Here is a 72089-nt window from a genome sequence, read left to right on the forward strand (position 1 = left end):
TCTAAATCGACGATTAATGACATGCTCGTTTTGTGCAATGGAGTTTCAGTCAATTGGAAAACATTTTGAAAAGTTATATTGCAACAGAAGCCCAGCCTTAAAAAAGTGGATTTCACTTCTAAATGATTACATGAGGAAGGAAAGGAGACCAGATGCAAAAAAGGTGCTGTGGCTTAGTTGGTTAAAGCGCCTGTCTAGTAAACAGGAGATCCTGAGTTCTAATCTCAGCTGCGCCTGTCTGCTTTTTTTTCGACCAATCTGTCTCCCCAATATTAAAACTTTGTACAAAGATTGCTATTTCATGCTATTTAGAAGCACAGTCAGGCTTGAAATGTTGGCAAAGCATCCAAGAATTCTGGACTCCACTACCTTAGAGTCATATTGCCCAAGGTTGCGATGCCATCAGAAATAGCACATATTAGAATGAGCAATTCATATTTCCTGCTAAATTTTTTGTAAAAGAAGCAAAGATACGCCTGAACAGGGACTTGAACCCTGGACCCTCAGATTAAAAGTCTGATGCTCTACCGACTGAGCTATCCAGGCACAGGGGTCACTGCCCATTTGAAACTTGATTTTCACTCTACAGCACCTCCATACAATGCTACCTCACTGGTCAATAAAGGAAATGAATTACTAGTGCATTACTCACATTTTGACACTGGAGACATAACTTTTTTCAGTCATTCCGTATCCAGATATAGAGATTTGCAGCATCTAGGACTTTAATTTTCACCCACTTACGGATTTGAATGTTTTGCCACATTCATGAGTGCAAACTTGCTCCCCAGTAAAGACGAACATGTGCTCCTCAATGCACACACTGGGCAATGCATTCCACTCTAAATCGACGATTAATGACATGCTCGTTTTGTGCAATGGAGTTTCAGTCAATTGGAAAACATTTTGAAAAGTTATATTGCAACAGAAGCCCAGCCTTAAAAAAAGTGGATTTCACTTTTAAATGATTACATGAGGAAGGAAAGGAGACCAGATGCTAAAAAGGTGCTGTGGCTTAGTTGGTTAAAGCGCCTGTCTAGTAAAAAGGTGATCCTGAGTTCGAATCTCAGCAGCGCCTGTCTGCTTTTTTTTCGACCAATCTGTCTCCCCAATATTAAAACTTTGTACAAAGATTGCTATTTCATGCTATTTAGAAGCACAGTCAGGCTTGAAATGTTGGCAAAGCACCCAAGAACTCTGGTCTCCACTACCTTAGAGTCATATTGCCCAAGGTTGCGATGCCATCAGAAATAGCACATATTCGAATGAGCAATTCATATTTCCTGCTTAATTTTTTGTAAAAGAAGCAAAGGTACGCCTGAACAGGGACTTGAACCCTGGACCCACAGGATCACTGCCATTTTTGAAACTTGATTTTCACTCTACAGCACCTCCATACATGGCTACCTCACTGGTCAATAAAGGAAATGAATTACTAGTGCATTACACACATTTTGACACTGGAGACATAACTTTTTTCAGTCATTCCGTATCCAGATATAGAGATTTGCAGCATCTAGGACTTTAATAGTCATCCACCCCACGGATTTGAATGTTTTGCAACATTCATGAGTGCAAACTTGCTCCCCAGTAAAGACGTATATGTGCTCCTCAATGCACACACTGGGCAATGCAGTCCACTCTAAATCGTCGATTACTGACATGCTCGTTTTGTGCAATGGAGTTTCAGTCAATTGGAAAACATTTTGAAAAGTTATATTGCAACAGAAGCCCAGCCTTAAAAAAAGTGGATTTCACTTCTAAATGATTACATGAGGAAGGAAAGGAGACCAGATGCAACAGGGACTTGAACCCTGGACCCTCAGATTAAAAGTCTGATGCTCTACCGACTGAGCTATCCAGGCACAGGGATCACTGCCCATTTGAAACTTGATTTTCACTCTACAGCACCTCCATACATGGCTACCTCACTGGTCAATAAAGGAAATGAATTACTAGTGCATTACACACATTTTGACACTGGAGACATAACTTTTTTCAGTCATTCCGTATCCAGATATAGAGATTTGCAGCATCTAGGACTTTAATGTTCACCCACTTACGGATTTGAATGTTTTGCCACATTCATGAGTGCAAACTTGCTCCCCAGAAAAGACGAACATGTGCTCCTCAATGCACACACTGGGCAATGCAGTCCACTCTAAATCGACGATTAATGACATGCTCGTTTTGTGCAATGGAGTTTCAGTCAATTGGAAAACATTTTGAAAAGTTATATTGCAACAGAAGCCCAGCCTTAAAAAAAGTGGATTTCACTTCTAAATGATTACATGAGGAAGGAAAGGAGACCAGATGCTAAAAAGGTGCCGTGGCTTAGTTGGTTAAAGCACCTGTCTAGTAAAAAGGAGATCCTGAGTTCGAATCTCAGCAGCGCCTGTCTGCTTTTTTTTCGACCAATCTGTCTCCCCAATATTAAAACTTTGTACAAAGATTGCTATTTCATGCTATTTAGAAGCACAGTCAGGCTTGAAATGTTGGCAAAGCACCCAAGAACTCTGGTCTCCACTACCTTAGAGTCATATTGCCCAAGGTTGCGATGCCATCAGAAATAGCACATATTCGAATGAGCAATTCATATTTCCTGCTTAATTTTTTGTAAAAGAAGCAAAGGTACGCCTGAACAGGGACTTGAACCCTGGACCCTCAGATTAAAAGTCTGATGCTCTACCGACTGAGCTATCCAGCACAGGGATCACTGCCCATTTGAAACTTGATTTTCACTCTACAGCACCTCCATACATGGCTACCTCACTGGTCAATAAAGGAAATAAATTACTAGTGCATTACACACATTTTGACAATGGAGACATAACTTTTTTCAGTCATTCCGTATCCAGATATAGAGATTTGCAGCATCTAGGACTTTAATGTTCACCCACTTACGGATTTGAATGTTTTGCCACATTCATGAGTGCAAACTTGCTCCCCAGTAAAGACAAACATGTGCTCCTCAATGCACACACTGGGCAATGCAGTCCACTCTAAATCGACGATTAATGACATGCTCGTTTTGTGCAATGGAGTTTCAGTCAATTGGAAAACATTTTGAAAAGTTATATTGCAACAGAAGCCCAGCCTTAAAAAAGTGGATTTCACTTCTAAATGATTACATGAGGAAGGAAAGGAGACCAGATGCAAAAAAGGTGCTGTGGCTTAGTTGGTTAAAGCGCCTGTCTAGTAAACAGGAGATCCTGAGTTCGAATCTCAGCAGCGCCTGTCTGCTTTTTTTTCGACCAATCTGTCTCCCCAATATTAAAACTTTGTACAAAGATTGCTATTTCATGCTATTTAGAAGCACAGTCAGGCTTGAAATGTTGGCAAAGCATCCAAGAATTCTGGACTCCACTACCTTAGAGTCATATTGCCCAAGGTTGCGATGCCATCAGAAATAGCACATATTAGAATGAGCAATTCATATTTCCTGCTAAATTTTTTGTAAAAGAAGCAAAGGTACGCCTGAACAGGGACTTGAACCCTGGACCCTCAGATTAAAAGTCTGATGCTCTACCGACTGAGCTATCCAGGCACAGGGATCACTGCCCATTTGAAACTTGATTTTCACTCTACAGCACCTCCATACATGGCTACCTCCCTGGGCAATAAAGGAAATGAATTACTAGTGCATTACACACATTTTGACACTGGAGACATAACTTTTTTCAGTCATTCCGTATCCAGATATAGAGATTTGCAGCATCTAGGACTTTAATGTTCACCCACTTACGGATTTGAATGTTTTGCCACATTCATGAGTGCAAACTTGCTCCCCAGTAAAGACGAACATGTGCTCCTCAATGCACACACTGGGCAATGCAGTCCACTCTAAATCGACGATTAATGACATGCTCGTTTTGTGCAATGGAGTTTCAGTCAATTGGGAAACATTTTGAAAAGTTATATTGCAACAGAAGCCCAGCCTTAAAAAAGTGGATTTCACTTCTAAATTATTACATGAGGAAGGAAAGGAGACCAGATGCAAAAAAGGTGCTGTGGCTTAGTTGGTTAAAGCGCCTGTCTAGTAAACAGGAGATCCTGAGTTCGAATCTTAGCAGCGCCTGTCTGCTTTTTTTTCGACCAATCTGTCTCCCCAATATTAAAACTTTGTACAAAGATTGCTATTTCATGCTATTTAGAAGCACAGTCAGGCTTGAAATGTTGGCAAAGCATCCAAGAACTCTGGACTCCACTACCTTAGAGTCATATTGCCCAAGGTTGCGATGCCATCAGAAATAGCACATATTAGAATGAGCAATTCATATTTCCTGCTTAATTTTTTGTAAAAGAAGCAAAAGTACGCCTGAACAGGGACTTGAACCCTGGACCCTCAGATTAAAAGTCTGATGCTCTACCGACTGAGCTATCCAGGCACAGGGATCACTGCCCATTTGAAACTTGATTTTCACTCTACAGCACCTCCATACATGGCTACCTCACTGGTCAATAAAGGAAATGAATTACTAGTGCATTACACACATTTTGACACTGGAGACATAACTTTTTTCAGTCATTCCGTATCCAGATATAGAGATTTGCAGCATCTAGGACTTTAATGTTCACCCACTTACGGATTTGAATGTTTTGCCACATTCATGAGTGCAAACTTGCTCCCCAGTAAAGACGAACATGTGCTCCTCAATGCACACACTGGGCAATGCATTCCACTCTAAATCGACGATTAATGACATGCTCGTTTTGTGCAATGGAGTTTCAGTCAATTGGAAAACATTTTGAAAAGTTATATTGCAACAGAAGCCCAGCCTTAAAAAAGTGGATTTCACTTCTAAATGATTACATGAGGAAGGAAAGGAGACCAGATGCAAAAAAGGTGCTGCAGCTTAGTTGGTTAAAGCGCCTGTCTAGTAAACAGGAGATCCTGAGTTCAAATCTCAGCAGCGCCTGTCTGCTTTTTTTTCGACCAATCTGTCTCCCCAATATTAAAACTTTGTACAAAGATTGCTATTTCATGCTATTTAGAAGCACAGTCAGGCTTGAAATGTTGGCAAAGCATCCAAGAACTCTGGACTCCACTACCTTAGAGTCATATTGCCCAAGGTTGCGATGCCATCAGAAATAGCACATATTAGAATGAGCAATTCATATTTCCTGCTTAATTTTTTGTAAAAGAAGCAAAGGTACGCCTGAACAGGGACTTGAACCCTGGACCCTCAGATTAAAAGTCTGATGCTCTACCAACTGAGCTATCCAGGCACAGAGATCACTGCTCATTTGAAACTTGATTTTCACTCTACAGCACCTCCATACATGGCTACCTCACTGGTCAATAAAGGAAATGAATTACTAGTGCATTACACACATTTTGACACTGGAGACATAACTTTTTTCAGTCATTCCGTATCCAGATATAGAGATTTGCAGCATCTAGGACTTTAATGTTCACCCACTTACGGATTTGAATGTTTTGCCACATTCATGAGTGCAAACTTGCTCCCCAGTAAAGACGAACATGTGCTCCTCAATGCACACACTGGGCAATGCAGTCCACTCTAAATCGACGATTAATGACATGCTCGTTTTGTGCAATGGAGTTTCAGTCAATTGGAAAACATTTTGAAAAGTTATATTGCAACAGAAGCCCAGCCTTAAAAAAAGTGGATTTCACTTCTAAATGATTACATGAGGAAGGAAAGGAGACCAGATGCTAAAAAGGTGCTGTGGCTTAGTTGGTTAAAGCGCCTGTCTAGTAAAAAGGAGATCCTGAGTTCGAATCTCAGCAGCGCCTGTCTGCTTTTTTTTCGACCAATCTGTCTCCCCAATATTAAAACTTTGTACAAAGATTGCTATTTCATGCTATTTAGAAGCACAGTCAGGCTTGAAATGTTGGCAAAGCACCCAAGAACTCTGGTCTCCACTACCTTAGAGTCATATTGCCCAAGGTTGCGATGCCATCAGAAATAGCACATATTCGAATGAGCAATTCATATTTCCTGCTTAATTTTTTGTAAAAGAAGCAAAGGTACGCCTGAACAGGGACTTGAACCCTGGACCCACAGGATCACTGCCATTTTTGAAACTTGATTTTCACTCTACAGCACCTCCATACATGGCTACCTCACTGGTCAATAAAGGAAATGAATTACTAGTGCATTACACACATTTTGACACTGGAGACATAACTTTTTTCAGTCATTCCGTATCCAGATATAGAGATTTGCAGCATCTAGGACTTTAATGGTCATCCACCCCACGGATTTGAATGTTTTGCCACATTCATGAGTGCAAACTTGCTCCCCAGTAAAGACGTATATGTGCTCCTCAATGCACACACTGGGCAATGCAGTCCACTCTAAATCGTCGATTACTGACATGCTCGTTTTTTGCAATGGAGTTTCAGTCAATTGGAAAACATTTTGAAAAGTTATATTGCAACAGAACCCCAGCCTTAAAAAAAGTGGATTTCACTTCTAAATGATTACATGAGGAAGGAAAGGAGACCAGATGCAACAGGGACTTGAACCCTGGACCCTCAGATTAAAAGTCTGATGCTCTACCGACTGAGCTATCCAGGCACAGGGATCACTGCCCATTTGAAACTTGATTTTCACTCTACAGCACCTCCATACATGGCTACCTCACTGGTCAATAAAGGAAATGAATTACTAGTGCATTACACACATTTTGACACTGGAGACATAACTTTTTTCAGTCATTCCGTATCCAGATATAGAGATTTGCAGCATCTAGGACTTTAATGTTCACCCACTTACGGATTTGAATGTTTTGCCACATTCATGAGTGCAAACTTGCTCCCCAGAAAAGACGAACATGTGCTCCTCAATGCACACACTGGGCAATGCAGTCCACTCTAAATCGACGATTAATGACATGCTCGTTTTGTGCAATGGAGTTTCAGTCAATTGGAAAACATTTTGAAAAGTTATATTGCAACAGAAGCCCAGCCTTAAAAAAAGTGGATTTCACTTCTAAATGATTACATGAGGAAGGAAAGGAGACCAGATGCTAAAAAGGTGCCGTGGCTTAGTTGGTTAAAGCACCTGTCTAGTAAAAAGGAGATCCTGAGTTCGAATCTCAGCAGCGCCTGTCTGCTTTTTTTTCGACCAATCTGTCTCCCCAATATTAAAACTTTGTACAAAGATTGCTATTTCATGCTATTTAGAAGCACAGTCAGGCTTGAAATGTTGGCAAAGCACCCAAGAACTCTGGTCTCCACTACCTTAGAGTCATATTGCCCAAGGTTGCGATGCCATCAGAAATAGCACATATTCGAATGAGCAATTCATATTTCCTGCTTAATTTTTTGTAAAAGAAGCAAAGGTACGCCTGAACAGGGACTTGAACCCTGGACCCTCAGATTAAAAGTCTGATGCTCTACCGACTGAGCTATCCAGGCACAGGGATCACTGCAAATTTGAAACTTGATTTTCACTCTACAGCACCTCCATACATGGCTACCTCACTGGTCAATAAAGGAAATGAATTACTAGTGCATTACACACATTTTGACAATGGAGACATAACTTTTTTCAGTCATTCCGTATCCAGATATAGAGATTTGCAGCATCTAGGACTTTAATGTTCACCCACTTACGGATTTGAATGTTTTGCCACATTCATGAGTGCAAACTTGCTCCCCAGTAAAGACAAACATGTGCTCCTCAATGCACACACTGGGCAATGCAGTCCACTCTAAATCGACGATTAATGACAAGCTCGTTTTGTGCAATGGAGTTTCAGTCAATTGGAAAACATTTTGAAAAGTTATATTGCAACAGAAGCCCAGCCTTAAAAAAGTGGATTTCACTTCTAAATTATTACATGAGGAAGGAAAGGAGACCAGATGCAAAAAAGGTGCTGTGGCTTAGTTGGTTAAAGCGCCTGTCTAGTAAACAGGAGATCCTGAGTTCTAATCTCAGCTGCGCCTGTCTGCTTTTTTTTCGACCAATCTGTCTCCCCAATATTAAAACTTTGTACAAAGATTGCTATTTCATGCTATTTAGAAGCACAGTCAGGCTTGAAATGTTGGCAAAGCATCCAAGAATTCTGGACTCCACTACCTTAGAGTCATATTGCCCAAGGTTGCGATGCCATCAGAAATAGCACATATTAGAATGAGCAATTCATATTTCCTGCTAAATTTTTTGTAAAAGAAGCAAAGATACGCCTGAACAGGGACTTGAACCCTGGACCCTCAGATTAAAAGTCTGATGCTCTACCGACTGAGCTATCCAGGCACAGGGGTCACTGCCCATTTGAAACTTGATTTTCACTCTACAGCACCTCCATACATGGCTACCTCACTGGTCAATAAAGGAAATGAATTACTAGTGCATTACTCACATTTTGACACTGGAGACATAACTTTTTTCAGTCATTCCGTATCCAGATATAGAGATTTGCAGCATCTAGGACTTTAATTTTCACCCACTTACGGATTTGAATGTTTTGCCACATTCATGAGTGCAAACTTGCTCCCCAGTAAAGACGAACATGTGCTCCTCAATGCACACACTGGGCAATGCAGTCCACTCTAAATCGACGATTAATGACATGCTCGTTTTGTGCAATGGAGTTTCAGTCAATTGGAAAACATTTTGAAAAGTTATATTGCAACAGAAGCCCAGCCTTAAAAAAGTGGATTTCACTTCTAAATGATTACATGAGGAAGGAAAGGAGACCAGATGCAAAAAAGGTGCTGTGGCTTAGTTGGTTAAAGCGCCTGTCTAGTAAACAGGAGATCCTGAGTTCTAATCTCAGCTGCGCCTGTCTGCTTTTTTTTCGACCAATCTGTCTCCCCAATATTAAAACTTTGTACAAAGATTGCTATTTCATGCTATTTAGAAGCACAGTCAGGCTTGAAATGTTGGCAAAGCATCCAAGAATTCTGGACTCCACTACCTTAGAGTCATATTGCCCAAGGTTGCGATGCCATCAGAAATAGCACATATTAGAATGAGCAATTCATATTTCCTGCTAAATTTTTTGTAAAAGAAGCAAAGATACGCCTGAACAGGGACTTGAACCCTGGACCCTCAGATTAAAAGTCTGATGCTCTACCGACTGAGCTATCCAGGCACAGGGGTCACTGCCCATTTGAAACTTGATTTTCACTCTACAGCACCTCCATACAATGCTACCTCACTGGTCAATAAAGGAAATGAATTACTAGTGCATTACTCACATTTTGACACTGGAGACATAACTTTTTTCAGTCATTCCGTATCCAGATATAGAGATTTGCAGCATCTAGGACTTTAATTTTCACCCACTTACGGATTTTAATGTTTTGCCACATTCATGAGTGCAAACTTGCTCCCCAGTAAAGACGAACATGTGCTCCTCAATGCACACACTGGGCAATGCATTCCACTCTAAATCGACGATTAATGACATGCTCGTTTTGTGCAATGGAGTTTCAGTCAATTGGAAAACATTTTGAAAAGTTATATTGCAACAGAAGCCCAGCCTTAAAAAAAGTGGATTTCACTTTTAAATGATTACATGAGGAAGGAAAGGAGACCAGATGCTAAAAAGGTGCTGTGGCTTAGTTGGTTAAAGCGCCTGTCTAGTAAAAAGGTGATCCTGAGTTCGAATCTCAGCAGCGCCTGTCTGCTTTTTTTTCGACCAATCTGTCTCCCCAATATTAAAACTTTGTACAAAGATTGCTATTTCATGCTATTTAGAAGCACAGTCAGGCTTGAAATGTTGGCAAAGCACCCAAGAACTCTGGTCTCCACTACCTTAGAGTCATATTGCCCAAGGTTGCGATGCCATCAGAAATAGCACATATTCGAATGAGCAATTCATATTTCCTGCTTAATTTTTTGTAAAAGAAGCAAAGGTACGCCTGAACAGGGACTTGAACCCTGGACCCACAGGATCACTGCCATTTTTGAAACTTGATTTTCACTCTACAGCACCTCCATACATGGCTACCTCACTGGTCAATAAAGGAAATGAATTACTAGTGCATTACACACATTTTGACACTGGAGACATAACTTTTTTCAGTCATTCCGTATCCAGATATAGAGATTTGCAGCATCTAGGACTTTAATGGTCATCCACCCCACGGATTTGAATGTTTTGCAACATTCATGAGTGCAAACTTGCTCCCCAGTAAAGACGTATATGTGCTCCTCAATGCACACACTGGGCAATGCAGTCCACTCTAAATCGTCGATTACTGACATGCTCGTTTTGTGCAATGGAGTTTCAGTCAATTGGAAAACATTTTGAAAAGTTATATTGCAACAGAAGCCCAGCCTTAAAAAAAGTGGATTTCACTTCTAAATGATTACATGAGGAAGGAAAGGAGACCAGATGCAACAGGGACTTGAACCCTGGACCCTCAGATTAAAAGTCTGATGCTCTACCGACTGAGCTATCCAGGCACAGGGATCACTGCCCATTTGAAACTTGATTTTCACTCTACAGCACCTCCATACATGGCTACCTCACTGGTCAATAAAGGAAATGAATTACTAGTGCATTACACACATTTTGACACTGGAGACATAACTTTTTTCAGTCATTCCGTATCCAGATATAGAGATTTGCAGCATCTAGGACTTTAATGTTCACCCACTTACGGATTTGAATGTTTTGCCACATTCATGAGTGCAAACTTGCTCCCCAGTAAAGACGAACATGTGCTCCTCAATGCACACACTGGGCAATGCAGTCCACTCTAAATCGACGATTAATGACATGCTCGTTTTGTGCAATGGAGTTTCAGTCAATTGGAAAACATTTTGAAAAGTTATATTGCAACAGAAGCCCAGCCTTAAAAAAGTGGATTTCACTTCTGATTGATTACATGAGGAAGGAAAGGAGACCAGATGCAAAAAAGGGGCTGTGGCTTAGTTGGTTAAAGCGCCTGTCTAGTAAACAGGAGATCCTGAGTTCGAATCTCAGCAGCGCCTGTCTGCTTTTTTTCGACCAATCTGTCTCCCCAATATTAAAACTTTGTACAAAGATTGCTATTTCATGCTATTTAGAAGCACAGTCAGGCTTCATATGTTGGCAAAGCATCCAAGAACTCTGGACTCCACTACCTTAGAGTCATATTGCCCAAGGTTGCGATGCCATCAGAAATAGCACATATTAGAATGAGCAATTCATATTTCCTGCTTAATTTTTTGTAAAAGAAGCAAAGGTACACCTGAACAGGGACTTGAACCCTGGACCCTCAGATTAAAAGTCAGATGCTCTACCGACTGAGCTATCCAGGCACATGGATCACTGCCATTTGAAACTTGATTTTCACTCTGCAGCACCTCCATACATGGCTACCTCACTGGTCAATAAAGGAAATGAATTACTAGTGCATTACACACATTTTGACACTGGAGACATAACTTTTTTCAGTCATTCCGTATCCAGATATAGAGATTTGCAGCATCTAGGACTTTAATGTTCACCCACTTACGGATTTGAATGTTTTGCCACATTCATGAGTGCAAACTTGCTCCCCAGTAAATACGAACATGTGCTCCTCAATGCACACACAGGGCAATGCAGTCCACTCTAAATCGACGATTAATGACATGCTCGTTTTGTGCAATGGAGTTTCAGTCAATTGGAAAACATTTTGAAAAGTTATATTGCAACAGAAGCCCAGCCTTAAAAAAGTGGATTTCACTTCTAAATGATTACATGAGGAAGGAAAGGAGACCAGATGCAAAAAAGGTGCTGTGGCTTAGTTGGTTAAAGCGCCTGTCTAGTAAACAGGAGATCCTGAGTTAGAATCTCAGCAGCGCCTGTCTGCTTTTTTTCGACCAATCTGTCTCCCCAATATTAAAACTTTGTACAAAGATTGCTATTTCATGCTATTTAGAAGCACAGTCAGGCTTGAAATGTTGGCAAAGCACCCAAGAACTCTGGTCTCCACTACCTTAGAGTCATATTGCCCAAGGTTGCGATGCCATCAGAAATAGCACATATTCGAATGAGCAATTCATATTTCCTGCTTAATTTTTTGTAAAAGAAGCAAAGGTACGCCTGAACAGGGACTTGAACCCTGGACCCTCAGATTAAAAGTCTGATGCTCTACCGACTGAGCTATCCAGGCACAGGGATCACTGCAAATTTGAAACTTGATTTTCACTCTACAGCACCTCCATACATGGCTACCTCACTGGTCAATAAAGGAAATGAATTACTAGTGCATTACACACATTTTGACAATGGAGACATAACTTTTTTCAGTCATTCCGTATCCAGATATAGAGATTTGCAGCATCTAGGACTTTAATGTTCACCCACTTACGGATTTGAATGTTTTGCCACATTCATGAGTGCAAACTTGCTCCCCAGTAAAGACAAACATGTGCTCCTCAATGCACACACTGGGCAATGCAGTCCACTCTAAATCGACGATTAATGACATGCTCGTTTTGTGCAATGGAGTTTCAGTCAATTGGAAAACATTTTGAAAAGTTATATTGCAACAGAAGCCCAGCCTTAAAAAAGTGGATTTCACTTCTAAATGATTACATGAGGAAGGAAAGGAGACCAGATGCAAAAAAGGTGCTGTGGCTTAGTTGGTTAAAGCGCCTGTCTAGTAAACAGGAGATCCTGAGTTCTAATCTCAGCTGCGCCTGTCTGCTTTTTTTTCGACCAATCTGTCTCCCCAATATTAAAACTTTGTACAAAGATTGCTATTTCATGCTATTTAGAAGCACAGTCAGGCTTGAAATGTTGGCAAAGCATCCAAGAACTCTGGACTCCACTACCTTAGAGTCATATTGCCCAAGGTTGCGATGCCATCAGAAACAGCACATATTAGAATGAGCAATTCATATTTCCTGCTTAATTTTTTGTAAAAGAAGCAAAGGTACGCCTGAACAGGGACTTGAACCCTGGACCCTCAGATTAAAAGTCTGATGCTCTACCGACTGAGCTATCCAGGCACAGGGATCACTGCCCATTTGAAACTTGATTTTCACTCTACAGCACCTCCATACATGGCTACCTCACTGGTCAATAAAGGAAATGAATTACTAGTGCATTACACACATTTCGACACTGGAGACATAACTTTTTTCAGTCATTCCGTATCCAGATATAGAGATTTGCAGCATCTAGGACTTTAATGTTCACCCACTTACGGATTTGAATGTTTTGCCACATTCATGAGTGCAAACTTGCTCCCCAGTAAAGACGAACATGTGCTCCTCAATGCACACACTGGGCAATGCAGTCCACTCTAAATCGACGATTAATGACATGCTTGTTTTGTGCAATGGAGTTTCAGTCAATTGGAAAACATTTTGAAAAGTTATATTGCAACAGAAGCCCAGCCTTAAAAAAGTGGATTTCACTTCTAAATGATTACATGAGGAAGGAAAGGAGACCAGATGCAAAAAAGGTGCTGTGGCTTAGTTGGTTAAAGCGCCTGTCTAGTAAACAGGAGATCCTGAGTTCGAATCTCAGCAGCGCCTGTCTGCTTTTTTTCGACCAATCTGTCTCCCCAATATTAAAACTTTGTACAAAGATTGCTATTTCATGCTATTTAGAAGCACAGTCAGGCTTCATATGTTGGCAAAGCATCCAAGAACTCTGGACTCCACTACCTTAGAGTCATATTGCCCAAGGTTGCGATGCCATCAGAAATAGCACATATTAGAATGAGCAATTCATATTTCCTGCTTAATTTTTTGTAAAAGAAGCAAAGGTACACCTGAACAGGGACTTGAACCCTGGACCCTCAGATTAAAAGTCTGATGCTCTACCGACTGAGCTATCCAGGCACATGGATCACTGCCATTTGAAACTTGATTTTCACTCTACAGCACCTCCATACATGGCTACCTCACTGGTCAATAAAGGAAATGAATTACTAGTGCATTACACACATTTTGACACTGGAGACATAACTTTTTTCAGTCATTCCGTATCCAGATATAGAGATTTGCAGCATCTAGGACTTTAATGTTCACCCACTTACGGATTTGAATGTTTTGCCACATTCATGAGTGCAAACTTGCTCCCCAGTAAATACGAACATGTGCTCCTCAATGCACACACAGGGCAATGCAGTCCACTCTAAATCGACGATTAATGACATGCTCGTTTTGTGCAATGGAGTTTCAGTCAATTGGAAAACATTTTGAAAAGTTATATTGCAACAGAAGCCCAGCCTTAAAAAAGTGGATTTCACTTCTAAATGATTACATGAGGAAGGAAAGGAGACCAGATGCAAAAAAGGTGCTGTGGCTTAGTTGGTTAAAGCGCCTGTCTAGTAAACAGGAGATCCTGAGTTAGAATCTCAGCAGCGCCTGTCTGCTTTTTTTCGACCAATCTGTCTCCCCAATATTAAAACTTTGTACAAAGATTGCTATTTCATGCTATTTAGAAGCACAGTCAGGCTTGAAATGTTGGCAAAGCACCCAAGAACTCTGGTCTCCACTACCTTAGAGTCATATTGCCCAAGGTTGCGATGCCATCAGAAATAGCACATATTCGAATGAGCAATTCATATTTCCTGCTTAATTTTTTGTAAAAGAAGCAAAGGTACGCCTGAACAGGGACTTGAACCCTGGACCCTCAGATTAAAAGTCTGATGCTCTACCGACTGAGCTATCCAGGCACAGGGATCACTGCAAATTTGAAACTTGATTTTCACTCTACAGCACCTCCATACATGGCTACCTCACTGGTCAATAAAGGAAATGAATTACTAGTGCATTACACACATTTTGACAATGGAGACATAACTTTTTTCAGTCATTCCGTATCCAGATATAGAGATTTGCAGCATCTAGGACTTTAATGTTCACCCACTTACGGATTTGAATGTTTTGCCACATTCATGAGTGCAAACTTGCTCCCCAGTAAAGACAAACATGTGCTCCTCAATGCACACACTGGGCAATGCAGTCCACTCTAAATCGACGATTAATGACATGCTCGTTTTGTGCAATGGAGTTTCAGTCAATTGGAAAACATTTTGAAAAGTTATATTGCAACAGAAGCCCAGCCTTAAAAAAGTGGATTTCACTTCTAAATGATTACATGAGGAAGGAAAGGAGACCAGATGCAAAAAAGGTGCTGTGGCTTAGTTGGTTAAAGCGCCTGTCTAGTAAACAGGAGATCCTGAGTTCTAATCTCAGCTGCGCCTGTCTGCTTTTTTTTCGACCAATCTGTCTCCCCAATATTAAAACTTTGTACAAAGATTGCTATTTCATGCTATTTAGAAGCACAGTCAGGCTTGAAATGTTGGCAAAGCATCCAAGAATTCTGGACTCCACTACCTTAGAGTCATATTGCCCAAGGTTGCGATGCCATCAGAAATAGCACATATTAGAATGAGCAATTCATATTTCCTGCTAAATTTTTTGTAAAAGAAGCAAAGATACGCCTGAACAGGGACTTGAACCCTGGACCCTCAGATTAAAAGTCTGATGCTCTACCGACTGAGCTATCCAGGCACAGTGGTCACTGCCCATTTGAAACTTGATTTTCACTCTACAGCACCTCCATACAATGCTACCTCACTGGTCAATAAAGGAAATGAATTACTAGTGCATTACTCACATTTTGACACTGGAGACATAACTTTTTTCAGTCATTCCGTATCCAGATATAGAGATTTGCAGCATCTAGGACTTTAATTTTCACCCACTTACGGATTTGAATGTTTTGCCACATTCATGAGTGCAAACTTGCTCCCCAGTAAAGACGAACATGTGCTCCTCAATGCACACACTGGGCAATGCATTCCACTCTAAATCGACGATTAATGACATGCTCGTTTTGTGCAATGGAGTTTCAGTCAATTGGAAAACATTTTGAAAAGTTATATTGCAACAGAAGCCCAGCCTTAAAAAAAGTGGATTTCACTTTTAAATGATTACATGAGGAAGGAAAGGAGACCAGATGCTAAAAAGGTGCTGTGGCTTAGTTGGTTAAAGCGCCTGTCTAGTAAAAAGGTGATCCTGAGTTCGAATCTCAGCAGCGCCTGTCTGCTTTTTTTTCGACCAATCTGTCTCCCCAATATTAAAACTTTGTACAAAGATTGCTATTTCATGCTATTTAGAAGCACAGTCAGGCTTGAAATGTTGGCAAAGCACCCAAGAACTCTGGTCTCCACTACCTTAGAGTCATATTGCCCAAGGTTGCGATGCCATCAGAAATAGCACATATTCGAATGAGCAATTCATATTTCCTGCTTAATTTTTTGTAAAAGAAGCAAAGGTACGCCTGAACAGGGACTTGAACCCTGGACCCACAGGATCACTGCCATTTTTGAAACTTGATTTTCACTCTACAGCACCTCCATACATGGCTACCTCACTGGTCAATAAAGGAAATGAATTACTAGTGCATTACACACATTTTGACACTGGAGACATAACTTTTTTCAGTCATTCCGTATCCAGATATAGAGATTTGCAGCATCTAGGACTTTAATAGTCATCCACCCCACGGATTTGAATGTTTTGCAACATTCATGAGTGCAAACTTGCTCCCCAGTAAAGACGTATATGTGCTCCTCAATGCACACACTGGGCAATGCAGTCCACTCTAAATCGTCGATTACTGACATGCTCGTTTTGTGCAATGGAGTTTCAGTCAATTGGAAAACATTTTGAAAAGTTATATTGCAACAGAAGCCCAGCCTTAAAAAAAGTGGATTTCACTTCTAAATGATTACATGAGGAAGGAAAGGAGACCAGATGCAACAGGGACTTGAACCCTGGACCCTCAGATTAAAAGTCTGATGCTCTACCGACTGAGCTATCCAGGCACAGGGATCACTGCCCATTTGAAACTTGATTTTCACTCTACAGCACCTCCATACATGGCTACCTCACTGGTCAATAAAGGAAATGAATTACTAGTGCATTACACACATTTTGACACTGGAGACATAACTTTTTTCAGTCATTCCGTATCCAGATATAGAGATTTGCAGCATCTAGGACTTTAATGTTCACCCACTTACGGATTTGAATGTTTTGCCACATTCATGAGTGCAAACTTGCTCCCCAGAAAAGACGAACATGTGCTCCTCAATGCACACACTGGGCAATGCAGTCCACTCTAAATCGACGATTAATGACATGCTCGTTTTGTGCAATGGAGTTTCAGTCAATTGGAAAACATTTTGAAAAGTTATATTGCAACAGAAGCCCAGCCTTAAAAAAAGTGGATTTCACTTCTAAATGATTACATGAGGAAGGAAAGGAGACCAGATGCTAAAAAGGTGCCGTGGCTTAGTTGGTTAAAGCACCTGTCTAGTAAAAAGGAGATCCTGAGTTCGAATCTCAGCAGCGCCTGTCTGCTTTTTTTTCGACCAATCTGTCTCCCCAATATTAAAACTTTGTACAAAGATTGCTATTTCATGCTATTTAGAAGCACAGTCAGGCTTGAAATGTTGGCAAAGCACCCAAGAACTCTGGTCTCCACTACCTTAGAGTCATATTGCCCAAGGTTGCGATGCCATCAGAAATAGCACATATTCGAATGAGCAATTCATATTTCCTGCTTAATTTTTTGTAAAAGAAGCAAAGGTACGCCTGAACAGGGACTTGAACCCTGGACCCTCAGATTAAAAGTCTGATGCTCTACCGACTGAGCTATCCAGCACAGGGATCACTGCCCATTTGAAACTTGATTTTCACTCTACAGCACCTCCATACATGGCTACCTCACTGGTCAATAAAGGAAATAAATTACTAGTGCATTACACACATTTTGACAATGGAGACATAACTTTTTTCAGTCATTCCGTATCCAGATATAGAGATTTGCAGCATCTAGGACTTTAATGTTCACCCACTTACGGATTTGAATGTTTTGCCACATTCATGAGTGCAAACTTGCTCCCCAGTAAAGACAAACATGTGCTCCTCAATGCACACACTGGGCAATGCAGTCCACTCTAAATCGACGATTAATGACATGCTCGTTTTGTGCAATGGAGTTTCAGTCAATTGGAAAACATTTTGAAAAGTTATATTGCAACAGAAGCCCAGCCTTAAAAAAGTGGATTTCACTTCTAAATGATTACATGAGGAAGGAAAGGAGACCAGATGCAAAAAAGGTGCTGTGGCTTAGTTGGTTAAAGCGCCTGTCTAGTAAACAGGAGATCCTGAGTTCGAATCTCAGCAGCGCCTGTCTGCTTTTTTTTCGACCAATCTGTCTCCCCAATATTAAAACTTTGTACAAAGATTGCTATTTCATGCTATTTAGAAGCACAGTCAGGCTTGAAATGTTGGCAAAGCATCCAAGAATTCTGGACTCCACTACCTTAGAGTCATATTGCCCAAGGTTGCGATGCCATCAGAAATAGCACATATTAGAATGAGCAATTCATATTTCCTGCTAAATTTTTTGTAAAAGAAGCAAAGGTACGCCTGAACAGGGACTTGAACCCTGGACCCTCAGATTAAAAGTCTGATGCTCTACCGACTGAGCTATCCAGGCACAGGGATCACTGCCCATTTGAAACTTGATTTTCACTCTACAGCACCTCCATACATGGCTACCTCCCTGGGCAATAAAGGAAATGAATTACTAGTGCATTACACACATTTTGACACTGGAGACATAACTTTTTTCAGTCATTCCGTATCCAGATATAGAGATTTGCAGCATCTAGGACTTTAATGTTCACCCACTTACGGATTTGAATGTTTTGCCACATTCATGAGTGCAAACTTGCTCCCCAGTAAAGACGAACATGTGCTCCTCAATGCACACACTGGGCAATGCAGTCCACTCTAAATCGACGATTAATGACATGCTCGTTTTGTGCAATGGAGTTTCAGTCAATTGGGAAACATTTTGAAAAGTTATATTGCAACAGAAGCCCAGCCTTAAAAAAGTGGATTTCACTTCTAAATTATTACATGAGGAAGGAAAGGAGACCAGATGCAAAAAAGGTGCTGTGGCTTAGTTGGTTAAAGCGCCTGTCTAGTAAACAGGAGATCCTGAGTTCGAATCTTAGCAGCGCCTGTCTGCTTTTTTTTCGACCAATCTGTCTCCCCAATATTAAAACTTTGTACAAAGATTGCTATTTCATGCTATTTAGAAGCACAGTCAGGCTTGAAATGTTGGCAAAGCATCCAAGAACTCTGGACTCCACTACCTTAGAGTCATATTGCCCAAGGTTGCGATGCCATCAGAAATAGCACATATTAGAATGAGCAATTCATATTTCCTGCTTAATTTTTTGTAAAAGAAGCAAAAGTACGCCTGAACAGGGACTTGAACCCTGGACCCTCAGATTAAAAGTCTGATGCTCTACCGACTGAGCTATCCAGGCACAGGGATCACTGCCCATTTGAAACTTGATTTTCACTCTACAGCACCTCCATACATGGCTACCTCACTGGTCAATAAAGGAAATGAATTACTAGTGCATTACACACATTTTGACACTGGAGACATAACTTTTTTCAGTCATTCCGTATCCAGATATAGAGATTTGCAGCATCTAGGACTTTAATGTTCACCCACTTACGGATTTGAATGTTTTGCCACATTCATGAGTGCAAACTTGCTCCCCAGTAAAGACGAACATGTGCTCCTCAATGCACACACTGGGCAATGCATTCCACTCTAAATCGACGATTAATGACATGCTCGTTTTGTGCAATGGAGTTTCAGTCAATTGGAAAACATTTTGAAAAGTTATATTGCAACAGAAGCCCAGCCTTAAAAAAGTGGATTTCACTTCTAAATGATTACATGAGGAAGGAAAGGAGACCAGATGCAAAAAAGGTGCTGCAGCTTAGTTGGTTAAAGCGCCTGTCTAGTAAACAGGAGATCCTGAGTTCAAATCTCAGCAGCGCCTGTCTGCTTTTTTTTCGACCAATCTGTCTCCCCAATATTAAAACTTTGTACAAAGATTGCTATTTCATGCTATTTAGAAGCACAGTCAGGCTTGAAATGTTGGCAAAGCATCCAAGAACTCTGGACTCCACTACCTTAGAGTCATATTGCCCAAGGTTGCGATGACATCAGAAATAGCACATATTAGAATGAGCAATTCATATTTCCTGCTTAATTTTTTGTAAAAGAAGCAAAGGTACGCCTGAACAGGGACTTGAACCCTGGACCCTCAGATTAAAAGTCTGATGCTCTACCAACTGAGCTATCCAGGCACAGGGATCACTGCCCATTTGAAACTTGATTTTCACTCTACAGCACCTCCATACATGGCTACCTCACTGGTCAATAAAGGAAATGAATTACTAGTGCATTACACACATTTTGACACTGGAGACATAACTTTTTTCAGTCATTCCGTATCCAGATATAGAGATTTGCAGCATCTAGGACTTTAATGTTCACCCACTTACGGATTTGAATGTTTTGCCACATTCATGAGTGCAAACTTGCTCCCCAGTAAAGACGAACATGTGCTCCTCAATGCACACACTGGGCAATGCATTCCACTCTAAATCGACGATTAATGACATGCTCGTTTTGTGCAATGGAGTTTCAGTCAATTGGAAAACATTTTGAAAAGTTATATTGCAACAGAAGCCCAGCCTTAAAAAAGTGGATTTCACTTCTAAATGATTACATGAGGAAGGAAAGGAGACCAGATGCAAAAAAGGTGCTGCAGCTTAGTTGGTTAAAGCGCCTGTCTAGTAAACAGGAGATCCTGAGTTCAAATCTCAGCAGCGCCTGTCTGCTTTTTTTTCGACCAATCTGTCTCCCCAATATTAAAACTTTGTACAAAGATTGCTATTTCATGCTATTTAGAAGCACAGTCAGGCTTGAAATGTTGGCAAAGCATCCAAGAACTCTGGACTCCACTACCTTAGAGTCATATTGCCCAAGGTTGCGATGCCATCAGAAATAGCACATATTAGAATGAGCAATTCATATTTCCTGCTTAATTTTTTGTAAAAGAAGCAAAGGTACGCCTGAACAGGGACTTGAACCCTGGACCCTCAGATTAAAAGTCTGATGCTCTACCAACTGAGCTATCCAGGCACAGGGATCACTGCCCATTTGAAACTTGATTTTCACTCTACAGCACCTCCATACATGGCTACCTCACTGGTCAATAAAGGAAATGAATTACTAGTGCATTACACACATTTTGACACTGGAGACATAACTTTTTTCAGTCATTCCGTATCCAGATATAGAGATTTGCAGCATCTAGGACTTTAATGTTCACCCACTTACGGATTTGAATGTTTTGCCACATTCATGAGTGCAAACTTGCTCCCCAGTAAAGACGAACATGTGCTCCTCAATGCACACACTGGGCAATGCAGTCCACTCTAAATCGACGATTAATGACATGCTCGTTTTGTGCAATGGAGTTTCAGTCAATTGGAAAACATTTTGAAAAGTTATATTGCAACAGAAGCCCAGCCTTAAAAAAAGTGGATTTCACTTCTAAATGATTACATGAGGAAGGAAAGGAGACCAGATGCTAAAAAGGTGCTGTGGCTTAGTTGGTTAAAGCGCCTGTCTAGTAAAAAGGAGATCCTGAGTTCGAATCTCAGCAGCGCCTGTCTGCTTTTTTTTCGACCAATCTGTCTCCCCAATATTAAAACTTTGTACAAAGATTGCTATTTCATGCTATTTAGAAGCACAGTCAGGCTTGAAATGTTGGCAAAGCACCCAAGAACTCTGGTCTCCACTACCTTAGAGTCATATTGCCCAAGGTTGCGATGCCATCAGAAATAGCACATATTCGAATGAGCAATTCATATTTCCTGCTTAATTTTTTGTAAAAGAAGCAAAGGTACGCCTGAACAGGGACTTGAACCCTGGACCCACAGGATCACTGCCATTTTTGAAACTTGATTTTCACTCTACAGCACCTCCATACATGGCTACCTCACTGGTCAATAAAGGAAATGAATTACTAGTGCATTACACACATTTTGACACTGGAGACATAACTTTTTTCAGTCATTCCGTATCCAGATATAGAGATTTGCAGCATCTAGGACTTTAATGGTCATCCACCCCACGGATTTGAATGTTTTGCCACATTCATGAGTGCAAACTTGCTCCCCAGTAAAGACGTATATGTGCTCCTCAATGCACACACTGGGCAATGCAGTCCACTCTAAATCGTCGATTACTGACATGCTCGTTTTTTGCAATGGAGTTTCAGTCAATTGGAAAACATTTTGAAAAGTTATATTGCAACAGAACCCCAGCCTTAAAAAAGTGGATTTCACTTCTAAATGATTACATGAGGAAGGAAAGGAGACCAGATGCTAAAAAGGTGCCGTGGCTTAGTTGGTTAAAGCACCTGTCTAGTAAAAAGGAGATCCTGAGTTCGAATCTCAGCAGCGCCTGTCTGCTTTTTTTTCGACCAATCTGTCTCCCCAATATTAAAACTTTGTACAAAGATTGCTATTTCATGCTATTTAGAAGCACAGTCAGGCTTGAAATGTTGGCAAAGCACCCAAGAACTCTGGTCTCCACTACCTTAGAGTCATATTGCCCAAGGTTGCGATGCCATCAGAAATAGCACATATTCGAATGAGCAATTCATATTTCCTGCTTAATTTTTTGTAAAAGAAGCAAAGGTACGCCTGAACAGGGACTTGAACCCTGGACCCTCAGATTAAAAGTCTGATGCTCTACCGACTGAGCTATCCAGCACAGGGATCACTGCCCATTTGAAACTTGATTTTCACTCTACAGCACCTCCATACATGGCTACCTCACTGGTCAATAAAGGAAATAAATTACTAGTGCATTACACACATTTTGACAATGGAGACATAACTTTTTTCAGTCATTCCGTATCCAGATATAGAGATTTGCAGCATCTAGGACTTTAATGTTCACCCACTTACGGATTTGAATGTTTTGCCACATTCATGAGTGCAAACTTGCTCCCCAGTAAAGACAAACATGTGCTCCTCAATGCACACACTGGGCAATGCAGTCCACTCTAAATCGACGATTAATGACATGCTCGTTTTGTGCAATGGAGTTTCAGTCAATTGGAAAACATTTTGAAAAGTTATATTGCAACAGAAGCCCAGCCTTAAAAAAGTGGATTTCACTTCTAAATGATTACATGAGGAAGGAAAGGAGACCAGATGCAAAAAAGGTGCTGTGGCTTAGTTGGTTAAAGCGCCTGTCTAGTAAACAGGAGATCCTGAGTTCGAATCTCAGCAGCGCCTGTCTGCTTTTTTTTCGACCAATCTGTCTCCCCAATATTAAAACTTTGTACAAAGATTGCTATTTCATGCTATTTAGAAGCACAGTCAGGCTTGAAATGTTGGCAAAGCATCCAAGAATTCTGGACTCCACTACCTTAGAGTCATATTGCCCAAGGTTGCGATGCCATCAGAAATAGCACATATTAGAATGAGCAATTCATATTTCCTGCTAAATTTTTTGTAAAAGAAGCAAAGGTACGCCTGAACAGGGACTTGAACCCTGGACCCTCAGATTAAAAGTCTGATGCTCTACCGACTGAGCTATCCAGGCACAGGGATCACTGCCCATTTGAAACTTGATTTTCACTCTACAGCACCTCCATACATGGCTACCTCCCTGGGCAATAAAGGAAATGAATTACTAGTGCATTACACACATTTTGACACTGGAGACATAACTTTTTTCAGTCATTCCGTATCCAGATATAGAGATTTGCAGCATCTAGGACTTTAATGTTCACCCACTTACGGATTTGAATGTTTTGCCACATTCATGAGTGCAAACTTGCTCCCCAGTAAAGACGAACATGTGCTCCTCAATGCACACACTGGGCAATGCAGTCCACTCTAAATCGACGATTAATGACATGCTCGTTTTGTGCAATGGAGTTTCAGTCAATTGGGAAACATTTTGAAAAGTTATATTGCAACAGAAGCCCAGCCTTAAAAAAGTGGATTTCACTTCTAAATTATTACATGAGGAAGGAAAGGAGACCAGATGCAAAAAAGGTGCTGTGGCTTAGTTGGTTAAAGCGCCTGTCTAGTAAACAGGAGATCCTGAGTTCGAATCTTAGCAGCGCCTGTCTGCTTTTTTTTCGACCAATCTGTCTCCCCAATATTAAAACTTTGTACAAAGATTGCTATTTCATGCTATTTAGAAGCACAGTCAGGCTTGAAATGTTGGCAAAGCATCCAAGAACTCTGGACTCCACTACCTTAGAGTCATATTGCCCAAGGTTGCGATGCCATCAGAAATAGCACATATTAGAATGAGCAATTCATATTTCCTGCTTAATTTTTTGTAAAAGAAGCAAAAGTACGCCTGAACAGGGACTTGAACCCTGGACCCTCAGATTAAAAGTCTGATGCTCTACCGACTGAGCTATCCAGGCACAGGGATCACTGCCCATTTGAAACTTGATTTTCACTCTACAGCACCTCCATACATGGCTACCTCACTGGTCAATAAAGGAAATGAATTACTAGTGCATTACACACATTTTGACACTGGAGACATAACTTTTTTCAGTCATTCCGTATCCAGATATAGAGATTTGCAGCATCTAGGACTTTAATGTTCACCCACTTACGGATTTGAATGTTTTGCCACATTCATGAGTGCAAACTTGCTCCCCAGTAAAGACGAACATGTGCTCCTCAATGCACACACTGGGCAATGCATTCCACTCTAAATCGACGATTAATGACATGCTCGTTTTGTGCAATGGAGTTTCAGTCAATTGGAAAACATTTTGAAAAGTTATATTGCAACAGAAGCCCAGCCTTAAAAAAGTGGATTTCACTTCTAAATGATTACATGAGGAAGGAAAGGAGACCAGATGCAAAAAAGGTGCTGCAGCTTAGTTGGTTAAAGCGCCTGTCTAGTAAACAGGAGATCCTGAGTTCAAATCTCAGCAGCGCCTGTCTGCTTTTTTTTCGACCAATCTGTCTCCCCAATATTAAAACTTTGTACAAAGATTGCTATTTCATGCTATTTAGAAGCACAGTCAGGCTTGAAATGTTGGCAAAGCATCCAAGAACTCTGGACTCCACTACCTTAGAGTCATATTGCCCAAGGTTGCGATGCCATCAGAAATAGCACATATTAGAATGAGCAATTCATATTTCCTGCTTAATTTTTTGTAAAAGAAGCAAAGGTACGCCTGAACAGGGACTTGAACCCTGGACCCTCAGATTAAAAGTCTGATGCTCTACCAACTGAGCTATCCAGGCACAGGGATCACTGCCCATTTGAAACTTGATTTTCACTCTACAGCACCTCCATACATGGCTACCTCACTGGTCAATAAAGGAAATGAATTACTAGTGCATTACACACATTTTGACACTGGAGACATAACTTTTTTCAGTCATTCCGTATCCAGATATAGAGATTTGCAGCATCTAGGACTTTAATGTTCACCCACTTACGGATTTGAATGTTTTGCCACATTCATGAGTGCAAACTTGCTCCCCAGTAAAGACGAACATGTGCTCCTCAATGCACACACTGGGCAATGCATTCCACTCTAAATCGACGATTAATGACATGCTCGTTTTGTGCAATGGAGTTTCAGTCAATTGGAAAACATTTTGAAAAGTTATATTGCAACAGAAGCCCAGCCTTAAAAAAGTGGATTTCACTTCTAAATGATTACATGAGGAAGGAAAGGAGACCAGATGCAAAAAAGGTGCTGCAGCTTAGTTGGTTAAAGCGCCTGTCTAGTAAACAGGAGATCCTGAGTTCAAATCTCAGCAGCGCCTGTCTGCTTTTTTTTCGACCAATCTGTCTCCCCAATATTAAAACTTTGTACAAAGATTGCTATTTCATGCTATTTAGAAGCACAGTCAGGCTTGAAATGTTGGCAAAGCATCCAAGAACTCTGGACTCCACTACCTTAGAGTCATATTGCCCAAGGTTGCGATGCCATCAGAAATAGCACATATTAGAATGAGCAATTCATATTTCCTGCTTAATTTTTTGTAAAAGAAGCAAAGGTACGCCTGAACAGGGACTTGAACCCTGGACCCTCAGATTAAAAGTCTGATGCTCTACCAACTGAGCTATCCAGGCACAGGGATCACTGCCCATTTGAAACTTGATTTTCACTCTACAGCACCTCCATACATGGCTACCTCACTGGTCAATAAAGGAAATGAATTACTAGTGCATTACACACATTTTGACACTGGAGACATAACTTTTTTCAGTCATTCCGTATCCAGATATAGAGATTTGCAGCATCTAGGACTTTAATGTTCACCCACTTACGGATTTGAATGTTTTGCCACATTCATGAGTGCAAACTTGCTCCCCAGTAAAGACGAACATGTGCTCCTCAATGCACACACTGGGCAATGCAGTCCACTCTAAATCGACGATTAATGACATGCTCGTTTTGTGCAATGGAGTTTCAGTCAATTGGAAAACATTTTGAAAAGTTATATTGCAACAGAAGCCCAGCCTTAAAAAAAGTGGATTTCACTTCTAAATGATTACATGAGGAAGGAAAGGAGACCAGATGCTAAAAAGGTGCTGTGGCTTAGTTGGTTAAAGCGCCTGTCTAGTAAAAAGGAGATCCTGAGTTCGAATCTCAGCAGCGCCTGTCTGCTTTTTTTTCGACCAATCTGTCTCCCCAATATTAAAACTTTGTACAAAGATTGCTATTTCATGCTATTTAGAAGCACAGTCAGGCTTGAAATGTTGGCAAAGCACCCAAGAACTCTGGTCTCCACTACCTTAGAGTCATATTGCCCAAGGTTGCGATGCCATCAGAAATAGCACATATTCGAATGAGCAATTCATATTTCCTGCTTAATTTTTTGTAAAAGAAGCAAAGGTACGCCTGAACAGGGACTTGAACCCTGGACCCACAGGATCACTGCCATTTTTGAAACTTGATTTTCACTCTACAGCACCTCCATACATGGCTACCTCACTGGTCAATAAAGGAAATGAATTACTAGTGCATTACACACATTTTGACACTGGAGACATAACTTTTTTCAGTCATTCCGTATCCAGATATAGAGATTTGCAGCATCTAGGACTTTAATGGTCATCCACCCCACGGATTTGAATGTTTTGCCACATTCATGAGTGCAAACTTGCTCCCCAGTAAAGACGTATATGTGCTCCTCAATGCACACACTGGGCAATGCAGTCCACTCTAAATCGTCGATTACTGACATGCTCGTTTTTTGCAATGGAGTTTCAGTCAATTGGAAAACATTTTGAAAAGTTATATTGCAACAGAACCCCAGCCTTAAAAAAAGTGGATTTCACTTCTAAATGATTACATGAGGAAGGAAAGGAGACCAGATGCAACAGGGACTTGAACCCTGGACCCTCAGATTAAAAGTCTGATGCTCTACCGACTGAGCTATCCAGGCACAGGGATCACTGCCCATTTGAAACTTGATTTTCACTCTACAGCACCTCCATACATGGCTACCTCACTGGTCAATAAAGGAAATGAATTACTAGTGCATTACACACATTTTGACACTGGAGACATAACTTTTTTCAGTCATTCCGTATCCAGATATAGAGATTTGCAGCATCTAGGACTTTAATGTTCACCCACTTACGGATTTGAATGTTTTGCCACATTCATGAGTGCAAACTTGCTCCCCAGAAAAGACGAACATGTGCTCCTCAATGCACACACTGGGCAATGCAGTCCACTCTAAATCGACGATTAATGACATGCTCGTTTTGTGCAATGGAGTTTCAGTCAATTGGAAAACATTTTGAAAAGTTATATTGCAACAGAAGCCCAGCCTTAAAAAAAGTGGATTTCACTTCTAAATGATTACATGAGGAAGGAAAGGAGACCAGATGCTAAAAAGGTGCCGTGGCTTAGTTGGTTAAAGCACCTGTCTAGTAAAAAGGAGATCCTGAGTTCGAATCTCAGCAGCGCCTGTCTGCTTTTTTTTCGACCAATCTGTCTCCCCAATATTAAAACTTTGTACAAAGATTGCTATTTCATGCTATTTAGAAGCACAGTCAGGCTTGAAATGTTGGCAAAGCACCCAAGAACTCTGGTCTCCACTACCTTAGAGTCATATTGCCCAAGGTTGCGATGCCATCAGAAATAGCACATATTCGAATGAGCAATTCATATTTCCTGCTTAATTTTTTGTAAAAGAAGCAAAGGTACGCCTGAACAGGGACTTGAACCCTGGACCCTCAGATTAAAAGTCTGATGCTCTACCGACTGAGCTATCCAGGCACAGGGATCACTGCAAATTTGAAACTTGATTTTCACTCTACAGCACCTCCATACATGGCTACCTCACTGGTCAATAAAGGAAATGAATTACTAGTGCATTACACACATTTTGACAATGGAGACATAACTTTTTTCAGTCATTCCGTATCCAGATATAGAGATTTGCAGCATCTAGGACTTTAATGTTCACCCACTTACGGATTTGAATGTTTTGCCACATTCATGAGTGCAAACTTGCTCCCCAGTAAAGACAAACATGTGCTCCTCAATGCACACACTGGGCAATGCAGTCCACTCTAAATCGACGATTAATGACAAGCTCGTTTTGTGCAATGGAGTTTCAGTCAATTGGAAAACATTTTGAAAAGTTATATTGCAACAGAAGCCCAGCCTTAAAAAAGTGGATTTCACTTCTAAATTATTACATGAGGAAGGAAAGGAGACCAGATGCAAAAAAGGTGCTGTGGCTTAGTTGGTTAAAGCGCCTGTCTAGTAAACAGGAGATCCTGAGTTCTAATCTCAGCTGCGCCTGTCTGCTTTTTTTTTCGACCAATCTGTCTCCCCAATATTAAAACTTTGTACAAAGATTGCTATTTCATGCTATTTAGAAGCACAGTCAGGCTTGAAATGTTGGCAAAGCATCCAAGAATTCTGGACTCCACTACCTTAGAGTCATATTGCCCAAGGTTGCGATGCCATCAGAAATAGCACATATTAGAATGAGCAATTCATATTTCCTGCTAAATTTTTTGTAAAAGAAGCAAAGATACGCCTGAACAGGGACTTGAACCCTGGACCCTCAGATTAAAAGTCTGATGCTCTACCGACTGAGCTATCCAGGCACAGGGGTCACTGCCCATTTGAAACTTGATTTTCACTCTACAGCACCTCCATACATGGCTACCTCACTGGTCAATAAAGGAAATGAATTACTAGTGCATTACTCACATTTTGACACTGGAGACATAACTTTTTTCAGTCATTCCGTATCCAGATATAGAGATTTGCAGCATCTAGGACTTTAATTTTCACCCACTTACGGATTTGAATGTTTTGCCACATTCATGAGTGCAAACTTGCTCCCCAGTAAAGACGAACATGTGCTCCTCAATGCACACACTGGGCAATGCAGTCCACTCTAAATCGACGATTAATGACATGCTCGTTTTGTGCAATGGAGTTTCAGTCAATTGGAAAACATTTTGAAAAGTTATATTGCAACAGAAGCCCAGCCTTAAAAAAGTGGATTTCACTTCTAAATGATTACATGAGGAAGGAAAGGAGACCAGATGCAAAAAAGGTGCTGTGGCTTAGTTGGTTAAAGCGCCTGTCTAGTAAACAGGAGATCCTGAGTTCTAATCTCAGCTGCGCCTGTCTGCTTTTTTTTCGACCAATCTGTCTCCCCAATATTAAAACTTTGTACAAAGATTGCTATTTCATGCTATTTAGAAGCACAGTCAGGCTTGAAATGTTGGCAAAGCATCCAAGAATTCTGGACTCCACTACCTTAGAGTCATATTGCCCAAGGTTGCGATGCCATCAGAAATAGCACATATTAGAATGAGCAATTCATATTTCCTGCTAAATTTTTTGTAAAAGAAGCAAAGATACGCCTGAACAGGGACTTGAACCCTGGACCCTCAGATTAAAAGTCTGATGCTCTACCGACTGAGCTATCCAGGCACAGGGGTCACTGCCCATTTGAAACTTGATTTTCACTCTACAGCACCTCCATACAATGCTACCTCACTGGTCAATAAAGGAAATGAATTACTAGTGCATTACTCACATTTTGACACTGGAGACATAACTTTTTTCAGTCATTCCGTATCCAGATATAGAGATTTGCAGCATCTAGGACTTTAATTTTCACCCACTTACGGATTTTAATGTTTTGCCACATTCATGAGTGCAAACTTGCTCCCCAGTAAAGACGAACATGTGCTCCTCAATGCACACACTGGGCAATGCATTCCACTCTAAATCGACGATTAATGACATGCTCGTTTTGTGCAATGGAGTTTCAGTCAATTGGAAAACATTTTGAAAAGTTATATTGCAACAGAAGCCCAGCCTTAAAAAAAGTGGATTTCACTTTTAAATGATTACATGAGGAAGGAAAGGAGACCAGATGCTAAAAAGGTGCTGTGGCTTAGTTGGTTAAAGCGCCTGTCTAGTAAAAAGGTGATCCTGAGTTCGAATCTCAGCAGCGCCTGTCTGCTTTTTTTTCGACCAATCTGTCTCCCCAATATTAAAACTTTGTACAAAGATTGCTATTTCATGCTATTTAGAAGCACAGTCAGGCTTGAAATGTTGGCAAAGCACCCAAGAACTCTGGTCTCCACTACCTTAGAGTCATATTGCCCAAGGTTGCGATGCCATCAGAAATAGCACATATTCGAATGAGCAATTCATATTTCCTGCTTAATTTTTTGTAAAAGAAGCAAAGGTACGCCTGAACAGGGACTTGAACCCTGGACCCACAGGATCACTGCCATTTTTGAAACTTGATTTTCACTCTACAGCACCTCCATACATGGCTACCTCACTGGTCAATAAAGGAAATGAATTACTAGTGCATTACACACATTTTGACACTGGAGACATAACTTTTTTCAGTCATTCCGTATCCAGATATAGAGATTTGCAGCATCTAGGACTTTAATGGTCATCCACCCCACGGATTTGAATGTTTTGCAACATTCATGAGTGCAAACTTGCTCCCCAGTAAAGACGTATATGTGCTCCTCAATGCACACACTGGGCAATGCAGTCCACTCTAAATCGTCGATTACTGACATGCTCGTTTTGTGCAATGGAGTTTCAGTCAATTGGAAAACATTTTGAAAAGTTATATTGCAACAGAAGCCCAGCCTTAAAAAAAGTGGATTTCACTTCTAAATGATTACATGAGGAAGGAAAGGAGACCAGATGCAACAGGGTCTTGAACCCTGGACCCTCAGATTAAAAGTCTGATGCTCTACCGACTGAGCTATCCAGGCACAGGGATCACTGCCCATTTGAAACTTGATTTTCACTCTACAGCACCTCCATACATGGCTACCTCACTGGTCAATAAAGGAAATGAATTACTAGTGCATTACACACATTTTGACACTGGAGACATAACTTTTTTCAGTCATTCCGTATCCAGATATAGAGATTTGCAGCATCTAGGACTTTAATGTTCACCCACTTACGGATTTGAATGTTTTGCCACATTCATGAGTGCAAACTTGCTCCCCAGTAAAGACGAACATGTGCTCCTCAATGCACACACTGGGCAATGCAGTCCACTCTAAATCGACGATTAATGACATGCTCGTTTTGTGCAATGGAGTTTCAGTCAATTGGAAAACATTTTGAAAAGTTATATTGCAACAGAAGCCCAGCCTTAAAAAAGTGGATTTCACTTCTGATTGATTACATGAGGAAGGAAAGGAGACCAGATGCAAAAAAGGGGCTGTGGCTTAGTTGGTTAAAGCGCCTGTCTAGTAAACAGGAGATCCTGAGTTCGAATCTCAGCAGCGCCTGTCTGCTTTTTTTTCGACCAATCTGTCTCCCCAATATTAAAACTTTGTACAAAGATTGCTATTTCATGCTATTTAGAAGCACAGTCAGGCTTGAAATGTTGGCAAAGCATCCAAGAACTCTGGACTCCACTACCTTAGAGTCATATTGCCCAAGGTTGCGATGCCATCAGAAACAGCACATATTAGAATGAGCAATTCATATTTCCTGCTTAATTTTTTGTAAAAGAAGCAAAGGTACGCCTGAACAGGGACTTGAACCCTGGACCCTCAGATTAAAAGTCTGATGCTCTACCGACTGAGCTATCCAGGCACAGGGATCACTGCCCATTTGAAACTTGATTTTCACTCTACAGCACCTCCATACATGGCTACCTCACTGGTCAATAAAGGAAATGAATTACTAGTGCATTACACACATTTCGACACTGGAGACATAACTTTTTTCAGTCATTCCGTATCCAGATATAGAGATTTGCAGCATCTAGGACTTTAATGTTCACCCACTTACGGATTTGAATGTTTTGCCACATTCATGAGTGCAAACTTGCTCCCCAGTAAATACGAACATGTGCTCCTCAATGCACACACTGGGCAATGCAGTCCACTCTAAATCGACGATTAATGACATGCTCGTTTTGTGCAATGGAGTTTCAGTCAATTGGAAAACATTTTGAAAAGTTATATTGCAACAGAAGCCCAGCCTTAAAAAAGTGGATTTCACTTCTGATTGATTACATGAGGAAGGAAAGGAGACCAGATGCAAAAAAGGGGCTGTGGCTTAGTTGGTTAAAGCGCCTGTCTAGTAAACAGGAGATCCTGAGTTCGAATCTCAGCAGCGCCTGTCTGCTTTTTTTCGACCAATCTGTCTCCCCAATATTAAAACTTTGTACAAAGATTGCTATTTCATGCTATTTAGAAGCACAGTCAGGCTTCATATGTTGGCAAAGCATCCAAGAACTCTGGACTCCACTACCTTAGAGTCATATTGCCCAAGGTTGCGATGCCATCAGAAATAGCACATATTAGAATGAGCAATTCATATTTCCTGCTTAATTTTTTGTAAAAGAAGCAAAGGTACGCCTGAACAGGGACTTGAACCCTGGACCCTCAGATTAAAAGTCTGATGCTCTACCGACTGAGCTATCCAGGCACATGGATCACTGCCATTTGAAACTTGATTTTCACTCTACAGCACCTCCATACATGGCTACCTCACTGGTCAATAAAGGAAATGAATTACTAGTGCATTACACACATTTTGACACTGGAGACATAACTTTTTTCAGTCATTCCGTATCCAGATATAGAGATTTGCAGCATCTAGGACTTTAATGTTCACCCACTTACGGATTTGAATGTTTTGCCACATTCATGAGTGCAAACTTGCTCCCCAGTAAATACGAACATGTGCTCCTCAATGCACACACAGGGCAATGCAGTCCACTCTAAATCGACGATTAATGACATGCTCGTTTTGTGCAATGGAGTTTCAGTCAATTGGAAAACATTTTGAAAAGTTATATTGCAACAGAAGCCCAGCCTTAAAAAAGTGGATTTCACTTCTAAATGATTACATGAGGAAGGAAAGGAGACCAGATGCAAAAAAGGTGCTGTGGCTTAGTTGGTTAAAGCGCCTGTCTAGTAAACAGGAGATCCTGAGTTAGAATCTCAGCAGCGCCTGTCTGCTTTTTTTCGACCAATCTGTCTCCCCAATATTAAAACTTTGTACAAAGATTGCTATTTCATGCTATTTAGAAGCACAGTCAGGCTTGATATGTTGGCAAAGCATCCAAGAACTCTGGACTCCACTACCTTAGAGTCATATTGCCCAAGGTTGCGATGCCATCAGAAATAGCACATATTAGAATGAGCAATTCATATTTCCTGCTTAATTTTTTGTAAAAGAAGCAAAGGTACGCCTGAACAGGGACTTGAACCCTGGACCCTCAGATTAAAAGTCTGATGCTCTACCGACTGAGCTATCCATGCACATGGATCACTGCCATTTGAAACTTGATTTTCACTCTACAGCACCTCCATACATGGCTACCTCACTGGTCAATAAAGGAAATGAATTACTAGTGCATTACACACATTTTGACACTGGAGACATAACTTTTTTCAGTCATTCCGTATCCAGATATAGAGATTTGCAGCATCTAGGACTTTAATGTTCACCCACTTACGGATTTGAATGTTTTGCCACATTCATGAGTGCAAACTTGCTCCTCAGTAAATACGAACATGTGCTCCTCAATGCACACACTGGGCAATGCAGTCCACTCTAAATCGACGATTAATGACATGCTCGTTTTGTGCAATGGAGTTTCAGTCAATTGGAAAACATTTTGAAAAGTTATATTGCAACAGAAGCCCAGCCTTAAAAAAGTGGATTTCACTTCTAAATGATTACACGAGGAAGGAAAGGAGACCAGATGCAAAAAAGGTGCTGTGGCTTAGTTGGTTAAAGCGCCTGTCTAGTAAACAGGAGATCCTGAGTTAGAATCTCAGCAGCGCATGTCTGCTTTTTTTCGACCAATCTGTCTCCCCAATATTAAAACTTTGTACAAAGATTGCTATTTCATGCTATTTAGAAGCACAGTCAGGCTTGATATGTTGGCAAAGCATCCAAGAACTCTGGACTCCACTACCTTAGAGTCATATTGCCCAAGGTTGCGATGCCATCAGAAATAGCACATATTAGAATGAGCAATTCATATTTCCTGCTTAATTTTTTGTAAAAGAAGCAAAGGTACGCCTGAACAGGGACTTGAACCCTGGACCCTCAGATTAAAAGTCTGATGCTCTACCGACTGAGCTATCCATGCACATGGACCACTGCCATTTGAAACTTGATTTTCACTCTACAGCACCTCCATACATGGCTACCTCACTGGTCAATAAAGGAAATGAATTACTAGTGCATTACACACATTTTGACACTGGAGACATAACTTTTTTCAGTCATTCCGTATCCAGATATAGAGATTTGCAGCATCTAGGACTTTAATGTTCACCCACTTACGGATTTGAATGTTTTGCCACATTCATGAGTGCAAACTTGCTCCCCAGTAAATACGAACATGTGCTCCTCAATGCACACACTGGGCAATGCAGTCCACTCTAAATCGACGATTAATGACATGCTCGTTTTGTGCAATGGAGTTTCAGTCAATTGGAAAACATTTTGAAAAGTTATATTGCAACAGAAGCCCAGCCTTAAAAAAGTGGATTTCACTTCTAAATGATTACACGAGGAAGGAAAGGAGACCAGATGCAAAAAAGGTGCTGTGGCTTAGTTGGTTAAAGCGCCTGTCTAGTAAACAGGAGATCCTGAGTTAGAATCTCAGCAGCGCATGTCTGCTTTTTTTCGACCAATCTGTCTCCCCAATATTAAAACTTTGTACAAAGATTGCTATTTCATGCTATTTAGAAGCACAGTCAGGCTTGATATGTTGGCAAAGCATCCAAGAACTCTGGACTCCACTACCTTAGAGTCATATTGCCCAAGGTTGCGATGCCATCAGAAATAGCACATATTAGAATGAGCAATTCATATTTCCTGCTTAATTTTTTGTAAAAGAAGCAAAGGTACGCCTGAACAGGGACTTGAACCCTGGACCCTCAGATTAAAAGTCTGATGCTCTACCGACTGAGCTATCCAGTCACAGGGATCACTGCCCATTTGAAACTTGATTTTCACTCTACAGCACCTCCATACATGGCTACCTCACTGGTCAATAAAGGAAATGAATTACTAGTGCATTACACACATTTTGACACTGGAGACATAACTTTTTTCAGTCATTCCGTATCCAGATATAGAGATTTGCAGCATCTAGGACTTTAATGTTCACCCACTTACGGATTTGAATGTTTTGCCACATTCATGAGTGCAAACTTGCTCCCCAGTAAAGACGAACATGTGCTCCTCAATGCACACACTGGGCAATGCAGTCCACTCTAAATCGACGATTAATGACATGCTCGTTTTGTGCAATGGAGTTTCAGTCAATTGGAAAACATTTTGAAAAGTTATATTGCAACAGAAGCCCAGCCTTAAAAAAGTGGATTTCACTTCTGATTGATTACATGAGGAAGGAAAGGAGACCAGATGCAAAAAAGGGGCTGTGGCTTAGTTGGTTAAAGCGCCTGTCTAGTAAACAGGAGATCCTGAGTTCGAATCTCAGCAGCGCCTGTCTGCTTTTTTTTCGACCAATCTGTCTCCCCAATATTAAAACTTTGTACAAAGATTGCTATTTCATGCTATTTAGAAGCACAGTCAGGCTTGAAATGTTGGCAAAGCATCCAAGAACTCTGGACTCCACTACCTTAGAGTCATATTGCCCAAGGTTGCGATGCCATCAGAAACAGCACATATTAGAATGAGCAATTCATATTTCCTGCTTAATTTTTTGTAAAAGAAGCAAAGGTACGCCTGAACAGGGACTTGAACCCTGGACCCTCAGATTAAAAGTCTGATGCTCTACCGACTGAGCTATCCAGGCACAGGGATCACTGCCCATTTGAAACTTGATTTTCACTCTACAGCACCTCCATACATGGCTACCTCACTGGTCAATAAAGGAAATGAATTACTAGTGCATTACACACATTTCGACACTGGAGACATAACTTTTTTCAGTCATTCCGTATCCAGATATAGAGATTTGCAGCATCTAGGACTTTAATGTTCACCCACTTACGGATTTGAATGTTTTGCCACATTCATGAGTGCAAACTTGCTCCCCAGTAAATACGAACATGTGCTCCTCAATGCACACACTGGGCAATGCAGTCCACTCTAAATCGACGATTAATGACATGCTCGTTTTGTGCAATGGAGTTTCAGTCAATTGGAAAACATTTTGAAAAGTTATATTGCAACAGAAGCCCAGCCTTAAAAAAGTGGATTTCACTTCTAAATGATTACATGAGGAAGGAAAGGAGACCAGATGCAAAAAAGGTGCTGTGGCTTAGTTGGTTAAAGCGCCTGTCTAGTAAACAGGAGATCCTGAGTTAGAATCTCAGCAGCGCCTGTCTGCTTTTTTTCGACCAATCTGTCTCCCCAATATTAAAACTTTGTACAAAGATTGCTATTTCATGCTATTTAGAAGCACAGTCAGGCTTGATATGTTGGCAAAGCATCCAAGAACTCTGGACTCCACTACCTTAGAGTCATATTGCCCAAGGTTGCGATGCCATCAGAAATAGCACATATTAGAATGAGCAATTCATATTTCCTGCTTAATTTTTTGTAAAAGAAGCAAAGGTACGCCTGAACAGGGACTTGAACCCTGGACCCTCAGATTAAAAGTCTGATGCTCTACCGACTGAGCTATCCATGCACATGGATCACTGCCATTTGAAACTTGATTTTCACTCTACAGCACCTCCATACATGGCTACCTCACTGGTCAATAAAGGAAATGAATTACTAGTGCATTACACACATTTTGACACTGGAGACATAACTTTTTTCAGTCATTCCGTATCCAGATATAGAGATTTGCAGCATCTAGGACTTTAATGTTCACCCACTTACGGATTTGAATGTTTTGCCACATTCATGAGTGCAAACTTGCTCCCCAGTAAATACGAACATGTGCTCCTCAATGCACACACTGGGCAATGCAGTCCACTCTAAATCGACGATTAATGACATGCTCGTTTTGTGCAATGGAGTTTCAGTCAATTGGAAAACATTTTGAAAAGTTATATTGCAACAGAAGCCCAGCCTTAAAAAAGTGGATTTCACTTCTAAATGATTACACGAGGAAGGAAAGGAGACCAGATGCAAAAAAGGTGCTGTGGCTTAGTTGGTTAAAGCGCCTGTCTAGTAAACAGGAGATCCTGAGTTAGAATCTCAGCAGCGCCTGGCTGCTTTTATTCGACCAATCTGTCTCCCCAATATTAAAACTTTGTACAAAGATTGCTATTTCATGCTATTTAGAAGCACAGTCAGGCTTGATATGTTGGCAAAGCATCCAAGAACTCTGGACTCCACTACCTTAGAGTCATATTGCCCAAGGTTGCGATGCCATCAGAAATAGCACATATTAGAATGAGCAATTCATATTTCCTGCTTAATTTTTTGTAAAAGAAGCAAAGGTACGCCTGAACAGGGACTTGAACCCTGGACCCTCAGATTAAAAGTCTGATGCTCTACCGACTGAGCTATCCATGCACATGGATCACTGCCATTTGAAACTTGATTTTCACTCTACAGCACCTCCATACATGGCTACCTCACTGGTCAATAAAGGAAATGAATTACTAGTGCATTACACACATTTTGACACTGGAGACATAACTTTTTTCAGTCATTCCGTATCCAGATATAGAGATTTGCAGCATCTAGGACTTTAATGTTCACCCACTTACGGATTTGAATGTTTTGCCACATTCATGAGTGCAAACTTGCTCCCCAGTAAATACGAACATGTGCTCCTCAATGCACACACTGGGCAATGCAGTCCACTCTAAATCGACGATTAATGACATGCTCGTTTTGTGCAATGGAGTTTCAGTCAATTGGAAAACATTTTGAAAAGTTATATTGCAACAGAAGCCCAGCCTTAAAAAAGTGGATTTCACTTCTAAATGATTACACGAGGAAGGAAAGGAGACCAGATGCAAAAAAGGTGCTGTGGCTTAGTTGGTTAAAGCGCCTGTCTAGTAAACAGGAGATCCTGAGTTAGAATCTCAGCAGCGCATGTCTGCTTTTTTTCGACCAATCTGTCTCCCCAATATTAAAACTTTGTACAAAGATTGCTATTTCATGCTATTTAGAAGCACAGTCAGGCTTGATATGTTGGCAAAGCATCCAAGAACTCTGGACTCCACTACCTTAGAGTCATATTGCCCAAGGTTGCGATGCCATCAGAAATAGCACATATTAGAATGAGCAATTCATATTTCCTGCTTAATTTTTTGTAAAAGAAGCAAAGGTACGCCTGAACAGGGACTTGAACCCTGGACCCTCAGATTAAAAGTCTGATGCTCTACCGACTGAGCTATCCATGCACATGGACCACTGCCATTTGAAACTTGATTTTCACTCTACAGCACCTCCATACATGGCTAACTCACTGGTCAATAAAGGAAATGAATTACTAGTGCATTACACACATTTTGACACTGGAGACATAACTTTTTTCAGTCATTCCGTATCCAGATATAGAGATTTGCAGCATCTAGGACTTTAATGTTCACCCACTTACGGATTTGAATGTTTTGCCACATTCATGAGTGCAAACTTGCTCCCCAGTAAATACGAACATGTGCTCCTCAATGCACACACTGGGCAATGAGGTCCACTCTAAATCGACGATTAATGACATGCTCGTTTTGTGCAATGGAGTTTCAGTCAATTGGAAAACATTTTGAAAAGTTATATTGCAACAGAAGCCCAGCCTTAAAAAAGTGGATTTCACTTCTAAATTATTACATGAGGAAGGAAAGGAGACCAGATGCAAAAAAGGTGCTGTGGCTTAGTTGGTTAAAGCGCCTGTCTAGTAAACAGGAGATCCTGAGTTCTAATCTCAGCTGCGCCTGTCTGCTTTTTTTTTCGACCAATCTGTCTCCCCAATATTAAAACTTTGTACAAAGATTGCTATTTCATGCTATTTAGAAGCACAGTCAGGCTTGAAATGTTGGCAAAGCATCCAAGAATTCTGGACTCCACTACCTTAGAGTCATATTGCCCAAGGTTGCGATGCCATCAGAAATAGCACATATTAGAATGAGCAATTCATATTTCCTGCTAAATTTTTTGTAAAAGAAGCAAAGATACGCCTGAACAGGGACTTGAACCCTGGACCCTCAGATTAAAAGTCTGATGCTCTACCGACTGAGCTATCCAGGCACAGGGGTCACTGCCCATTTGAAACTTGATTTTCACTCTACAGCACCTCCATACATGGCTACCTCACTGGTCAATAAAGGAAATGAATTACTAGTGCATTACTCACATTTTGACACTGGAGACATAACTTTTTTCAGTCATTCCGTATCCAGATATAGAGATTTGCAGCATCTAGGACTTTAATTTTCACCCACTTACGGATTTGAATGTTTTGCCACATTCATGAGTGCAAACTTGCTCCCCAGTAAAGACGAACATGTGCTCCTCAATGCACACACTGGGCAATGCAGTCCACTCTAAATCGACGATTAATGACATGCTCGTTTTGTGCAATGGAGTTTCAGTCAATTGGAAAACATTTTGAAAAGTTATATTGCAACAGAAGCCCAGCCTTAAAAAAGTGGATTTCACTTCTAAATGATTACATGAGGAAGGAAAGGAGACCAGATGCAAAAAAGGTGCTGTGGCTTAGTTGGTTAAAGCGCCTGTCTAGTAAACAGGAGATCCTGAGTTCTAATCTCAGCTGCGCCTGTCTGCTTTTTTTTCGACCAATCTGTCTCCCCAATATTAAAACTTTGTACAAAGATTGCTATTTCATGCTATTTAGAAGCACAGTCAGGCTTGAAATGTTGGCAAAGCATCCAAGAATTCTGGACTCCACTACCTTAGAGTCATATTGCCCAAGGTTGCGATGCCATCAGAAATAGCACATATTAGAATGAGCAATTCATATTTCCTGCTAAATTTTTTGTAAAAGAAGCAAAGATACGCCTGAACAGGGACTTGAACCCTGGACCCTCAGATTAAAAGTCTGATGCTCTACCGACTGAGCTATCCAGGCACAGGGGTCACTGCCCATTTGAAACTTGATTTTCACTCTACAGCACCTCCATACAATGCTACCTCACTGGTCAATAAAGGAAATGAATTACTAGTGCATTACTCACATTTTGACACTGGAGACATAACTTTTTTCAGTCATTCCGTATCCAGATATAGAGATTTGCAGCATCTAGGACTTTAATTTTCACCCACTTACGGATTTTAATGTTTTGCCACATTCATGAGTGCAAACTTGCTCCCCAGTAAAGACGAACATGTGCTCCTCAATGCACACACTGGGCAATGCATTCCACTCTAAATCGACGATTAATGACATGCTCGTTTTGTGCAATGGAGTTTCAGTCAATTGGAAAACATTTTGAAAAGTTATATTGCAACAGAAGCCCAGCCTTAAAAAAAGTGGATTTCACTTTTAAATGATTACATGAGGAAGGAAAGGAGACCAGATGCTAAAAAGGTGCTGTGGCTTAGTTGGTTAAAGCGCCTGTCTAGTAAAAAGGTGATCCTGAGTTCGAATCTCAGCAGCGCCTGTCTGCTTTTTTTTCGACCAATCTGTCTCCCCAATATTAAAACTTTGTACAAAGATTGCTATTTCATGCTATTTAGAAGCACAGTCAGGCTTGAAATGTTGGCAAAGCACCCAAGAACTCTGGTCTCCACTACCTTAGAGTCATATTGCCCAAGGTTGCGATGCCATCAGAAATAGCACATATTCGAATGAGCAATTCATATTTCCTGCTTAATTTTTTGTAAAAGAAGCAAAGGTACGCCTGAACAGGGACTTGAACCCTGGACCCACAGGATCACTGCCATTTTTGAAACTTGATTTTCACTCTACAGCACCTCCATACATGGCTACCTCACTGGTCAATAAAGGAAATGAATTACTAGTGCATTACACACATTTTGACACTGGAGACATAACTTTTTTCAGTCATTCCGTATCCAGATATAGAGATTTGCAGCATCTAGGACTTTAATGGTCATCCACCCCACGGATTTGAATGTTTTGCAACATTCATGAGTGCAAACTTGCTCCCCAGTAAAGACGTATATGTGCTCCTCAATGCACACACTGGGCAATGCAGTCCACTCTAAATCGTCGATTACTGACATGCTCGTTTTGTGCAATGGAGTTTCAGTCAATTGGAAAACATTTTGAAAAGTTATATTGCAACAGAAGCCCAGCCTTAAAAAAAGTGGATTTCACTTCTAAATGATTACATGAGGAAGGAAAGGAGACCAGATGCAACAGGGACTTGAACCCTGGACCCTCAGATTAAAAGTCTGATGCTCTACCGACTGAGCTATCCAGGCACAGGGATCACTGCCCATTTGAAACTTGATTTTCACTCTACAGCACCTCCATACATGGCTACCTCACTGGTCAATAAAGGAAATGAATTACTAGTGCATTACACACATTTTGACACTGGAGACATAACTTTTTTCAGTCATTCCGTATCCAGATATAGAGATTTGCAGCATCTAGGACTTTAATGTTCACCCACTTACGGATTTGAATGTTTTGCCACATTCATGAGTGCAAACTTGCTCCCCAGTAAAGACGAACATGTGCTCCTCAATGCACACACTGGGCAATGCAGTCCACTCTAAATCGACGATTAATGACATGCTCGTTTTGTGCAATGGAGTTTCAGTCAATTGGAAAACATTTTGAAAAGTTATATTGCAACAGAAGCCCAGCCTTAAAAAAGTGGATTTCACTTCTGATTGATTACATGAGGAAGGAAAGGAGACCAGATGCAAAAAAGGGGCTGTGGCTTAGTTGGTTAAAGCGCCTGTCTAGTAAACAGGAGATCCTGAGTTCGAATCTCAGCAGCGCCTGTCTGCTTTTTTTTCGACCAATCTGTCTCCCCAATATTAAAACTTTGTACAAAGATTGCTATTTCATGCTATTTAGAAGCACAGTCAGGCTTGAAATGTTGGCAAAGCATCCAAGAACTCTGGACTCCACTACCTTAGAGTCATATTGCCCAAGGTTGCGATGCCATCAGAAACAGCACATATTAGAATGAGCAATTCATATTTCCTGCTTAATTTTTTGTAAAAGAAGCAAAGGTACGCCTGAACAGGGACTTGAACCCTGGACCCTCAGATTAAAAGTCTGATGCTCTACCGACTGAGCTATCCAGGCACAGGGATCACTGCCCATTTGAAACTTGATTTTCACTCTACAGCACCTCCATACATGGCTACCTCACTGGTCAATAAAGGAAATGAATTACTAGTGCATTACACACATTTCGACACTGGAGACATAACTTTTTTCAGTCATTCCGTATCCAGATATAGAGATTTGCAGCATCTAGGACTTTAATGTTCACCCACTTACGGATTTGAATGTTTTGCCACATTCATGAGTGCAAACTTGCTCCCCAGTAAATACGAACATGTGCTCCTCAATGCACACACTGGGCAATGCAGTCCACTCTAAATCGACGATTAATGACATGCTCGTTTTGTGCAATGGAGTTTCAGTCAATTGGAAAACATTTTGAAAAGTTATATTGCAACAGAAGCCCAGCCTTAAAAAAGTGGATTTCACTTCTGATTGATTACATGAGGAAGGAAAGGAGACCAGATGCAAAAAAGGGGCTGTGGCTTAGTTGGTTAAAGCGCCTGTCTAGTAAACAGGAGATCCTGAGTTCGAATCTCAGCAGCGCCTGTCTGCTTTTTTTCGACCAATCTGTCTCCCCAATATTAAAACTTTGTACAAAGATTGCTATTTCATGCTATTTAGAAGCACAGTCAGGCTTCATATGTTGGCAAAGCATCCAAGAACTCTGGACTCCACTACCTTAGAGTCATATTGCCCAAGGTTGCGATGCCATCAGAAATAGCACATATTAGAATGAGCAATTCATATTTCCTGCTTAATTTTTTGTAAAAGAAGCAAAGGTACGCCTGAACAGGGACTTGAACCCTGGACCCTCAGATTAAAAGTCTGATGCTCTACCGACTGAGCTATCCAGGCACATGGATCACTGCCATTTGAAACTTGATTTTCACTCTACAGCACCTCCATACATGGCTACCTCACTGGTCAATAAAGGAAATGAATTACTAGTGCATTACACACATTTTGACACTGGAGACATAACTTTTTTCAGTCATTCCGTATCCAGATATAGAGATTTGCAGCATCTAGGACTTTAATGTTCACCCACTTACGGATTTGAATGTTTTGCCACATTCATGAGTGCAAACTTGCTCCCCAGTAAATACGAACATGTGCTCCTCAATGCACACACAGGGCAATGCAGTCCACTCTAAATCGACGATTAATGACATGCTCGTTTTGTGCAATGGAGTTTCAGTCAATTGGAAAACATTTTGAAAAGTTATATTGCAACAGAAGCCCAGCCTTAAAAAAGTGGATTTCACTTCTAAATGATTACATGAGGAAGGAAAGGAGACCAGATGCAAAAAAGGTGCTGTGGCTTAGTTGGTTAAAGCGCCTGTCTAGTAAACAGGAGATCCTGAGTTAGAATCTCAGCAGCGCCTGTCTGCTTTTTTTCGACCAATCTGTCTCCCCAATATTAAAACTTTGTACAAAGATTGCTATTTCATGCTATTTAGAAGCACAGTCAGGCTTGATATGTTGGCAAAGCATCCAAGAACTCTGGACTCCACTACCTTAGAGTCATATTGCCCAAGGTTGCGATGCCATCAGAAATAGCACATATTAGAATGAGCAATTCATATTTCCTGCTTAATTTTTTGTAAAAGAAGCAAAGGTACGCCTGAACAGGGACTTGAACCCTGGACCCTCAGATTAAAAGTCTGATGCTCTACCGACTGAGCTATCCATGCACATGGATCACTGCCATTTGAAACTTGATTTTCACTCTACAGCACCTCCATACATGGCTACCTCACTGGTCAATAAAGGAAATGAATTACTAGTGCATTACACACATTTTGACACTGGAGACATAACTTTTTTCAGTCATTCCGTATCCAGATATAGAGATTTGCAGCATCTAGGACTTTAATGTTCACCCACTTACGGATTTGAATGTTTTGCCACATTCATGAGTGCAAACTTGCTCCTCAGTAAATACGAACATGTGCTCCTCAATGCACACACTGGGCAATGCAGTCCACTCTAAATCGACGATTAATGACATGCTCGTTTTGTGCAATGGAGTTTCAGTCAATTGGAAAACATTTTGAAAAGTTATATTGCAACAGAAGCCCAGCCTTAAAAAAGTGGATTTCACTTCTAAATGATTACACGAGGAAGGAAAGGAGACCAGATGCAAAAAAGGTGCTGTGGCTTAGTTGGTTAAAGCGCCTGTCTAGTAAACAGGAGATCCTGAGTTAGAATCTCAGCAGCGCATGTCTGCTTTTTTTCGACCAATCTGTCTCCCCAATATTAAAACTTTGTACAAAGATTGCTATTTCATGCTATTTAGAAGCACAGTCAGGCTTGATATGTTGGCAAAGCATCCAAGAACTCTGGACTCCACTACCTTAGAGTCATATTGCCCAAGGTTGCGATGCCATCAGAAATAGCACATATTAGAATGAGCAATTCATATTTCCTGCTTAATTTTTTGTAAAAGAAGCAAAGGTACGCCTGAACAGGGACTTGAACCCTGGACCCTCAGATTAAAAGTCTGATGCTCTACCGACTGAGCTATCCATGCACATGGACCACTGCCATTTGAAACTTGATTTTCACTCTACAGCACCTCCATACATGGCTACCTCACTGGTCAATAAAGGAAATGAATTACTAGTGCATTACACACATTTTGACACTGGAGACATAACTTTTTTCAGTCATTCCGTATCCAGATATAGAGATTTGCAGCATCTAGGACTTTAATGTTCACCCACTTACGGATTTGAATGTTTTGCCACATTCATGAGTGCAAACTTGCTCCCCAGTAAATACGAACATGTGCTCCTCAATGCACACACTGGGCAATGCAGTCCACTCTAAATCGACGATTAATGACATGCTCGTTTTGTGCAATGGAGTTTCAGTCAATTGGAAAACATTTTGAAAAGTTATATTGCAACAGAAGCCCAGCCTTAAAAAAGTGGATTTCACTTCTAAATGATTACACGAGGAAGGAAAGGAGACCAGATGCAAAAAAGGTGCTGTGGCTTAGTTGGTTAAAGCGCCTGTCTAGTAAACAGGAGATCCTGAGTTAGAATCTCAGCAGCGCATGTCTGCTTTTTTTCGACCAATCTGTCTCCCCAATATTAAAACTTTGTACAAAGATTGCTATTTCATGCTATTTAGAAGCACAGTCAGGCTTGATATGTTGGCAAAGCATCCAAGAACTCTGGACTCCACTACCTTAGAGTCATATTGCCCAAGGTTGCGATGCCATCAGAAATAGCACATATTAGAATGAGCAATTCATATTTCCTGCTTAATTTTTTGTAAAAGAAGCAAAGGTACGCCTGAACAGGGACTTGAACCCTGGACCCTCAGATTAAAAGTCTGATGCTCTACCGACTGAGCTATCCAGTCACAGGGATCACTGCCCATTTGAAACTTGATTTTCACTCTACAGCACCTCCATACATGGCTACCTCACTGGTCAATAAAGGAAATGAATTACTAGTGCATTACACACATTTTGACACTGGAGACATAACTTTTTTCAGTCATTCCGTATCCAGATATAGAGATTTGCAGCATCTAGGACTTTAATGTTCACCCACTTACGGATTTGAATGTTTTGCCACATTCATGAGTGCAAACTTGCTCCCCAGTAAAGACGAACATGTGCTCCTCAATGCACACACTGGGCAATGCAGTCCACTCTAAATCGACGATTAATGACATGCTCGTTTTGTGCAATGGAGTTTCAGTCAATTGGAAAACATTTTGAAAAGTTATATTGCAACAGAAGCCCAGCCTTAAAAAAGTGGATTTCACTTCTGATTGATTACATGAGGAAGGAAAGGAGACCAGATGCAAAAAAGGGGCTGTGGCTTAGTTGGTTAAAGCGCCTGTCTAGTAAACAGGAGATCCTGAGTTCGAATCTCAGCAGCGCCTGTCTGCTTTTTTTTCGACCAATCTGTCTCCCCAATATTAAAACTTTGTACAAAGATTGCTATTTCATGCTATTTAGAAGCACAGTCAGGCTTGAAATGTTGGCAAAGCATCCAAGAACTCTGGACTCCACTACCTTAGAGTCATATTGCCCAAGGTTGCGATGCCATCAGAAACAGCACATATTAGAATGAGCAATTCATATTTCCTGCTTAATTTTTTGTAAAAGAAGCAAAGGTACGCCTGAACAGGGACTTGAACCCTGGACCCTCAGATTAAAAGTCTGATGCTCTACCGACTGAGCTATCCAGGCACAGGGATCACTGCCCATTTGAAACTTGATTTTCACTCTACAGCACCTCCATACATGGCTACCTCACTGGTCAATAAAGGAAATGAATTACTAGTGCATTACACACATTTCGACACTGGAGACATAACTTTTTTCAGTCATTCCGTATCCAGATATAGAGATTTGCAGCATCTAGGACTTTAATGTTCACCCACTTACGGATTTGAATGTTTTGCCACATTCATGAGTGCAAACTTGCTCCCCAGTAAATACGAACATGTGCTCCTCAATGCACACACTGGGCAATGCAGTCCACTCTAAATCGACGATTAATGACATGCTCGTTTTGTGCAATGGAGTTTCAGTCAATTGGAAAACATTTTGAAAAGTTATATTGCAACAGAAGCCCAGCCTTAAAAAAGTGGATTTCACTTCTAAATGATTACATGAGGAAGGAAAGGAGACCAGATGCAAAAAAGGTGCTGTGGCTTAGTTGGTTAAAGCGCCTGTCTAGTAAACAGGAGATCCTGAGTTAGAATCTCAGCAGCGCCTGTCTGCTTTTTTTCGACCAATCTGTCTCCCCAATATTAAAACTTTGTACAAAGATTGCTATTTCATGCTATTTAGAAGCACAGTCAGGCTTGATATGTTGGCAAAGCATCCAAGAACTCTGGACTCCACTACCTTAGAGTCATATTGCCCAAGGTTGCGATGCCATCAGAAATAGCACATATTAGAATGAGCAATTCATATTTCCTGCTTAATTTTTTGTAAAAGAAGCAAAGGTACGCCTGAACAGGGACTTGAACCCTGGACCCTCAGATTAAAAGTCTGATGCTCTACCGACTGAGCTATCCATGCACATGGATCACTGCCATTTGAAACTTGATTTTCACTCTACAGCACCTCCATACATGGCTACCTCACTGGTCAATAAAGGAAATGAATTACTAGTGCATTACACACATTTTGACACTGGAGACATAACTTTTTTCAGTCATTCCGTATCCAGATATAGAGATTTGCAGCATCTAGGACTTTAATGTTCACCCACTTACGGATTTGAATGTTTTGCCACATTCATGAGTGCAAACTTGCTCCCCAGTAAATACGAACATGTGCTCCTCAATGCACACACTGGGCAATGCAGTCCACTCTAAATCGACGATTAATGACATGCTCGTTTTGTGCAATGGAGTTTCAGTCAATTGGAAAACATTTTGAAAAGTTATATTGCAACAGAAGCCCAGCCTTAAAAAAGTGGATTTCACTTCTAAATGATTACACGAGGAAGGAAAGGAGACCAGATGCAAAAAAGGTGCTGTGGCTTAGTTGGTTAAAGCGCCTGTCTAGTAAACAGGAGATCCTGAGTTAGAATCTCAGCAGCGCCTGGCTGCTTTTATTCGACCAATCTGTCTCCCCAATATTAAAACTTTGTACAAAGATTGCTATTTCATGCTATTTAGAAGCACAGTCAGGCTTGATATGTTGGCAAAGCATCCAAGAACTCTGGACTCCACTACCTTAGAGTCATATTGCCCAAGGTTGCGATGCCATCAGAAATAGCACATATTAGAATGAGCAATTCATATTTCCTGCTTAATTTTTTGTAAAAGAAGCAAAGGTACGCCTGAACAGGGACTTGAACCCTGGACCCTCAGATTAAAAGTCTGATGCTCTACCGACTGAGCTATCCATGCACATGGATCACTGCCATTTGAAACTTGATTTTCACTCTACAGCACCTCCATACATGGCTACCTCACTGGTCAATAAAGGAAATGAATTACTAGTGCATTACACACATTTTGACACTGGAGACATAACTTTTTTCAGTCATTCCGTATCCAGATATAGAGATTTGCAGCATCTAGGACTTTAATGTTCACCCACTTACGGATTTGAATGTTTTGCCACATTCATGAGTGCAAACTTGCTCCCCAGTAAATACGAACATGTGCTCCTCAATGCACACACTGGGCAATGCAGTCCACTCTAAATCGACGATTAATGACATGCTCGTTTTGTGCAATGGAGTTTCAGTCAATTGGAAAACATTTTGAAAAGTTATATTGCAACAGAAGCCCAGCCTTAAAAAAGTGGATTTCACTTCTAAATGATTACACGAGGAAGGAAAGGAGACCAGATGCAAAAAAGGTGCTGTGGCTTAGTTGGTTAAAGCGCCTGTCTAGTAAACAGGAGATCCTGAGTTAGAATCTCAGCAGCGCATGTCTGCTTTTTTTCGACCAATCTGTCTCCCCAATATTAAAACTTTGTACAAAGATTGCTATTTCATGCTATTTAGAAGCACAGTCAGGCTTGATATGTTGGCAAAGCATCCAAGAACTCTGGACTCCACTACCTTAGAGTCATATTGCCCAAGGTTGCGATGCCATCAGAAATAGCACATATTAGAATGAGCAATTCATATTTCCTGCTTAATTTTTTGTAAAAGAAGCAAAGGTACGCCTGAACAGGGACTTGAACCCTGGACCCTCAGATTAAAAGTCTGATGCTCTACCGACTGAGCTATCCATGCACATGGACCACTGCCATTTGAAACTTGATTTTCACTCTACAGCACCTCCATACATGGCTAACTCACTGGTCAATAAAGGAAATGAATTACTAGTGCATTACACACATTTTGACACTGGAGACATAACTTTTTTCAGTCATTCCGTATCCAGATATAGAGATTTGCAGCATCTAGGACTTTAATGTTCACCCACTTACGGATTTGAATGTTTTGCCACATTCATGAGTGCAAACTTGCTCCCCAGTAAATACGAACATGTGCTCCTCAATGCACACACTGGGCAATGAGGTCCACTCTAAATCGACGATTAATGACATGCTCGTTTTGTGCAATGGAGTTTCAGTCAATTGGAAAACATTTTGAAAAGTTATATTGCAACAGAAGCCCAGCCTTAAAAAAGTGGATTTCACTTCTAAATGATTACACGAGGAAGGAAAGGAGACCAGATGCAAAAAAGGTGCTGTGGCTTAGTTGGTTAAAGCGCCTGTCTAGTAAACAGGAGATCCTGAGTTCGAATCTCAGCAGCGCATGTCTGCTTTTTTTCGACCAATCTGTCTCCCCAATATTAAAACTTTGTACAAAGATTGCTATTTCATGCTATTTAGAAGCACAGTCAGGCTTGATATGTTGGCAAAGCATCCAAGAACTCTGGACTCCACTACCTTAGAGTCATATTGCCCAAGGTTGCGATGCCATCAGAAATAGCACATATTAGAATGAGCAATTCATATTTCCTGCTTAATTTTTTGTAAAAGAAGCAAAGGTACGCCTGAACAGGGACTTGAACCCTGGACCCTCAGATTAAAAGTCTGATGCTCTACCGACTGAGCTATCCAGTCACAGGGATCACTGCCCATTTGAAACTTGATTTTCACTCTACAGCACCTCCATACATGGCTACCTCACTGGTCAATAAAGGAAATGAATTACTAGTGCATTACACACATTTTGACACTGGAGACATAACTTTTTTCAGTCATTCCGTATCCAGATATAGAGATTTGCAGCATCTAGGACTTTAATGTTCACCCACTTACGGATTTGAATGTTTTGCCACATTCATGAGTGCAAACTTGCTCCCCAGTAAAGACGAACATGTGCTCCTCAATGCACACACTGGGCAATGCAGTCCACTCTAAATCGACGATTAATGACATGCTCGTTTTGTGCAATGGAGTTTCAGTCAATTGGAAAACATTTTGAAAAGTTATATTGCAACAGAAGCCCAGCCTTAAAAAAGTGGATTTCACTTCTAAATGATTACATGAGGAAGGAAAGGAGACCAGATGCAAAAAAGGTGCTGTGGCTTAGTTGGTTAAAGCGCCTGTCTAGTAAACAGGAGATCCTGAGTTAGAATCTCAGCAGCGCCTGTCTGCTTTTTTTCGACCAATCTGTCTCCCCAATATTAAAACTTTGTACAAAGATTGCTATTTCATGCTATTTAGAAGCACAGTCAGGCTTGATATGTTGGCAAAGCATCCAAGAACTCTGGACTCCACTACCTTAGAGTCATATTGCCCAAGGTTGCGATGCCATCAGAAATAGCACATATTAGAATGAGCAATTCATATTTCCTGCTTAATTTTTTGTAAAAGAAGCAAAGGTATGCCTGAACAGGGACTTGAACCCTGGACCCTCAGATTAAAAGTCTGATGCTCTACCGACTGAGCTATCCATGCACATGAATCGCTGCCATTTGAAACTTGATTTTCACTCTACAGCACCTCCATACATGGCTACCTCACTGGTCAATAAAGGAAATGAATTACTAGTGCATTACACACATTTTGACACTGGAGACATAACTTTTTTCAGTCATTCCGTATCCAGATATAGAGATTTGCAGCATCTAGGACTTTAATGTTCACCCACTTACGGATTTGAATGTTTTGCCACATTCATGAGTGCAAACTTGCTCCCCAGTAAAGACGAACATGTGCTCCTCAATGCACACACTGGGCAATGCAGTCCACTCTAAATCGACGATTAATGACATGCTCGTTTTGTGCAATGGAGTTTCAGTCAATTGGAAAACATTTTGAAAATTTATATTGCAACAGAAGCCCAGCCTTAAAAAAGTGGATTTCACTTCTGATTGATTACATGAGGAAGGAAAGGAGACCAGATGCAAAAAAGGGGCTGTGGCTTAGTTGGTTAAAGCGCCTGTCTAGTAAACAGGAGATCCTGAGTTCGAATCTCAGCAGCGCCTGTCTGCTTTTTTTTCGACCAATCTGTCTCCCCAATATTAAAACTTTGTACAAAGATTGCTATTTCATGCTATTTAGAAGCACAGTCAGGCTTGAAATGTTGGCAAAGCATCCAAGAACTCTGGACTCCACTACCTTAGAGTCATATTGCCCAAGGTTGCGATGCCATCAGAAACAGCACATATTAGAATGAGCAATTCATATTTCCTGCTTAATTTTTTGTAAAAGAAGCAAAGGTACGCCTGAACAGGGACTTGAACCCTGGACCCTCAGATTAAAAGTCTGATGCTCTACCGACTGAGCTATCCAGGCACAGGGATCACTGCCCATTTGAAACTTGATTTTCACTCTACAGCACCTCCATACATGGCTACCTCACTGGTCAATAAAGGAAATGAATTACTAGTGCATTACACACATTTTGACACTGGAGACATAACTTTTTTCAGTCATTCCGTATCCAGATATAGAGATTTGCAGCATCTAGGACTTTAATGTTCACCCACTTACGGATTTGAATGTTTTGCCACATTCATGAGTGCAAACTTGCTCCCCAGTAAATACGAACATGTGCTCCTCAATGCACACACTGGGCAATGCAGTCCACTCTAAATCGACGATTAATGACATGCTCGTTTTGTGCAATGGAGTTTCAGTCAATTGGAAAACATTTTGAAAAGTTATATTGCAACAGAAGCCCAGCCTTAAAAAAGTGGATTTCACTTCTAAATGATTACATGAGGAAGGAAAGGAGACCAGATGCAAAAAAGGTGCTGTGGCTTAGTTGGTTAAAGCGCCTGTCTAGTAAACAGGAGATCCTGAGTTAGAATCTCAGCAGCGCCTGTCTGCTTTTTTCTCGACCAATCTGTCTCCCCAATATTAAAACTTTGTACAAAGATTGCTATTTCATGCTATTTAGAAGCACAGTCAGGCTTGATATGTTGGCAAAGCATCCAAGAACTCTGGACTCCACTACCTTAGAGTCATATTGCCCAAGGTTGCGATGCCATCAGAAATAGCACATATTAGAATGAGCAATTCATATTTCCTGCTTAATTTTTTGTAAAAGAAGCAAAGGTACGCCTGAACAGGGACTTGAACCCTGGACCCTCAGATTAAAAGTCTGATGCTCTACCGACTGAGCTATCCATGCACATGGATCACTGCCATTTGAAACTTGATTTTCACTCTACAGCACCTCCATACATGGCTACCTCACTGGTCAATAAAGGAAATGAATTACTAGTGCATTACACACATTTTGACACTGGAGACATAACTTTTTTCAGTCATTCCGTATCCAGATATAGAGATTTGCAGCATCTAGGACTTTAATGTTCACCCACTTACGGATTTGAATGTTTTGCCACATTCATGAGTGCAAACTTGCTCCCCAGTAAATACGAACATGTGCTCCTCAATGCACACACTGGGCAATGCAGTCCACTCTAAATCGACGATTAATGACATGCTCGTTTTGTGCAATGGAGTTTCAGTCAATTGGAAAACATTTTGAAAAGTTATATTGCAACAGAAGCCCAGCCTTAAAAAAGTGGATTTCACTTCTAAATGATTACACGAGGAAGGAAAGGAGACCAGGTGCAAAAAAGGTGCTGTGGCTTAGTTGGTTAAAGCGCCTGTCTAGTAAACAGGAGATCCTGAGTTAGAATCTCAGCAGCGCCTGTCTGCTTTTTTTCGACCAATCTGTCTCCCCAATATTAAAACTTTGTACAAAGATTGCTATTTCATGCTATTTAGAAGCACAGTCAGGCTTGGATATGTTGGCAAAGCATCCAAGAACTCTGGACTCCACTACCTTAGAGTCATATTGCCCAAGGTTGCGATGCCATCAGAAATAGCACATATTAGAATGAGCAATTCATATTTCCTGCTTAATTTTTTGTAAAAGAAGCAAAGGTACACCTGAACAGGGACTTGAACCCTGGACCCTCAGATTAAAAGTCTGATGCTCTACCGACTGAGCTATCCAGGCACAGGGATCACTGCCCATTTGAAACTTGATTTTCACTCTACAGCACCTCCATACATGGCTACCTCACTGGTCAATAAAGGAAATGAATTACTAGTGCATTACACACATTTTGACACTGGAGACATAACTTTTTTCAGTCATTCCGTATCCAGATATAGAGATTTGCAGCATCTAGGACTTTAATGTTCACCCACTTACGGATTTGAATGTTTTGCCACATTCATGAGTGCAAACTTGCTCCCCAGTAAAGACCAACATGTGCTCCTCAATGCACACACTGGGCAATGCAGTCCACTCTAAATCGACGATTAATGACATGCTCGTTTTGTGCAATGGAGTTTCAGTCAATTGGAAAACATTTTGAAAAGTTATATTGCAACAGAAGCCCAGCCTTAAAAAAGTGGATTTCACTTCTGATTGATTACATGAGGAAGGAAAGGAGACCAGATGCAAAAAAGGGGCTGTGGCTTAGTTGGTTAAAGCGCCTGTCTAGTAAACAGGAGATCCTGAGTTCGAATCTCAGCAGCGCCTGTCTGCTTTTTTTTCGACCAATCTGTCTCCCCAATATTAAAACTTTGTACAAAGATTGCTATTTCATGCTATTTAGAAGCACAGTCAGGCTTGAAATGTTGGCAAAGCATCCAAGAACTCTGGACTCCACTACCTTAGAGTCATATTGCCCAAGGTTGCGATGCCATCAGAAACAGCACATATTAGAATGAGCAATTCATATTTCCTGCTTAATTTTTTGTAAAAGAAGCAAAGGTACACCTGAACAGGGACTTGAACCCTGGACCCTCAGATTAAAAGTCTGATGCTCTACCGACTGAGCTATCCAGGCACAGGGATCACTGCCCATTTGAAACTTGATTTTCACTCTACAGCACCTCCATACATGGCTACCTCACTGGTCAATAAAGGAAATGAATTACTAGTGCATTACACACATTTCGACACTGGAGACATAACTTTTTTCAGTCATTCCGTATCCAGATATAGAGATTTGCAGCATCTAGGACTTTAATGTTCACCCACTTACGGATTTGAATGTTTTGCCACATTCATGAGTGCAAACTTGCTCCCCAGTAAAGACGAACATGTGCTCCTCAATGCACACACTGGGCAATGCAGTCCACTCTAAATCGACGATTAATGACATGCTTGTTTTGTGCAATGGAGTTTCAGTCAATTGGAAAACATTTTGAAAAGTTATATTGCAACAGAAGCCCAGCCTTAAAAAAGTGGATTTCACTTCTAAATGATTACATGAGGAAGGAAAGGAGACCAGATGCAAAAAAGGTGCTGTGGCTTAGTTGGTTAAAGCGCCTGTCTAGTAAACAGGAGATCCTGAGTTCGAATCTCAGCAGCGCCTGTCTGCTTTTTTTCGACCAATCTGTCTCCCCAATATTAAAACTTTGTACAAAGATTGCTATTTCATGCTATTTAGAAGCACAGTCAGGCTTCATATGTTGGCAAAGCATCCAAGAACTCTGGACTCCACTACCTTAGAGTCATATTGCCCAAGGTTGCGATGCCATCAGAAATAGCACATATTAGAATGAGCAATTCATATTTCCTGCTTAATTTTTTGTAAAAGAAGCAAAGGTACACCTGAACAGGGACTTGAACCCTGGACCCTCAGATTAAAAGTCTGATGCTCTACCGACTGAGCTATCCAGGCACATGGATCACTGCCATTTGAAACTTGATTTTCACTCTACAGCACCTCCATACATGGCTACCTCACTGGTCAATAAAGGAAATGAATTACTAGTGCATTACACACATTTTGACACTGGAGACATAACTTTTTTCAGTCATTCCGTATCCAGATATAGAGATTTGCAGCATCTAGGACTTTAATGTTCACCCACTTACGGATTTGAATGTTTTGCCACATTCATGAGTGCAAACTTGCTCCCCAGTAAATACGAACATGTGCTCCTCAATGCACACACAGGGCAATGCAGTCCACTCTAAATCGACGATTAATGACATGCTCGTTTTGTGCAATGGAGTTTCAGTCAATTGGAAAACATTTTGAAAAGTTATATTGCAACAGAAGCCCAGCCTTAAAAAAGTGGATTTCACTTCTAAATGATTACATGAGGAAGGAAAGGAGACCAGATGCAAAAAAGGTGCTGTGGCTTAGTTGGTTAAAGCGCCTGTCTAGTAAACAGGAGATCCTGAGTTAGAATCTCAGCAGCGCCTGTCTGCTTTTTTTCGACCAATCTGTCTCCCCAATATTAAAACTTTGTACAAAGATTGCTATTTCATGCTATTTAGAAGCACAGTCAGGCTTGATATGTTGGCAAAGCATCCAAGAACTCTGGACTCCACTACCTTAGAGTCATATTGCCCAAGGTTGCGATGCCATCAGAAATAGCACATATTAGAATGAGCAATTCATATTTCCTGCTTAATTTTTTGTAAAAGAAGCAAAGGTACGCCTGAACAGGGACTTGAACCCTGGACCCTCAGATTAAAAGTCTGATGCTCTACCGACTGAGCTATCCATGCACATGGATCACTGCCATTTGAAACTTGATTTTCACTCTACAGCACCTCCATACATGGCTACCTCACTGGTCAATAAAGGAAATGAATTACTAGTGCATTACACACATTTTGACACTGGAGACATAACTGTTTTCAGTCATTCCGTATCCAGATATAGAGATTTGCAGCATCTAGGACTTTAATGTTCACCCACTTACGGATTTGAATGTTTTGCCACATTCATGAGTGCAAACTTGCTCCCCAGTAAATACGAACATGTGCTCCTCAATGCACACACTGGGCAATGCAGTCCACTCTAAATCGACGATTAATGACATGCTCGTTTTGTGCAATGGAGTTTCAGTCAATTGGAAAACATTTTGAAAAGTTATATTGCAACAGAAGCCCAGCCTTAAAAAAGTGGATTTCACTTCTAAATGATTACACGAGGAAGGAAAGGAGACCAGATGCAAAAAAGGTGCTGTGGCTTAGTTGGTTAAAGCGCCTGTCTAGTAAACAGGAGATCCTGAGTTAGAATCTCAGCAGCGCATGTCTGCTTTTTTTCGACCAATCTGTCTCCCCAATATTAAAACTTTGTACAAAGATTGCTATTTCATGCTATTTAGAAGCACAGTCAGGCTTGATATGTTGGCAAAGCATCCAAGAACTCTGGACTCCACTACCTTAGAGTCATATTGCCCAAGGTTGCGATGCCATCAGAAATAGCACATATTAGAATGAGCAATTCATATTTCCTGCTTAATTTTTTGTAAAAGAAGCAAAGGTACGCCTGAACAGGGACTTGAACCCTGGACCCTCAGATTAAAAGTCTGATGTTCTACCGACTGAGCTATCCATGCACATGGACCACTGCCATTTGAAACTTGATTTTCACTCTACAGCACCTCCATACATGGCTACCTCACTGGTCAATAAAGGAAATGAATTACTAGTGCATTACACACATTTTGACACTGGAGACATAACTTTTTTCAGTCATTCCGTATCCAGATATAGAGATTTGCAGCATCTAGGACTTTAATGTTCACCCACTTACGGATTTGAATGTTTTGCCACATTCATGAGTGCAAACTTGCTCCCCAGTAAATACGAACATGTGCTCCTCAATGCACACACTGGGCAATGCAGTCCACTCTAAATCGACGATTAATGACATGCTCGTTTTGTGCAATGGAGTTTCAGTCAATTGGAAAACATTTTGAAAAGTTATATTGCAACAGAAGCCCAGCCTTAAAAAAGTGGATTTCACTTCTAAATGATTACACGAGGAAGGAAAGGAGACCAGATGCAAAAAAGGTGCTGTGGCTTAGTTGGTTAAAGCGCCTGTCTAGTAAACAGGAGATCCTGAGTTAGAATCTCAGCAGCGCATGTCTGCTTTTTTTCGACCAATCTGTCTCCCCAATATTAAAACTTTGTACAAAGATTGCTATTTCATGCTATTTAGAAGCACAGTCAGGCTTGATATGTTGGCAAAGCATCCAAGAACTCTGGACTCCACTACCTTAGAGTCATATTGCCCAAGGTTGCGATGCCATCAGAAATAGCACATATTAGAATGAGCAATTCATATTTCCTGCTTAATTTTTTGTAAAAGAAGCAAAGGTACGCCTGAACAGGGACTTGAACCCTGGACCCTCAGATTAAAAGTCTGATGCTCTACCGACTGAGCTATCCAGTCACAGGGATCACTGCCCATTTGAAACTTGATTTTCACTCTACAGCACCTCCATACATGGCTACCTCACTGGTCAATAAAGGAAATGAATTACTAGTGCATTACACACATTTTGACACTGGAGACATAACTTTTTTCAGTCATTCCGTATCCAGATATAGAGATTTGCAGCATCTAGGACTTTAATGTTCACCCACTTACGGATTTGAATGTTTTGCCACATTCATGAGTGCAAACTTGCTCCCCAGTAAAGACGAACATGTGCTCCTCAATGCACACACTGGGCAATGCAGTCCACTCTAAATCGACGATTAATGACATGCTCGTTTTGTGCAATGGAGTTTCAGTCAATTGGAAAACATTTTGAAAAGTTATATTGCAACAGAAGCCCAGCCTTAAAAAAGTGGATTTCACTTCTGATTGATTACATGAGGAAGGAAAGGAGACCAGATGCAAAAAAGGGGCTGTGGCTTAGTTGGTTAAAGCGCCTGTCTAGTAAACAGGAGATCCTGAGTTCGAATCTCAGCAGCGCCTGTCTGCTTTTTTTTCGACCAATCTGTCTCCCCAATATTAAAACTTTGTACAAAGATTGCTATTTCATGCTATTTAGAAGCACAGTCAGGCTTGAAATGTTGGCAAAGCATCCAAGAACTCTGGACTCCACTACCTTAGAGTCATATTGCCCAAGGTTGCGATGCCATCAGAAACAGCACATATTAGAATGAGCAATTCATATTTCCTGCTTAATTTTTTGTAAAAGAAGCAAAGGTACGCCTGAACAGGGACTTGAACCCTGGACCCTCAGATTAAAAGTCTGATGCTCTACCGACTGAGCTATCCAGGCACAGGGATCACTGCCCATTTGAAACTTGATTTTCACTCTACAGCACCTCCATACATGGCTACCTCACTGGTCAATAAAGGAAATGAATTACTAGTGCATTACACACATTTTGACACTGGAGACATAACTTTTTTCAGTCATTCCGTATCCAGATATAGAGATTTGCAGCATCTAGGACTTTAATGTTCACCCACTTACGGATTTGAATGTTTTGCCACATTCATGAGTGCAAACTTGCTCCCCAGTAAATACGAACATGTGCTCCTCAATGCACACACTGGGCAATGCAGTCCACTCTAAATCGACGATTAATGACATGCTCGTTTTGTGCAATGGAGTTTCAGTCAATTGGAAAACATTTTGAAAAGTTATATTGCAACAGAAGCCCAGCCTTAAAAAAGTGGATTTCACTTCTAAATGATTACACGAGGAAGGAAAGGAGACCAGATGCAAAAAAGGTGCTGTGGCTTAGTTGGTTAAAGCGCCTGTCTAGTAAACAGGAGATCCTGAGTTAGAATCTCAGCAGCGCCTGTCTGCTTTTTTCTCGACCAATCTGTCTCCCCAATATTAAAACTTTGTACAAAGATTGCTATTTCATGCTATTTAGAAGCACAGTCAGGCTTGATATGTTGGCAAAGCATCCAAGAACTCTGGACTCCACTACCTTAGAGTCATATTGCCCAAGGTTGCGATGCCATCAGAAATAGCACATATTAGAATGAGCAATTCATATTTCCTGCTTAATTTTTTGTAAAAGAAGCAAAGGTACGCCTGAACAGGGACTTGAACCCTGGACCCTCAGATTAAAAGTCTGATGCTCTACCGACTGAGCTATCCATGCACATGGATCACTGCCATTTGAAACTTGATTTTCACTCTACAGCACCTCCATACATGGCTACCTCACTGGTCAATAAAGGAAATGAATTACTAGTGCATTACACACATTTTGACACTGGAGACATAACTTTTTTCAGTCATTCCGTATCCAGATATAGAGATTTGCAGCATCTAGGACTTTAATGTTCACCCACTTACGGATTTGAATGTTTTGCCACATTCATGAGTGCAAACTTGCTCCCCAGTAAATACGAACATGTGCTCCTCAATGCACACACTGGGCAATGCAGTCCACTCTAAATCGACGATTAATGACATGCTCGTTTTGTGCAATGGAGTTTCAGTCAATTGGAAAACATTTTGAAAAGTTATATTGCAACAGAAGCCCAGCCTTAAAAAAGTGGATTTCACTTCTAAATGATTACACGAGGAAGGAAAGGAGACCAGATGCAAAAAAGGTGCTGTGGCTTAGTTGGTTAAAGCGCCTGTCTAGTAAACAGGAGATCCTGAGTTAGAATCTCAGCAGCGCCTGTCTGCTTTTTTTCGACCAATCTGTCTCCCCAATATTAAAACTTTGTACAAAGATTGCTATTTCATGCTATTTAGAAGCACAGTCAGGCTTGGATATGTTGGCAAAGCATCCAAGAACTCTGGACTCCACTACCTTAGAGTCATATTGCCCAAGGTTGCGATGCCATCAGAAATAGCACATATTAGAATGAGCAATTCATATTTCCTGCTTAATTTTTTGTAAAAGAAGCAAAGGTACGCCTGAACAGGGACTTGAACCCTGGACCCTCAGATTAAAAGTCTGATGCTCTACCGACTGAGCTATCCAGGCACAGGGATCACTGCCCATTTGAAACTTGATTTTCACTCTACAGCACCTCCATACATGGCTACCTCACTGGTCAATAAAGGAAATGAATTACTAGTGCATTACACACATTTTGACACTGGAGACATAACTTTTTTCAGTCATTCCGTATCCAGATATAGAGATTTGCAGCATCTAGGACTTTAATGTTCACCCACTTACGGATTTGAATGTTTTGCCACATTCATGAGTGCAAACTTGCTCCCCAGTAAAGACGAACATGTGCTCCTCAATGCACACACTGGGCAATGCAGTCCACTCTAAATCGACGATTAATGACATGCTCGTTTTGTGCAATGGAGTTTCAGTCAATTGGAAAACATTTTGAAAAGTTATATTGCAACAGAAGCCCAGCCTTAAAAAAGTGGATTTCACTTCTGATTGATTACATGAGGAAGGAAAGGAGACCAGATGCAAAAAAGGGGCTGTGGCTTAGTTGGTTAAAGCGCCTGTCTAGTAAACAGGAGATCCTGAGTTCGAATCTCAGCAGCGCCTGTCTGCTTTTTTTCGACCAATCTGTCTCCCCAATATTAAAACTTTGTACAAAGATTGCTATTTCATGCTATTTAGAAGCACAGTCAGGCTTCATATGTTGGCAAAGCATCCAAGAACTCTGGACTCCACTACCTTAGAGTCATATTGCCCAAGGTTGCGATGCCATCAGAAATAGCACATATTAGAATGAGCAATTCATATTTCCTGCTTAATTTTTTGTAAAAGAAGCAAAGGTACGCCTGAACAGGGACTTGAACCCTGGACCCTCAGATTAAAAGTCTGATGCTCTACCGACTGAGCTATCCAGGCACATGGATCACTGCCATTTGAAACTTGATTTTCACTCTACAGCACCTCCATACATGGCTACCTCACTGGTCAATAAAGGAAATGAATTACTAGTGCATTACACACATTTTGACACTGGAGACATAACTTTTTTCAGTCATTCCGTATCCAGATATAGAGATTTGCAGCATCTAGGACTTTAATGTTCACCCACTTACGGATTTGAATGTTTTGCCACATTCATGAGTGCAAACTTGCTCCCCAGTAAATACGAACATGTGCTCCTCAATGCACACACAGGGCAATGCAGTCCACTCTAAATCGACGATTAATGACATGCTCGTTTTGTGCAATGGAGTTTCAGTCAATTGGAAAACATTTTGAAAAGTTATATTGCAACAGAAGCCCAGCCTTAAAAAAGTGGATTTCACTTCTAAATGATTACATGAGGAAGGAAAGGAGACCAGATGCAAAAAAGGTGCTGTGGCTTAGTTGGTTAAAGCGCCTGTCTAGTAAACAGGAGATCCTGAGTTAGAATCTCAGCAGCGCCTGTCTGCTTTTTTTCGACCAATCTGTCTCCCCAATATTAAAACTTTGTACAAAGATTGCTATTTCATGCTATTTAGAAGCACAGTCAGGCTTGATATGTTGGCAAAGCATCCAAGAACTCTGGACTCCACTACCTTAGAGTCATATTGCCCAAGGTTGCGATGCCATCAGAAATAGCACATATTAGAATGAGCAATTCATATTTCCTGCTTAATTTTTTGTAAAAGAAGCAAAGGTACGCCTGAACAGGGACTTGAACCCTGGACCCTCAGATTAAAAGTCTGATGCTCTACCGACTGAGCTATCCATGCACATGGATCACTGCCATTTGAAACTTGATTTTCACTCTACAGCACCTCCATACATGGCTACCTCACTGGTCAATAAAGGAAATGAATTACTAGTGCATTACACACATTTTGACACTGGAGACATAACTTTTTTCAGTCATTCCGTATCCAGATATAGAGATTTGCAGCATCTAGGACTTTAATGTTCACCCACTTACGGATTTGAATGTTTTGCCACATTCATGAGTGCAAACTTGCTCCTCAGTAAATACGAACATGTGCTCCTCAATGCACACACTGGGCAATGCAGTCCACTCTAAATCGACGATTAATGACATGCTCGTTTTGTGCAATGGAGTTTCAGTCAATTGGAAAACATTTTGAAAAGTTATATTGCAACAGAAGCCCAGCCTTAAAAAAGTGGATTTCACTTCTAAATGATTACACGAGGAAGGAAAGGAGACCAGATGCAAAAAAGGTGCTGTGGCTTAGTTGGTTAAAGCGCCTGTCTAGTAAACAGGAGATCCTGAGTTAGAATCTCAGCAGCGCATGTCTGCTTTTTTTCGACCAATCTGTCTCCCCAATATTAAAACTTTGTACAAAGATTGCTATTTCATGCTATTTAGAAGCACAGTCAGGCTTGATATGTTGGCAAAGCATCCAAGAACTCTGGACTCCACTACCTTAGAGTCATATTGCCCAAGGTTGCGATGCCATCAGAAATAGCACATATTAGAATGAGCAATTCATATTTCCTGCTTAATTTTTTGTAAAAGAAGCAAAGGTACGCCTGAACAGGGACTTGAACCCTGGACCCTCAGATTAAAAGTCTGATGCTCTACCGACTGAGCTATCCATGCACATGGACCACTGCCATTTGAAACTTGATTTTCACTCTACAGCACCTCCATACATGGCTACCTCACTGGTCAATAAAGGAAATGAATTACTAGTGCATTACACACATTTTGACACTGGAGACATAACTTTTTTCAGTCATTCCGTATCCAGATATAGAGATTTGCAGCATCTAGGACTTTAATGTTCACCCACTTACGGATTTGAATGTTTTGCCACATTCATGAGTGCAAACTTGCTCCCCAGTAAATACGAACATGTGCTCCTCAATGCACACACTGGGCAATGCAGTCCACTCTAAATCGACGATTAATGACATGCTCGTTTTGTGCAATGGAGTTTCAGTCAATTGGAAAACATTTTGAAAAGTTATATTGCAACAGAAGCCCAGCCTTAAAAAAGTGGATTTCACTTCTAAATGATTACACGAGGAAGGAAAGGAGACCAGATGCAAAAAAGGTGCTGTGGCTTAGTTGGTTAAAGCGCCTGTCTAGTAAACAGGAGATCCTGAGTTAGAATCTCAGCAGCGCATGTCTGCTTTTTTTCGACCAATCTGTCTCCCCAATATTAAAACTTTGTACAAAGATTGCTATTTCATGCTATTTAGAAGCACAGTCAGGCTTGATATGTTGGCAAAGCATCCAAGAACTCTGGACTCCACTACCTTAGAGTCATATTGCCCAAGGTTGCGATGCCATCAGAAATAGCACATATTAGAATGAGCAATTCATATTTCCTGCTTAATTTTTTGTAAAAGAAGCAAAGGTACGCCTGAACTGGGACTTGAACCCTGGACCCTCAGATTAAAAGTCTGATGCTCTACCGACTGAGCTATCCAGGCACAGGGATCACTGCCCATTTGAAACTTAATTTTCACTCTACAGCACCTCCATACATGGCTACCTCACTGGTCAATAAAGGAAATGAATTACTAGTGCATTACACACATTTCGACACTGGAGACATAACTTTTTTCAGTCATTCCGTATCCAGATATAGAGATTTGCAGCATCTAGGACTTTAATGTTCACCCACTTACGGATTTGAATGTTTTGCCACATTCATGAGTGCAAACTTGCTCCCCAGTAAAGACGAACATGTGCTCCTCAATGCACACACTGGGCAATGCAGTCCACTCTAAATCGACGATTAATGACATGCTTGTTTTGTGCAATGGAGTTTCAGTCAATTGGAAAACATTTTGAAAAGTTATATTGCAACAGAAGCCCAGCCTTAAAAAAGTGGATTTCACTTCTAAATGATTACATGAGGAAGGAAAGGAGACCAGATGCAAAAAAGGTGCTGTGGCTTAGTTGGTTAAAGCGCCTGTCTAGTAAACAGGAGATCCTGAGTTCGAATCTCAGCAGCGCCTGTCTGCTTTTTTTCGACCAATCTGTCTCCCCAATATTAAAACTTTGTACAAAGATTGCTATTTCATGCTATTTAGAAGCACAGTCAGGCTTCATATGTTGGCAAAGCATCCAAGAACTCTGGACTCCACTACCTTAGAGTCATATTGCCCAAGGTTGCGATGCCATCAGAAATAGCACATATTAGAATGAGCAATTCATATTTCCTGCTTAATTTTTTGTAAAAGAAGCAAAGGTACACCTGAACAGGGACTTGAACCCTGGACCCTCAGATTAAAAGTCTGATGCTCTACCGACTGAGCTATCCAGGCACATGGATCACTGCCATTTGAAACTTGATTTTCACTCTACAGCACCTCCATACATGGCTACCTCACTGGTCAATAAAGGAAATGAATTACTAGTGCATTACACACATTTTGACACTGGAGACATAACTTTTTTCAGTCATTCCGTATCCAGATATAGAGATTTGCAGCATCTAGGACTTTAATGTTCACCCACTTACGGATTTGAATGTTTTGCCACATTCATGAGTGCAAACTTGCTCCCCAGTAAATACGAACATGTGCTCCTCAATGCACACACAGGGCAATGCAGTCCACTCTAAATCGACGATTAATGACATGCTCGTTTTGTGCAATGGAGTTTCAGTCAATTGGAAAACATTTTGAAAAGTTATATTGCAACAGAAGCCCAGCCTTAAAAAAGTGGATTTCACTTCTAAATGATTACATGAGGAAGGAAAGGAGACCAGATGCAAAAAAGGTGCTGTGGCTTAGTTGGTTAAAGCGCCTGTCTAGTAAACAGGAGATCCTGAGTTAGAATCTCAGCAGCGCCTGTCTGCTTTTTTTCGACCAATCTGTCTCCCCAATATTAAAACTTTGTACAAAGATTGCTATTTCATGCTATTTAGAAGCACAGTCAGGCTTGATATGTTGGCAAAGCATCCAAGAACTCTGGACTCCACTACCTTAGAGTCATATTGCCCAAGGTTGCGATGCCATCAGAAATAGCACATATTAGAATGAGCAATTCATATTTCCTGCTTAATTTTTTGTAAAAGAAGCAAAGGTACGCCTGAACAGGGACTTGAACCCTGGACCCTCAGATTAAAAGTCTGATGCTCTACCGACTGAGCTATCCATGCACATGGATCACTGCCATTTGAAACTTGATTTTCACTCTACAGCACCTCCATACATGGCTACCTCACTGGTCAATAAAGGAAATGAATTACTAGTGCATTACACACATTTTGACACTGGAGACATAACTTTTTTCAGTCATTCCGTATCCAGATATAGAGATTTGCAGCATCTAGGACTTTAATGTTCACCCACTTACGGATTTGAATGTTTTGCCACATTCATGAGTGCAAACTTGCTCCCCAGTAAATACGAACATGTGCTCCTCAATGCACACACTGGGCAATGCAGTCCACTCTAAATCGACGATTAATGACATGCTCGTTTTGTGCAATGGAGTTTCAGTCAATTGGAAAACATTTTGAAAAGTTATATTGCAACAGAAGCCCAGCCTTAAAAAAGTGGATTTCACTTCTAAATGATTACATGAGGAAGGAAAGGAGACCAGATGCAAAAAAGGTGCTGTGGCTTAGTTGGTTAAAGCGCCTGTCTAGTAAACAGGAGATCCTGAGTTAGAATCTCAGCAGCGCATGTCTGCTTTTTTTCGACCAATCTGTCTCCCCAATATTAAAACTTTGTACAAAGATTGCTATTTCATGCTATTTAGAAGCACAGTCAGGCTTGATATGTTGGCAAAGCATCCAAGAACTCTGGACTCCACTACCTTAGAGTCATATTGCCCAAGGTTGCGATGCCATCAGAAATAGCACATATTAGAATGAGCAATTCATATTTCCTGCTTAATTTTTTGTAAAAGAAGCAAAGGTACGCCTGAACAGGGACTTGAACCCTGGACCCTCAGATTAAAAGTCTGATGTTCTACCGACTGAGCTATCCATGCACATGGACCACTGCCATTTGAAACTTGATTTTCACTCTACAGCACCTCCATACATGGCTACCTCACTGGTCAATAAAGGAAATGAATTACTAGTGCATTACACACATTTTGACACTGGAGACATAACTTTTTTCAGTCATTCCGTATCCAGATATAGAGATTTGCAGCATCTAGGACTTTAATGTTCACCCACTTACGGATTTGAATGTTTTGCCACATTCATGAGTGCAAACTTGCTCCCCAGTAAATACGAACATGTGCTCCTCAATGCACACACTGGGCAATGCAGTCCACTCTAAATCGACGATTAATGACATGCTCGTTTTGTGCAATGGAGTTTCAGTCAATTGGAAAACATTTTGAAAAGTTATATTGCAACAGAAGCCCAGCCTTAAAAAAGTGGATTTCACTTCTAAATGATTACACGAGGAAGGAAAGGAGACCAGATGCAAAAAAGGTGCTGTGGCTTAGTTGGTTAAAGCGCCTGTCTAGTAAACAGGAGATCCTGAGTTAGAATCTCAGCAGCGCATGTCTGCTTTTTTTCGACCAATCTGTCTCCCCAATATTAAAACTTTGTACAAAGATTGCTATTTCATGCTATTTAGAAGCACAGTCAGGCTTGATATGTTGGCAAAGCATCCAAGAACTCTGGACTCCACTACCTTAGAGTCATATTGCCCAAGGTTGCGATGCCATCAGAAATAGCACATATTAGAATGAGCAATTCATATTTCCTGCTTAATTTTTTGTAAAAGAAGCAAAGGTACGCCTGAACAGGGACTTGAACCCTGGACCCTCAGATTAAAAGTCTGATGTTCTACCGACTGAGCTATCCATGCACATGGACCACTGCCATTTGAAACTTGATTTTCACTCTACAGCACCTCCATACATGGCTACCTCACTGGTCAATAAAGGAAATGAATTACTAGTGCATTACACACATTTTGACACTGGAGACATAACTTTTTTCAGTCATTCCGTATCCAGATATAGAGATTTGCAGCATCTAGGACTTTAATGTTCACCCACTTACGGATTTGAATGTTTTGCCACATTCATGAGTGCAAACTTGCTCCCCAGTAAATACGAACATGTGCTCCTCAATGCACACACTGGGCAATGCAGTCCACTCTAAATCGACGATTAATGACATGCTCGTTTTGTGCAATGGAGTTTCAGTCAATTGGAAAACATTTTGAAAAGTTATATTGCAACAGAAGCCCAGCCTTAAAAAAGTGGATTTCACTTCTAAATGATTACACGAGGAAGGAAAGGAGACCAGATGCAAAAAAGGTGCTGTGGCTTAGTTGGTTAAAGCGCCTGTCTAGTAAACAGGAGATCCTGAGTTAGAATCTCAGCAGCGCATGTCTGCTTTTTTTCGACCAATCTGTCTCCCCAATATTAAAACTTTGTACAAAGATTGCTATTTCATGCTATTTAGAAGCACAGTCAGGCTTGATATGTTGGCAAAGCATCCAAGAACTCTGGACTCCACTACCTTAGAGTCATATTGCCCAAGGTTGCGATGCCATCAGAAATAGCACATATTAGAATGAGCAATTCATATTTCCTGCTTAATTTTTTGTAAAAGAAGCAAAGGTACGCCTGAACAGGGACTTGAACCCTGGACCCTCAGATTAAAAGTCTGATGCTCTACCGACTGAGCTATCCAGTCACAGGGATCACTGCCCATTTGAAACTTGATTTTCACTCTACAGCACCTCCATACATGGCTACCTCACTGGTCAATAAAGGAAATGAATTACTAGTGCATTACACACATTTTGACACTGGAGACATAACTTTTTTCAGTCATTCCGTATCCAGATATAGAGATTTGCAGCATCTAGGACTTTAATGTTCACCCACTTACGGATTTGAATGTTTTGCCACATTCATGAGTGCAAACTTGCTCCCCAGTAAAGACGAACATGTGCTCCTCAATGCACACACTGGGCAATGCAGTCCACTCTAAATCGACGATTAATGACATGCTCGTTTTGTGCAATGGAGTTTCAGTCAATTGGAAAACATTTTGAAAAGTTATATTGCAACAGAAGCCCAGCCTTAAAAAAGTGGATTTCACTTCTGATTGATTACATGAGGAAGGAAAGGAGACCAGATGCAAAAAAGGGGCTGTGGCTTAGTTGGTTAAAGCGCCTGTCTAGTAAACAGGAGATCCTGAGTTCGAATCTCAGCAGCGCCTGTCTGCTTTTTTTTCGACCAATCTGTCTCCCCAATATTAAAACTTTGTACAAAGATTGCTATTTCATGCTATTTAGAAGCACAGTCAGGCTTGAAATGTTGGCAAAGCATCCAAGAACTCTGGACTCCACTACCTTAGAGTCATATTGCCCAAGGTTGCGATGCCATCAGAAACAGCACATATTAGAATGAGCAATTCATATTTCCTGCTTAATTTTTTGTAAAAGAAGCAAAGGTACGCCTGAACAGGGACTTGAACCCTGGACCCTCAGATTAAAAGTCTGATGCTCTACCGACTGAGCTATCCATGCACATGGATCACTGCCATTTGAAACTTGATTTTCACTCTACAGCACCTCCATACATGGCTACCTCACTGGTCAATAAAGGAAATGAATTACTAGTGCATTACACACATTTTGACACTGGAGACATAACTTTTTTCAGTCATTCCGTATCCAGATATAGAGATTTGCAGCATCTAGGACTTTAATGTTCACCCACTTACGGATTTGAATGTTTTGCCACATTCATGAGTGCAAACTTGCTCCCCAGTAAATACGAACATGTGCTCCTCAATGCACACACTGGGCAATGCAGTCCACTCTAAATCGACGATTAATGACATGCTCGTTTTGTGCAATGGAGTTTCAGTCAATTGGAAAACATTTTGAAAAGTTATATTGCAACAGAAGCCCAGCCTTAAAAAAGTGGATTTCACTTCTAAATGATTACACGAGGAAGGAAAGGAGACCAGATGCAAAAAAGGTGCTGTGGCTTAGTTGGTTAAAGCGCCTGTCTAGTAAACAGGAGATCCTGAGTTAGAATCTCAGCAGCGCCTGTCTGCTTTTTTTCGACCAATCTGTCTCCCCAATATTAAAACTTTGTACAAAGATTGCTATTTCATGCTATTTAGAAGCACAGTCAGGCTTGGATATGTTGGCAAAGCATCCAAGAACTCTGGACTCCACTACCTTAGAGTCATATTGCCCAAGGTTGCGATGCCATCAGAAATAGCACATATTAGAATGAGCAATTCATATTTCCTGCTTAATTTTTTGTAAAAGAAGCAAAGGTACGCCTGAACAGGGACTTGAACCCTGGACCCTCAGATTAAAAGTCTGATGCTCTACCGACTGAGCTATCCAGGCACAGGGATCACTGCCCATTTGAAACTTGATTTTCACTCTACAGCACCTCCATACATGGCTACCTCACTGGTCAATAAAGGAAATGAATTACTAGTGCATTACACACATTTTGACACTGGAGACATAACTTTTTTCAGTCATTCCGTATCCAGATATAGAGATTTGCAGCATCTAGGACTTTAATGTTCACCCACTTACGGATTTGAATGTTTTGCCACATTCATGAGTGCAAACTTGCTCCCCAGTAAAGACGAACATGTGCTCCTCAATGCACACACTGGGCAATGCAGTCCACTCTAAATCGACGATTAATGACATGCTCGTTTTGTGCAATGGAGTTTCAGTCAATTGGAAAACATTTTGAAAAGTTATATTGCAACAGAAGCCCAGCCTTAAAAAAGTGGATTTCACTTCTGATTGATTACATGAGGAAGGAAAGGAGACCAGATGCAAAAAAGGGGCTGTGGCTTAGTTGGTTAAAGCGCCTGTCTAGTAAACAGGAGATCCTGAGTTCGAATCTCAGCAGCGCCTGTCTGCTTTTTTTCGACCAATCTGTCTCCCCAATATTAAAACTTTGTACAAAGATTGCTATTTCATGCTATTTAGAAGCACAGTCAGGCTTCATATGTTGGCAAAGCATCCAAGAACTCTGGACTCCACTACCTTAGAGTCATATTGCCCAAGGTTGCGATGCCATCAGAAATAGCACATATTAGAATGAGCAATTCATATTTCCTGCTTAATTTTTTGTAAAAGAAGCAAAGGTACGCCTGAACAGGGACTTGAACCCTGGACCCTCAGATTAAAAGTCTGATGCTCTACCGACTGAGCTATCCAGGCACATGGATCACTGCCATTTGAAACTTGATTTTCACTCTACAGCACCTCCATACATGGCTACCTCACTGGTCAATAAAGGAAATGAATTACTAGTGCATTACACACATTTTGACACTGGAGACATAACTTTTTTCAGTCATTCCGTATCCAGATATAGAGATTTGCAGCATCTAGGACTTTAATGTTCACCCACTTACGGATTTGAATGTTTTGCCACATTCATGAGTGCAAACTTGCTCCCCAGTAAATACGAACATGTGCTCCTCAATGCACACACAGGGCAATGCAGTCCACTCTAAATCGACGATTAATGACATGCTCGTTTTGTGCAATGGAGTTTCAGTCAATTGGAAAACATTTTGAAAAGTTATATTGCAACAGAAGCCCAGCCTTAAAAAAGTGGATTTCACTTCTAAATGATTACATGAGGAAGGAAAGGAGACCAGATGCAAAAAAGGTGCTGTGGCTTAGTTGGTTAAAGCGCCTGTCTAGTAAACAGGAGATCCTGAGTTAGAATCTCAGCAGCGCCTGTCTGCTTTTTTTCGACCAATCTGTCTCCCCAATATTAAAACTTTGTACAAAGATTGCTATTTCATGCTATTTAGAAGCACAGTCAGGCTTGATATGTTGGCAAAGCATCCAAGAACTCTGGACTCCACTACCTTAGAGTCATATTGCCCAAGGTTGCGATGCCATCAGAAATAGCACATATTAGAATGAGCAATTCATATTTCCTGCTTAATTTTTTGTAAAAGAAGCAAAGGTACGCCTGAACAGGGACTTGAACCCTGGACCCTCAGATTAAAAGTCTGATGCTCTACCGACTGAGCTATCCATGCACATGGATCACTGCCATTTGAAACTTGATTTTCACTCTACAGCACCTCCATACATGGCTACCTCACTGGTCAATAAAGGAAATGAATTACTAGTGCATTACACACATTTTGACACTGGAGACATAACTTTTTTCAGTCATTCCGTATCCAGATATAGAGATTTGCAGCATCTAGGACTTTAATGTTCACCCACTTACGGATTTGAATGTTTTGCCACATTCATGAGTGCAAACTTGCTCCTCAGTAAATACGAACATGTGCTCCTCAATGCACACACTGGGCAATGCAGTCCACTCTAAATCGACGATTAATGACATGCTCGTTTTGTGCAATGGAGTTTCAGTCAATTGGAAAACATTTTGAAAAGTTATATTGCAACAGAAGCCCAGCCTTAAAAAAGTGGATTTCACTTCTAAATGATTACACGAGGAAGGAAAGGAGACCAGATGCAAAAAAGGTGCTGTGGCTTAGTTGGTTAAAGCGCCTGTCTAGTAAACAGGAGATCCTGAGTTAGAATCTCAGCAGCGCATGTCTGCTTTTTTTCGACCAATCTGTCTCCCCAATATTAAAACTTTGTACAAAGATTGCTATTTCATGCTATTTAGAAGCACAGTCAGGCTTGATATGTTGGCAAAGCATCCAAGAACTCTGGACTCCACTACCTTAGAGTCATATTGCCCAAGGTTGCGATGCCATCAGAAATAGCACATATTAGAATGAGCAATTCATATTTCCTGCTTAATTTTTTGTAAAAGAAGCAAAGGTACGCCTGAACAGGGACTTGAACCCTGGACCCTCAGATTAAAAGTCTGATGCTCTACCGACTGAGCTATCCATGCACATGGATCACTGCCATTTGAAACTTGATTTTCACTCTACAGCACCTCCATACATGGCTACCTCACTGGTCAATAAAGGAAATGAATTACTAGTGCATTACACACATTTTGACACTGGAGACATAACTTTTTTCAGTCATTCCGTATCCAGATATAGAGATTTGCAGCATCTAGGACTTT

The 72089-nt window shown here is 40.9% G+C and overlaps 11 non-coding genes across 11 annotated transcripts; 6 read left to right on the plus strand and 5 right to left on the minus strand.

Annotated features, from left to right (window-relative positions):
- The first annotated feature begins 3163 nt into the window (after positions 1 to 3163).
- TRNAT-AGU (transfer RNA threonine (anticodon AGU)) lies at positions 3164 to 3237 on the plus strand. Its single transcript has one exon. It is a non-coding gene; the product is annotated as a tRNA-Thr (tRNA).
- A 1919-nt stretch (positions 3238 to 5156) lies between these two features.
- TRNAK-UUU (transfer RNA lysine (anticodon UUU)) lies at positions 5157 to 5229 on the minus strand. Its single transcript has one exon. It is a non-coding gene; the product is annotated as a tRNA-Lys (tRNA).
- An 8139-nt stretch (positions 5230 to 13368) lies between these two features.
- On the plus strand, positions 13369 to 13442 carry TRNAT-AGU (transfer RNA threonine (anticodon AGU)). The gene has a single exon. It is a non-coding gene; the product is annotated as a tRNA-Thr (tRNA).
- Positions 13443 to 18048: 4606 nt separating this feature from the next.
- On the plus strand, positions 18049 to 18122 carry TRNAT-AGU (transfer RNA threonine (anticodon AGU)). The gene has a single exon. It is a non-coding gene; the product is annotated as a tRNA-Thr (tRNA).
- Positions 18123 to 20041: 1919 nt separating this feature from the next.
- Positions 20042 to 20114, minus strand: TRNAK-UUU (transfer RNA lysine (anticodon UUU)). Its single transcript has one exon. It is a non-coding gene; the product is annotated as a tRNA-Lys (tRNA).
- Positions 20115 to 20882: 768 nt separating this feature from the next.
- Positions 20883 to 20955, minus strand: TRNAK-UUU (transfer RNA lysine (anticodon UUU)). Its single transcript has one exon. It is a non-coding gene; the product is annotated as a tRNA-Lys (tRNA).
- Positions 20956 to 23052: 2097 nt separating this feature from the next.
- Positions 23053 to 23126, plus strand: TRNAT-AGU (transfer RNA threonine (anticodon AGU)). The gene has a single exon. It is a non-coding gene; the product is annotated as a tRNA-Thr (tRNA).
- A 1919-nt stretch (positions 23127 to 25045) lies between these two features.
- Positions 25046 to 25118, minus strand: TRNAK-UUU (transfer RNA lysine (anticodon UUU)). The gene has a single exon. It is a non-coding gene; the product is annotated as a tRNA-Lys (tRNA).
- Positions 25119 to 25886: 768 nt separating this feature from the next.
- On the minus strand, positions 25887 to 25959 carry TRNAK-UUU (transfer RNA lysine (anticodon UUU)). Its single transcript has one exon. It is a non-coding gene; the product is annotated as a tRNA-Lys (tRNA).
- Positions 25960 to 54735: 28776 nt separating this feature from the next.
- Positions 54736 to 54809, plus strand: TRNAT-AGU (transfer RNA threonine (anticodon AGU)). The gene has a single exon. It is a non-coding gene; the product is annotated as a tRNA-Thr (tRNA).
- A 9162-nt stretch (positions 54810 to 63971) lies between these two features.
- TRNAT-AGU (transfer RNA threonine (anticodon AGU)) lies at positions 63972 to 64045 on the plus strand. Its single transcript has one exon. It is a non-coding gene; the product is annotated as a tRNA-Thr (tRNA).
- Positions 64046 to 72089: the final 8044 nt, after the last annotated feature.

The sequence above is a fragment of the Ambystoma mexicanum genome, unplaced genomic scaffold (assembly GCF_040938575.1).
Source record: "Ambystoma mexicanum isolate Mex_15411 unplaced genomic scaffold, UKY_AmexF1_1 Mex_scaf1, whole genome shotgun sequence".
Classification (NCBI taxonomy): domain Eukaryota; kingdom Metazoa; phylum Chordata; class Amphibia; order Caudata; family Ambystomatidae; genus Ambystoma; species Ambystoma mexicanum.